The 72,089-nt window shown below is 44.5% G+C and overlaps 1 long non-coding RNA gene across 5 annotated transcripts; it reads right to left on the reverse strand.

The window, feature by feature from the left end:
* Positions 1-602: 602 nt before the first annotated feature.
* Positions 603-28,889, reverse strand: LOC110741842. 5 transcript variants are annotated; one of them, XR_004180465.1, is made up of 4 exons: positions 28,682-28,889; positions 22,833-22,928; positions 21,012-21,155; positions 603-1,241 (listed from the first exon to the last, which is right to left on the reverse strand). It is a non-coding gene; the product is annotated as an uncharacterized LOC110741842 (long non-coding RNA). The 5 variants fall into 5 exon arrangements; XR_004180464.1 differs by having other exon boundaries at positions 20,481-21,155; XR_004180466.1 differs by lacking the exon at positions 603-1,241 and adding an exon at positions 20,354-20,637 and having other exon boundaries at positions 20,738-21,155.
* Positions 28,890-72,089: the final 43,200 nt, after the last annotated feature.

Genomic DNA, 72,089 nt, shown 5'->3' on the forward strand with positions numbered 1-72,089 from the left:
AAGCAGAAGAATCACATCGCCTGTGTGCTGGGCCCAGCAATAAGTCACTCTCGCTTCTGTTAGTATGACCCAGGCCCAAAGGTATATTATAATCTAACCACGGACAAAGTGAAGATGAGAGAGGAGAGTCACATAAAATAGCTGACAGGCAGAAAACTCACATCATCTAGGTGTAGGGCCCAGCAATATGTCACAATGTCTTACATGGGCAAGTCCAAGAAAAAAAAATATCCCTTTGGTGCTTAGTTCAGTAATATTTCACAATCTTTCCTGCAAGAAAAAACTAAGAAATAAAAGAAAAAAATTAGCTATATGCTGTGAAAGGTCACAATACTTCCTGGGAGCAGAGACCAGGTAACACAAGAGAGTCACATCACCTGTAGGATTGGTGCAAAGACTTTTTTTTTTTTTTTTTTTTTTTTGGAAATGGAGTCTCACTCTGTTGCCCAGGATGGAGTGCACTGGCATGATCTCGGCTCCTGGGCTCAAGCGGTTCTCCTGCCTCAGCCTCCTGAGTAGCTGGGACTACAGGCACCCATTACCACACGTGGCTGATTTTTGTTTTTTTGTTTGTTTGTTTGTTTTTAGTAGAGACAGGTTTTTACCATATTGACTAGGCTGGTCTCAAACTCCTGACTTTGTGATCTGCCCACCTTGGCCTCCCAAAGTGCTGGGATTACAGACATGAGCCACCGTGCCTAGCCACAAAGACATTTCAAAATGCCTCCTGTAGGCAAAGCCCAGGCATAAAAGTTACATCACCTGAGTGTTAAACCCAGCAATGTCACAATGGCCCAAGTGGGCAAATCACAGGCAGAAGAGTCACAAATTGTCAGTGCAGGGTCCAGCAATATGTCACAATATCCCCTGAAGGCAAAAACCTAAAAGAAGAGTCACATAAGCTAGGAGCTGGGTGTAGCAATATGCTACAATTTCCCTGTAAGCAGGGACCAACAGAAGAAGAGAGTCACATCCTCTGGATGCTGGGCCCAGTAATGTGTCAACCATCTTTCCTGTAATAAAGACCCAGGCAGAAGAAACACATCATCTGGTTGCTGACCACAGCAATATGCCACAACTTTCTGTATAGGCAGGTGTAGGCAGAAGAGAAGAGTCACATCTTCTGGATGAGGAATGCAGAGACATGTCACAATGCCCCTGTAGGAAGGGCCTAGGTAGGAGACTTCTATCCCTTAGGTGTTGAGTTCAGCAATGCATCACAATACCCAAATATGTGGAGCCTGAAAAAAAGAGGAAAGTCGCATCACCTAGATGTGAGGCCAGTGATGTGTCACCATTTCTCTGTGAGCAGAGATCAGGCAGGAGAAGAGAGTAACATTACCATGGTGATGGGCATTGAGTTATGTCACAAGGTCCCCTGTAGGAAGGCCCAGAAAAAAAGTTACATCCATCACCCAGGTGTTGAACCCAACAATATTTAACAATGTCTAATGTGATATATTGAGCCACAATATGGCACAACATGTAAGGCACACTTGGGAGAGTCACATAACATGGGTGCAGGATTCAGCAATAATTGACAATACCCAAAATTTGTGGGATTCCCTCCCCCCTCCCAGAAAAAAAGAGGAGAGCCAAATCACCGAGTTGCTGGATTCAGTGATAAATCACAATCTTACCTTTGGACTGAGACCAGGCAGCAAAATCAAATCACACAGGTGCTGAACATAGGCATATGTAACAATCACACCCACAGGAAGGTCCAGTAATGAATTAACAATCCCACACAGGTCCCAGTTCTAGGTATGAGAGTCACCACATTTCCTATGTTGGGTCTAAGTATGGTAGTGACAATCTCACCAATGAACTGGATGGAAGCCTGAGACCCTTCATTCCTCCTGTAAACTCTGTTTACACTGGCACTAAGCCCAGGTAGAATTTTCATGGCGTCAGACAGAATTCTCATCTGCCAATGAACTGGGTTTAGCAATAAGTCATCATTCCAACTCTGGCTGGATGTTCACATATGATAGTCACAATTTCAACTGCTGACTGTGTGTGTGTGAAATTCAGGGCCTTACCAGTGGGCTCTATCCATGTGTGAGACTGACAAGCCTAACAATTGGTGGGGTGTGCACATGAGAACCACAATCTCATCTGTGTGCTGAATGCTGAAATGATACTCTCTGTACCACAAGAGATTTATTTTTTAACTCTAATTTTTTTTTTTTGAGTCCAAGCTTTGCTCTTGTTGCCCAGGTTGGAGCGCAATGGCACAATCTTGGCTCGATGCAGCCTCCGCCTCCCAGATTCAAGCGATTCTTCAGCCTCAGCCTCCCAAGTAGCTGGGATTACAGGCATGTGCCACCACGCCTGCCTAATTTTTTGTATTTAGTAAAGATAGGGTTTCACCATGTTGGTCAGAGTGGTGTTGAACTCCTGACCTCAGGTGATCCACACGCCTCAGCCTCCCAAAGTGCTGAGCCACTATGGGAGGCATGAGCCACCATGCCCAGCAAGGGATTTATGTAGTATGCAAGAAAGTGGTAATTTCCTATGACTTTGTACAAAAAAGGAGACCCAGGATCTTAATCATTACCCAAGGCCTAGCTATAAAAGACAGCATCTCTCCTATTGGATAGTTTGAGGTATGAGACTCACAATTGCACCTGTGAGCTAGGCCAAAATATAATTTACAATCCTACCTATGAATAGGCAGAGAGAAGAGTCACATCACCTGAGTTTTTGGCCAGGAATACATCACAATCTTTACTGAGGGCAGGAACCAGACAGGACTGTCACATCACTTTAATACTAGCCAGGAATACATTACAACCTTCTCCTGAAAGCAGGATACAAGCAGCAGAGTCACATCTCCTGGGTGCTGAGTCCAGCAATAGGTAACAATGCTTTCTATGGTCAAGGCCTATGCAGGAGAGACACATCACCCCGTACCCGGGCCTAGTGATAATTCACAAGTTTTCCTGTGGGCAGAATGCAGGCAAAAATGGAGTAACTCCTAGGTGATTGATGCAGAGATACGTCACAAGGCCCTCTGAAGACAGGGCCCAGACAGAAGCCTCCCATTTTATAGATTTTGGTCCTAGTAATATGCCCTAACATGCAAATATAGGGCTTAGGGAAAAAAAAAAAAAAAAGGCGTCACATAACCTGAGTGTAGACCTTAGCAATATGTCACAATGCACTCTGTGGGCAGCACCAAGAAAAAAAGACATCACCTGGGTGGAAGGTCCAGCCATATGTCACAATGCCACCTGTGGGCAGCACCAAGGCTAGAAGAGGGTCACATCTTTGAGGTGCAGAATCAAGAGATATGTCACAATCTCATCTCTGGGCTGGGCCAAGGCAGGAGAGTCAAATCACTACAATGCTTAGCAGACATACTCACACCTGAAGGAAATTCCAGGAATGAGATTAGAAATTTCATACATGTCCACATTCTAGATATGAGCATCAACACCTCCTGTATGTTGGGTCTGAGTATATGAGTAAAAATCTCAAGAGCTGACAGACTTTTTGCAAGCCACAATTTCTTCTGCAGACTTATCCTTTCAGTGCAGTCACTGCCTCATGTGTATGCTGAAGTTTGGTCTGAGAGTCACCAGCCCACCTGTGAACCAGATCCACATATGAGAGTCAATTCTCCAACTTTCAACAGCCTCCACGTGTGAGATTCAGAACCTCAACAGTGGGATATGTTTATGTGGGAGAATGACAATCTTTATTGTTGCCTGGATGTGCATTCAAGAACACTATCTCACCTGTGTGCTGTGCACTCTTATGACACTCTCCATGTCACCTGAGGGCTTTATACAATAGGCAAGAGTGGTGATCCTCTGTAACCTTCGTACAAGAAGGAAATCCAGAATCTTTTCTGTGGTTGTAAGCCCAGAGTCAACATCTCTCTAATTGGCTGAGTCCAGATAAGAGAATTCTCACCTTCCTGTGAGCTGGGTTTAGAAATGAGTCATCATCAGCTGGGTGCAGTGGCTAACGCCAGTAATCCCAACACTTTGGGAGGCCAAGGCGGGTGGATCACCTGAGATCATCCGTTTGTGACCAGCCTGAACAACACGGTGAAACCCCTATCTCTACTAAAAATACAAAAAATTAGCTAGGCATGGTGGCAGGTGCCTGTAATCCCAGTTACTCAGGAGGCTAAGGCAGGAGAATTGCTTGAACCCAAAAGGCAGAGGTTGCAGTGAGCCGAGATCACGCCATTGCACTCCAGCCTGGGCAACAAGAGCAAAACTCCGTCTCAATAAAAATAATAATAGTAATAATAAAGAGAGTCACCTGGTGCAGTGGCTCATACCAGTGATCCCAACACTTTGGAAGGCCAAGGTGGGTGGATCACCTGAGGTTGGGAGTTCAAGACCAGCCTAACCAACATGAAGAAACCTCATCTCTACGAAGAATACAAACTTAGCCAGGTGTGGTGGCATATGCCTGTAATCCTAGCTACTTGGGAGGCTGAAGCAAAAGAATCACTTGAACCCAGGAGGCGAAGGTTGTGGTGAGCTGATATGGTGCCATTGCACTCCATGCTTAGGCAACAGGAGTGAGACTCTGTCTCAAAAAAAAAAAGAAAAAGAAAAAGAAAAAGAAAAAGTCACTATCTTAGCTGTGGCCATATGTTCACATATGACAGTCAAAGTTGCAACTGTGGAGTGCGTTGATGTGAGATTCAGGATCTCACCAGAGGGTTCTGTCCATGTGTGAGGATGACAATTCTTCTAAACTTTGGTGGTGTATTCATAGGACAAACACTATCTCATCTGCATGGTGGACCCTGTTATGACATTCTCCAACACACTAGGGCTTTACATATGTGAGGGAGTTTTAATTCTCTATGACTTTTGTATAGAAAAAAGAGCTAGGATCTTCTTTGTTTTCCTAACCGTAACTATAAGCAACATTATCTCTCCTACTGGCTTCCTCGAGCTATGAAAATCATCGTTACATCTGTGTGCTTGGCCAGGTTATGTCACAATTCCACCTGTGGGTGGAGAACAAGCACAAGAGTCACATCAACTGTGTGCTGAGCCAGGGTTATGTCACAATCTTCCCTGACAGCATGCACCAGCCAGGAGAGTCACATCACAGGGTCCTCAACCAGAGATGTTACAATCCTCTCCTGAAAGCAGGGCACAGGAAGAAGAGTACGATCACCTGGGTGCTGGGCTCAGCTAAATGTGTCACAAGGCTCACTGTGGGCAAAGCCTAGAAAGGATAGACAAAACACCTGGTTGCTGGGCCCAGCAATATATCACTATCTTCTCTAAGGGAAGAATGCAGGTAGAAGTAGAGGGTTTCATCTCCCAGGTGATGGATAAAAAAAATATATTCCAAGGTCCTCTGTGGGAGGGGCTCAGGCAGAAGCCTTCCAACTCCTAGGTGTTTGTTTCAGTAATATGTCACAATAACCAAAATACGCAGGTCTCAGGCAAGTAAAAAGTCACATCACCTAGGTGCTAAGTCCAGCGATCTGTGACAAACTTTTCTTTTGGCAGTACTCAAGTGGAACAGAAAAGTCAAATCGCCAAGATAATGAATGAAAAGATGTGTTAGAATAGTTCTGTGTGAGAGCCCATGCAGGAAAGTCACATCACCATGTTGATGGACCCAGAGACATGTTGAAATACGTGATGCTGGCCAGGTACAGTGGCTCACACCAGTAATCCCAGCACTTTAGGAGGCTGAGGTGGGTGGATCACCTGAGGTTGGGAGTCCGAGACCAGCCTGACCAACATGGAGAAACCTCATCTCTACTACAAATACAAAAATTAGCTGGGCTTGGTGGCACATGTCTGTAATCCCAGATACTCGGGAGGCTGAGGCAGAATTGCTTGAACCTGGGAGATGAAGGATGCGGTGAGCTGAGATTGTGCCATTGCACTCCAGCCTGGGCAACAAGAGTGAAACTCCATCCCAAAAACAAACAAACAAACCAAAAAAACACACAAAAAAAGATGCATGCAGGTCTCAGGCACAAAAGGAGAGTAACATCACTTAGGTGCTGGATGCACCTAAATGCACATCACAATTTCTTCTTAATCACACCCCAAGCAGTAGCAGAGACTACTACCACCTAGGTTCTTGGTCTAGCAGTATCTCACAATACCCCTGAGGGGAGGACATAGGTAAAAAAGTCACATTACCGAGGTGAAAAGCCTAGAGATACATCACAATGTCTTTTGTGAGTAGGGCTTATAAAGAAGAGGAGAGACACAGCCTAGATGCTGGGCTCAGCTTTATGTTCCAGTCACCCCAGTGAAAAGAAGCCAAGAATGAGGAAGAGTCACATCACATAGGAGCTACATCACATGGCATATCACAATTCCCACTGTGGACAAACCCCAGAAGAAGAGTCACATCATCCAGGCAGGAGGCCCAAACATATATTACAGTGACTCCTGTGTGCAGGGACCAGGCAGAATAATTACATCACTGTTTTGCTTGCCCCAGCAATAAGTCACTCTCTATTCTGTGGGCATGGCCCAGGCAGAAGAGGAAGGTCACATCACATAGGTAAAAAGGGCATTTACCTGAGCTTGGCCCATAGGAGAGATTGTAATGGGTCAAGAAATACGTCATAATGCTCCCTGTGGTCAGGATTCAGGGAGAGGACTCACATCTTCTTAGTGCTGAGCCCAGCCATATGTCTCAATGCCTTCTAAGGGCAGAGCCAAAGCAAAAAATAGTAACAACACCTTAGTGTTAGGCACAGTCATATGTCTTAATCTCTTTTGTGAACAGAACCTAAAAAAAAGTATCACATCAGCTAGGAGCTGGGCCCAACAATATGTCCCAATATCCCCTGTGATTAGGGAAGAGCCAGGAAAAGTCAGTCACATTTCCAGGGTGATTGGTGAAGACATATATTACAATCCCCTCTGTACGCAGGTCCAGGATGAAGCGTTACATCACCTAGGTGTTGGACTCAGCAATGTTACAATGGCCTATGTGTTTAGCGTACAAGCAAAAGATTAACATAACATAGGCCCAGCAATATGTCACAATACATCTGTGGGCAGCACCAAGGCAGAAGCGTCGACTCACATCACCTGGGTGCAACACCCAGCAATATGTCACAATGACCACTGTGGGCTGTATCAAGGCAGAATAGAATCATAGTACCAAGGGTCTGGGCCCGGTGATATGGCACTGTGAGCTGGGACCAGGATAAAAAGACAAATAACTCAGATGCTGGGCTAAGATGTATGTCACATGACACTTGTAGAAAGGTCTTGTGATGATATTAAGAATTACACTCATGTCCTGAGTCAAAGGATCAGAGTCAATACCTCCTGCATGTTGGATCTAAGTACAAGGGTCACAATCTCAATGGTGGACTGGATCTGTGCATAAGAGCCTCAATTTCTTTTGCAAATGATGTGCCTTAGTCTGGGCATGGTGGCTCACACCTGTAATCCCAGCACTTTGGGAGGCCAAGGTAAGCGGATCACTTGAGGTCAGGAGTTCAAGACCAGCCTGACCAACATGGTGAAACCCCAGCTCTACTAAAAATACAAAAAATTAACTGGCACAGTGGTGGGCACGCATAATCCCAGCTACTCAGAAGGCTGAGGCAGGAGAATCACTTGAACCCAGGAAGCAGAGTTTGCAGTGAGCCAAGATCGCACCACTGCTCTCCAGTCTGGGTAACAAGAGCAAAAGTCCATCTCAAAATAAATGAATAAATTATGCTCCTTAGTGAACTTGCAGTCACAAATCTGTGCTGAATTTTGGTTAATAAATCACTAACCCAACTGTGGACAAAATATACAAATGAGAGTCAATTTTCCAACATTGAACTGCCTCCAAAAGTGCAATTCAGAACCTCAAAAGAAGAGTGTAAGTGGATGAGTCTTTGGTACTGACTGGGTGTGAATATAAATTTCACAATTTCACCTGAGTGTTTGTCCCTGTCAGGGCACTCTCTTGTGGACTGTATATGGTGTACATGAGAGTTGCAACCTGCTCTGAGAACTTTGCGCTGCTTTGGACCCATGATCTAATGTGACCCTAAGTCTAGGTATGAGAGTCAACATCTCTCCAATTGGCTGGGTCCAGAGAGGAGAGTCCTCACCCACCTATAAGCTGGGTTTAGAAATGAGTCACCATCTCAAGTGTGGCCACGTGTTCACATATGATAGTCACAATTTCATCTGTGGACTGCATCCATTCACAATTATGACCTCATCAGTGGGCTTTTCCATGTGTGAAGATGACAATCCTAAAACTTGGCAGGGAGTGCTTACATGAAACATGATCTAACCTGTTTGCTGGGTCCTATGATGACATGCTCTGTACCATCCGAGTGCTTTATACAACATACAAGAGAGTGGTAATTCTCTATAACCTTCATACAGAGAGCAGACCGGGATTTTACGCCTTTTTCTTTTTCTTTTTTTGCAAGATGGAGTTTCGCTTTTGTTGCCCAGGCTGGAGTGCAATGGCGTGATCTCAGCTCACCACAACCTCCGCCTCCTGGGTCCAAGCGATTCTCCCGCCTCAGCCTCCTAAGTAGCTGGGATTACAGGCACGTGCCACCATGCCTGGTTAATTTTTTGTATTTTTAGTAGAGACAGGGTTTTTCCATATTGATCAGGCTGGTCTTGAACTCCCAACCTCAGGTGATCCGCCCACCTTGGCCTCCCAACGTGCTGGGATTACAGGCGTAAGCCACCACACCCAGCCAGGAATTTTACTCCTTTTTCTAAGCCTAGCTGTGAGAGATAGTATCTCTTCTACTAGCTGGTACGAGGTATTAGAGTCATCATCAAACCTGTGAGCTGGGCCAAGATATATGTCACCAACCAACTTGTTGGCACAAACCACTCAGGAGAGTGACATCACCTGGATGCTGGGCAAATGATATTTAATTTTTTTCCCTGAGGGCTGTGAAAAGGCAGGACAGTCACATCACCTGGGTTTTCAACCAGTGGCATGTTACAATTTTCTCCTGAAAGTTATGCACATGCAGGACAGACACATTACCTGCTGGCTGGGCCCTGCAGTGTGTCACAATCTTTCCTGCGGGCAGAGCGCAGGCAGAAAAGGCATCACATCTTTTATGTAAGGGATGCAGATATATGTCACAAGAACCCCTGGGGACAGGGCTGAGGTGGGAGCCTCCCATTTTTTAGGTGTTTGGCTCAGTGAAATGTCACAATAATCAAAATATGTGGTTGTTAGAAGAGTCACATCAACAAAGTTCTGGTTTGAGTGATATGTCACAATCTTTCCTTTTGACAGGATCAGAGAGGAGTCACATCACTTAGGTGATGAACAACAACAAAAAAATGTCCCAATAACCCCATGCTCATGGTACATGTGAGAGAGTTGAATCACCCATGTGTTGAACCCAGTGACATGTCAAAATGTACAATTTATGCAGGGCCTAGGTAGGAGAAGACAGTATCTTCACCTAGGTGTCAGGCCCAGTGATACATCACAATACCTTCTGTGACAGAGTCCAAGCAGTAGAGAAGAGTCACATTACCTAGGTGCTGAGTCAAAAACTATGTCACAAAAATCACTGAGGGGAGGGCCCAGACAGGAGTCAAATTACCTAAATGAGGGGCTCAGGGATATGTTGCAATGACCTCTGTGGGTAGGACTCAGGAGAAACAGGACAGTCACATAATCTAGGTGCCAAGTAAAGCTATGTGACACAATCACCCAAACTGATAGGCCCAGGCAAAAGAAGGGAGTCCTATCACATAGGTGTTGGGCCAAGTGATGTGTCACAATCCTCATTATGGACAGTTCCCAGGAAGAAAAGGAGAGTCACATCATCTAGATGATGAACCTAGAGATGTCACAATAAGCTATGCAGGCTGGGATCATGCAGAAGAATGGAATCATTCGTGGGTTGATCCTAGTATAAGTCACTCTCTTTTTTTGTGGGCACGGACCAGGCAGGAGAGTCATAACATCTAGGTTCTGGGCCCAGAGATAGGTCACAATCTCTACTATTAGCAAAGCCCAGGTAAGAAGGTAGAGTCACATCAAATAGTTGATGGGCCAAGAGATATGTCACAATGCCCCCAGTAGGCAGGGTTTAGGCAGGAGACAAATTACATTGGTGCTGGGCACTGCAGTGTGTCACAAAGTCTTTTAAGGGCAGGGCCAGGCAAAATAATTTTGCTGATGGGCCTAGTGATGTGTCAGTTTTTTGTGTGGCCAGAATCTACGAAGAAGAGGCAAGTCACATCAGCTCGCTGCTGAAACCAACAATAGATAGCATTATCCCCCAGTGAACAAGGACCAGGCAGGTGAAAAGATTCACATCACCTTGGTGACTGACACAAAGGTATGTAACAATATCCCCGGAAGGCAGTGGCCTGGCAGGAAAGTTACATCACCTGGGTATTGAAACCAGTTTCACAATAGCCTAAGTAGACAGGGCACAGGTGGCAGAATTCCACCACCTGGGTGTTGAGCCCAAAGATACGTCACAATGTTCCTGTGGGCAAGGCTCAGGCAGGAGGAAACATCTAATTGCTGGGTCCGGTGATGTCACAATTTTCTCTGAGGGAAGAACACAGGTAGAAGAGAAGAGTCACATCTTTCTAGATAATGAGGCCAGAGACATGCCACAAAGCCTCCTATAGGCAGGGCCCAGGAAGGAACCTCTCATCCCCTAGTCAGGCCCAGAGATGTCACAATACTCATAATATGCCATGCTCTGGCAATAAAGGCAAGTTAAATTACCTAAGTGCTAGGGCCATGGATGTGTCACAATTCCTCTTTCATAAAGACCCAGGCATAAGTGGAGAATCACATCACTTGGGTGATGAATGAAAGGATACATCATCATACCCCTGTAGGCAAAGCCCACGCAGGAAAGTTACATCACCTAGGTTTTGGCCCCAGTGATGTGTCAAAATACATAACGTATGCAGAGTTTAGGCAGGAGAAAAGGATCACCTAGGATCCTGGCTAAGCAATATATCAAACTCTCTTTTTGGAACTATTGCAAGCACTAGAGGAGAGTCACATCACCTAAGTTCTCAGTCTATCAACATGTCACAATGCCCCCTGTGAAAATGACTGAAGAATAAGAGGAGAGTAACATAATCTAGGGGCTAGGCCAAGCTGTGTGTCACAATCACACCTGTGAACAGGGCCTAGGCATGAGAGGAGAGTCACATCAAGTAAGTTCTGGGCCACACAATATATCACAATCCCCATATGGACAGGTCCCAGGAAGACATCACCTAGGTGCTGGGCCAAGAAACATGTGACAATGTCTCTTATAGGCAAACACAGGGTAGGAAAGGGGAGGTGATAACATTAAACATCTGATGGGCCAAGAGATATGTCACAATGCCCTCTGTGGGCAGGATCCAGGCTGGAGACACACATCATCTCAGTGTTGGGGCCATGAAAATTTGATAGTGCCTTCTGAGGGCAGGCCCAAGGCAAAAGAGCAACGTCATTATGCTGTTGGGCCCAGTGGTATGTTACAACTTTTGCTGCAGGTGGAACCTAGAAAGAAAAGAAGAGTCACACCAGCCAGGTACTGGGCCTAGCCATATGTCACAAGATACTTTGTGAGAAGGAACTAGGCAGTAAAAGGCAGTCACATCACCCAGGTGATGAGCACAGAGATGTGTGACAATGGCTCCTGCAGGCAGAACCTAAATAAGGGAGTTACATTTTCTGGGTTTTAGACCCAGTAATATGTCACAATGACCCATGTGGGCAAAGCAGAGGCAGGAGAGTAACATAATCTAGGGGTGATGGCAGCAATATTTTACAATGCTCACTGTGGTCAGCACCAAAGCAGGAGAGAAAACTCCCATCACTGGCCAGGCACGGTGGCTCACGACTGTAATCCCAGCACTTTGGGAGGCCAAGGCAGGTGGATCACCTGAGGTCAGGAGTTCAAGACCAGCCGGACCAACATGGAGAAACCCTGTCTCTACTAAAAATACAAAAATTAGCCGGGCATGGTGGCGCATACCTGTAATCTAAGCTACTTGGAAGGCTGAGACAGGAGAATTGCTTAAACCCAGAAGGCAGAGGTTGCTGTGAGCCGAGATTGCACCATTACAGTACAGCCTGGGCAACAAGAGCGAAACTCTGTCTCAAAAAAAAAAAAAAAAGAAAAGAAAAAGAAAGAGAAAACTCCCATCACCTGCATCACCTGGATGCAAGGCCCAGTGATATGTCCCAATGCCTAATGTGGAAAGCACAGAGGTAAGAAAATAGAGTCAAAACACCTAGTGTCTGGTCCAGTGATATGTCACGATTCCATCTGTGGGTTAAATCCAGGCAGGAGAGTAAACTCACTCAGGTTCTACACAGAGGCATGTGTCACAGTCACACGGGCAGGAAGGTCCAAGATGAGATTAACAATCCTGTACACATCCCGCTTCTGTGTGCAGCAGCAAGGCAGGAGAGGAGACTCACAATACCTGGGTGCAAGGCTCTGAGATATGCTACAATGTCTTTTTCGAATAGCACCAAGGCAGGAGAACAGTTACATCACCTAGGTGCTGGGTCCAGCAGGGTGGCACAATCCTATTTGTAGGCTGGGCCAATTCTGAAGAATCACATTACTCAGCTGCTGGGCAGAAGTGTGTCAAAATCGCACCTGAAGGAAAGACCAAGGATGAGACTAACAATCCTGTATATACCACAGTTCTTGGTATGACAGTCAACACCTCCTGCATGTTAAATCTAAGTACACAAGTCACAATTTTTAGAATGAGCTGAATCACTGAATGAGAGACTCAATCCCTCTTACTGGCTGTGTCACCTTAGTGGAATCACAGATTAACAGTGTGTTCAATCTTGGTCTGAAAGTCACCAGCTTAACTGTGGACTAGATTCACTTATAACAGTAAATTTTCCAACTTGCAACTGTCTCTGGATATGAGATTCAGAACCTCCAGTGGACTGTGTTCATGTGAAAAGAGGATAATCTTTACCGTCGGCTGGGTGTGCATGAGTGTGAAAACCTCAACTGTACAATGAGCCTAGTTAGAACACTCTCTGTACCAACCGAGGAATTTATAAGGTTCCCATGAGAGTCGCAATCTTTTGTGACGGGGAGACATTTGTGCTGGTATGGACCCATGATCGTACCTGTGGCTCTATGCCCAGATATGAGAGTTGTCACCTGCCTATAAGCTAGGCTTACTAATGAGTCACCACCTCAGCTGTTGCCTGATGTTCACATATGACAGTCACAATTTCAACTCTGCACTGCATCCACATGTAAGATTTAAGACCTCACCAGAAGGCTCTATCCATGGATGAGGGTGACAATCTTAACAATTGGCAAAGTGTGCATACATAAAACACAATCTCATCTGTTTTCTAGAGCCGTTACGATACTCTGTGTACCACTTGAGGGTTTTATACAATATGTGAGAGAGTGTAATTTTCTCTGACCTTCCTACAAAGGGGACAGTGAGAATCTTACCCATGTACTTAAGCCCACATATGAGAGACGGTATGTCTCCTATTGGCTGATTTCGATATGAGAGTCAACATCATACCTATGATCTGAACAAAGATATATGTCACAATCTCCCCTGTGAACAGGGGAGAGAGCAGGAGAGTTACATCATCTGGGTAACAGGCCAGGGATATGTCACAATCTTCTCTGAGAGCAGGTACCAGGCAGAAGAGTTAAAACCTGGCTGTGCTCAGTCAGTGATATGTTAAATTTCCTCCTGAAATCAGGGCACAGACAGTAGAGTCACATCACCTGGGTGCTGAGACCAGTGATATGTCACAATGCTCCCTGCAAGCAAAGCTCAGACAGGAGAAACACATCACCTGATTTCTGGGCAAGAAGATACGTCACAATCTCTCATTGTGGGGAAGCCTTGGTAGAAAAGGAGAGTCATATCAAATAGTTGATGCTCTTAAAGATATGTGATAATGCTCTGTTGTCAGGGTCCATACAGGAGACTCATGTCACCTTGTTGCTGGGCCCAGCAATATGTCACAATGCCTTTTGAGGTCCAGGCCAAGGCAAAACAGTAATGTCACACTGGCGTAGAGCTCCACAATATGTCTCAATCTCCCTTGCCAGCAGAACTTACGATGAAAGAACAATCACACTTGTTTGGTACGGAGCCAAGGGATATGTTACAACTCCCTCTGTGAGCAGGGACCAGGCAGGAGAAGACAGTCACATCACCTGGGTAATGAATGGAAATATATGTCGTAATGCTCCTTGTTGGCAGTAGAGTTGCATTACCAGGGTGTCAAACCTAGCAATACGTCACAATTGCTTATGTGGTCGGGAGACAGGCAGGAGAGTCACATAACCTGGGTATAGGGCCCAGAGACATGTCCCAATGCTTTCTGTGGGCAGTGCCAAGGCAGGGGAGGAGACTCGCATCAGTTAAGTGTAAGGTCCAGTGATATGTCACAATGTCCCCTGTGAGCAGCACCAATGCAGAAAAATAGAATCACATCCCCTCAGTTCTGGGTTCAGCAATATGTCACTATTCCATCTGTGGGCTGGTCTTAGACAAGAGAGTCAGATCACTCAGGTGTCGGGCAGAGAAAAATGTTACAATTAAACCTGTGGGAAGGTGCAGAGATGAAATTAACAATCCCACACATGTTCCGGTTTTAGGTAAAGGAGGTTAACCCTTCCTATATGTTGTGTCTAAGAACAGCAGTTACAATGTCATCAGTGAACTAAATTTGTACCTGACAGCCTATACTCCTCCTGTGGACTTTGTCTAATTAGTGAAGTCACAGCCTCATAGGTGTGCTGAATCTTGCTCTTAGGGTCACCAACTCACTGTGGACTGGATCCATATACGAGAGTCAATTTTTCCACCTTTGACTTTCTCTATGTGCTATCCAGAACTTCAAAAGTGGGCTGTTTATGTGAGAGTATGATGATGATGTATACTGTTCGATAGGTGTTCATATGACAGTAAAAATCTCCAGGCCGGCTGCAGAGGCTCATGCCTACAATCCCAGCACTTTGGGAGGCCAATGCAGGTGGATCATGAGGTCAGGAGATTGAGATCATCCTGGCCAGCATGGTGAAACCCCCTTTCTACTAAAAATACAAAAATTAGCTGGGCATGGTGGCATGTGCCTGTAATCCCAGCTACTCAGGAGGCTGAGGCAGGAGAATCACTTGAACCCGGAGGCGGAGTTTGCACTAAGCTGAGATCACACCACTGCACTCCAGCTGGGGTGACAGAGTGAGACTTCATCTCAAAAAAAGAAAAAGAAAAAAAGAAAATCACCCCCGTGTGCTGGATGTTGTTAGTACACTCCTTTTTTTTTTTTTTCCTTTTTTGTAAGACAGAGTCTTGCACTATCACTCAGGCAGGAGAACAGTGGCATGATCTCGACTCAATGCAACCTCCACCTCCCGGGGTTCAAGCAATTCTCCTGCCTCAGGCTCCCAAGTAGCTGGGATTACAGGGCCCGCCACCATGCCCAACTAATTTTTCGTATTTTTTAGTAGAGACGGGGTTTCGCCATGTTGGTCAGGCTGGTCTCAAACTCCTGACCTTATTTCACCCACCTCAGCCTCCCAAAGTGCTGGGATTACAGGCATGAGCCACAGCACCTGGTTAGTACACTGTCTATACTACTCAAGGTTTTTATCCAGTATAAATGAGAGGCACAGTTTACTCTTAAATCATGTTTGTAAGCACCCATGACCATACTTGTGGCCCTAAGTCTAGGTATTAGAGTCAACCTCTCTCTAGTTTGTTGGGTTTAGAGAATAGAGTCCTCACTGCTATGTTCTGAGTTTAGAAATGTGTCACCATCTCAACTGTGACTGGAGGCTCATATATGACAGTCACAATTCCAACTGTGCACAGTGTTTGCATTTGACAGTCTGTTTGCATTTGAGATTCAAGACTTCAGCCATGGGCTCTTTCCCTGTGTGAGGGTGATAATCCTAATAGTTGGTGAGGTGTGAATATAAGAAACAATCTCACCTTTATGCTGTGACCTGGGATAACACTCTTTGTAACACTTGAGGGCATTATATATGTTAGAGTGTGCAATTCTTTATGACCTTCATAAAAAGAGAAGACTAAGGATGTGACTCATCTAAGGCAAGCTATGAGAGACACTATTTCTTCTAATAGCTGACTTGAGGTATGAGAGTCATCATTGCACTTATAAGCCGACTATAGTATATGTAACCATTTAACCTGTAGGTAGGGAGTTAGCAAGAGTTACATCACCTGGGATTTCAGCCAAGGATATCTCACAATCTTCCCTGAGGGAAGGAACCAAGCAGGAGTGTCACATCACCTGGCTGCTCAGTCAGGGATATGTTACAATTCTCTCCTGAAAGCACAGCACAGGCAACACAGTCACATCACCTGGGTGCTGAGCTCAGCACTATGTCACAATGCTCCCTGGGGGCAAGACAGAGGCAGAACACCCACATCACCTGGTGTCTGGTTCCAGGGATATGTCACAATCTTTCCTGTGCAGGGCAGGGTGCATGCAAGAAGTGTCACCTTTTAGGTCTGGATGCAGATATATGTCACAAGGTCCCCGTGGGCAGAGCCCAAGCAGGAGCATGCAATCCCATAGGTAGTGGGCCTAGTAATATTTTACATTATCCAAAATATTGAGGCCCAGAAAAAAACAGAAGAATCACATCACCTAGGTGCTGGGTCTAGTGGTATGTCCCAATCCTCCCTTTTGGCAGGGCTCAGGCAGAAGAATTACACAACCTAGGTGCTGGGTCTAGTGATATGCCACAATCCTCCCTTTTGGCAGGGCCCAGGCAGAAGAATTACATCACCTAGGTGATGAATGAAAAGATATGTTATAACACCTCTGTGGGCAGGGCCCATGTGGGAGATTCACATCACCAAGGTGTTAGAACAAGCCACATGTCAATACACAATGTACAAGAGGAACCAGGCAGCAGAGGAGAGTCACATCACCTAGGTTCTGACCCAGCAATGTATTACAATCTCTTCTTAGGAAAAGCCCAGGAAGTAGAGGGAAGTCACATCACCAGGGCACTAGGCCCAGTGATAAGTTCAGTGTTCTCTGTGGAAAGTACTAAGACCAGAGAATAGACTCACATCACCTAAATGCTGGGCCCAGAAATATGGCACAATACCATCTGTACATTCGGCTTAGGCAGTAGAGTCGAATTACTCAGGTGCTAAAAAAAGGTGTATGTCACAAACACACCTGAATTAAGGTCAAGGTATGAGATTAACAATTTCACACATTTCTTAGTTCTAGGTATGAGACATAATACCCTCTGTATGTTGGGTGTTAAGTACATGAGTGACAGTCTCAATGATGGTCTGGATTTGTGTATGGGAACTTCAGTCCCTCCTGCAAATGGTGTCATTTTAGTGAAATCACTGACTCACAGGTATGCTGAATCTTGGTTTCAGAGACACTAACTTCTCTATGGGCTGAATTAACATGAGATTTAATTTTCTAACTTTCAACTGCATCTGCATATGAGATTCAGAATCTCAACAGTGAGCTGTGTTTATGTGGAAGGATGGCAGTCTTTACTGTTGGCAGGTTATGCATATGAGTGTCACAACCTCCCCTGTGTGCTGAGTTCTGTTAGGACAGTCTCTGTACCTCTTGACAACCTTTACACAGTATGTGAGAGAGTGTTAATTCTTTATGATCTTCATACAAAGAAGAAACCCAAGACATTACTCATTTTCCTGACCCTGGCTATGAGAGATAATGTATCTGCTATTGGTTGTTTAGAGGTATGAAAGTCATATTGCACCTGTAAGTTTGGATAATATGCATCACAATCCACCAGTGAATAGGGATTAACCAAAAGATTCACCTCACCCGCCTTTTGGGGCAGTGATATGTCACAATCATCACTCTGAGGGCAGGGACAGGGCAGAAGTGTCACACCACCTGGGTGCTCAATTAGGGATATGTTACAATCTCCTCTTGAAAGCAGAATACAGTCAGCGGAATCACATCACCTGGATGCTAGGCCCAGTGATATGTTACAATGATCTGTGGGCAAGGACCAGGCAGGAAAAACACATCACCTGATTGCTGAGTCCAGTGATTTGCCACAATCTTCCCAGTGGTCAGGGTGCAGGCAAAAAGGGGAGTTAAACCTCCTAGATAATGAATGCAAAGATATGTCACAAGGCCACTTATGTGCTGGGCTCAGGCAGAAGCCTCCCATTTCATGGGTGTTAAACTCAATGATATGTCACTATACCCAAAATACGCCAGAAACAGGAAAAATAAAAGAATCACACCATTTAAGTGATGGAAAGATGATATAATACTTCGGTGGGCAGTTCCCATGCCATAAAGTTGTATCACCTAGGTGCTGAATCCAGGCATATGTCACAACACACAATGCATGCAGGGCTTAGGCAGAAGAAGAGAGTCACAACACATAGGTGGTGAGTCCAGCAACACATCACAATCCCTGCTTGGGCAAAGCCCAAACCACAGAGAAGAGCCACATCACCTATGTACTGGGCTCCGCAATATGTCACACTACCCCTTATGTGGAGGGCCCATGCAAGAGTCACATCACCTATGTAATGGGCCCAGCAACATGTCACAGTACCCACTTCGGGGAGGGCCCATCCAAGAGAGTCACATCATCTAAATTATGGACCCCAAAATATGTCAAAATGCTCTCTATGAGTACAGCTCAGGAAAACAAAAGAATCACACGACCTAGGGTTTAGGCCCAACTATATGTAATAAACACCCCAGTTCGCAGAGCCCACGCATGAGAAAAGAGTCACATCACCTAGGTGCTGGGCCCAGTGATATGTACCAATACTTTTTTTTGGCAGTTCCCAGGTAGAAGAGGAGTGTCACATCACCTAGGTGATTAATAGAAAGATATTTCATAATACCTCTATGGGCGGGGCCCATGCAGGAGAGTTGCATTACTTAGGTGTTAGACCCAGTGATATGTCTCAGTACACAGTGTGTGCAGGTCCCAGGCTGGAGACGAGAGTCGCCTCATCTAGGTTCTTGACCCAGTGGTATGTCACAATCCCTTTTTGGGCAGAGATGAAGAGCAGAGAAGAGTCACATCACCTAGATTCTGGGCCCAGCAATATGTCACAATACCCCAAGAAGAGGGTCCAAACAAAAGAGTTACATCGGCCAGGTGTGGTGACTCATGCCTGTAATCCCAGCACTTTGGGAGGCCAAGGCGGGTGGATCACTTGAGGTAAGGAGTTCAAGACCAGCCTTGCCAACGTGGTGAAACCTCGTCCCTACTAAAAATACAAAAATTAGCTGGCTGTGGTAATGTGTGCCTATAATCGCAGCTACTCAGGATGCTGAGGCAAGTGAATCACTTGAACCCAGGAGGCAGAGGTTGCAGTGAACCAAGATCGCACCACTGTATTCCAGCCAGGGCGACAGAGCCAGACTCTATCTCAAAAAAAAAAAAAAAGAGTTACATCACCTAATTAAGGGTCTCAGAGATAAGATACAGCGCCCCTCATGGATAGGGCTCAGGAAGAAGTGTGCAGTCACATAACATTTGAGCTGGCCCCAGCTATGTGTCAAAATAACTCCAGCGGGCAGGGCCCTGGCATAAGAAGAGAGTCATATCAAAGATAGGTGCAGTGGCTCACGCCTGTAATCCCAGCACTTTGGGAGGCCAAGGCAGGTGGATCACGTGAGGTCGGGAGTTGGAGACCAGCCTGACCAACATGGAGAAACCCCACCTCTACTAAAAATACAAAAAAAATTTGCCAGGTGTGGTGGCGCATGCCCGTAATCCCAGCTGAGCCCAGATGGTGCCACTGCACTCCAGCCTGGGCAACAAGAGTGAAACTCTGTGTTAAAAAGTAAATAAATAAAAAGTCACATAATGTAGGTGCTTGGCCAAGCAATATGTCACAATACCCACTGTGGACAGGTCCCAAGGAGAAGAGAGTCACACAGTCTCAGTGATGGGCCCAGACATATGTTACAGTGACTTCTGGGAGTCAGCAGAAGAATCATATCACCTGTATGCTAAATTCAGCAGTAAGTCACTCTCTATTCTATAGGCAAGGCCCAGGCAGGAGAGGAGAGTCACATCACCTTTGTGCTGCATCCAAAGATATGTCACAATCTCTTTTTGGTCAATGTCCAGGTAAGGGAGAAGAGTCACATAAAATAGTCAATGGGTACCAAGAGCAATGGCTCACATCTGTAATCTCGGCACATTGGGAGGTCAAGGCGGGCACATCGGCTGAGGTCAGGAGTTTGATATCAGCCTGGCCAACAGGGTGATATCTTGTCTCTACCAAAAACACAAAAATTATCCGGGCTTGGTGGCACACACCTGTAGTTTCAGCTACTCAGGAGACTGAGGAAGGAGAATCACTTGAACCCAGGAGGCAAAAGTTGAAGTGAGCAGAGATCACGCCACTGCACTCCATCCTGGGTGACAGAGTGAGATTCTGTCTCAAAAATAAAATTAAAATAAATAAAATATGATACAATAAATAAAATAGTCAAAGGGCCCCAGGTATGTTACAATGCACCTTGTAGGCAGGGTCCAGGCAGGAGACTCATATCACATTTGTTCTGGGCCCAGGAATACATCACTATGCCTTCTGAGAGCAGTGCCATGACAAAAGAGTAATGTCACCTTAGTATTAGGCCCAGTGACATGTCACAATATCCCCTGTGGGCAAAAACCTAGGAAGAGGAGAAAAGTCATGTTAGCCAGGTGCTGAGCCCAGTGATACGTCACAATCCTTTCTGTGAGTCGGGGCCAAGCAGAAGAGAGCTGCATTACCTGTGTGATGGATGCAGGGATATGTCACAATGTCCTCTGTAGGCAGGGCCTAAGCAGTAGAGTTACATCACCTAGGTTTTGGACCCAGCAATATGTTACAATGGGCCACATGGGCAGGGCACAACCTATGAGTGGAGCCCAGCGATATGACACAATGCCCCCTGTGGAAGAGCCAAGGCTGGAGAGAAGATTCACACCACCTCGGTACAAGACCCAGCGATATGTCTTAATGTCTTCTGTGGGCAGTGCCAGGGCAGTGGAATAGTTACATCACCTCAATTCTGGGTCCAACGATATGTCACAATCCTTTCTGTGGGCTGGGCTCAGGCGGGAGCATCAACTCACTCTGTTGCCGGGTAAAGTCGTATGTCATAATCACACCGTCAGACATGTTCAGGGATGAGATTATACATCTGGACTGGAAAGAACCAACACATCAAAAATATGACCAGACCGTGCACGGTGGCGCATGCCTGTAATCCCAGCACTTTGGAAGGATGAGGCAGGAGGATCACCTCACGCCACGAGTTTGAGACCAGCCTGACCAACATGGAGAAACCCCATCTCTACCAAAAATACAAAATTACCTGGGCATGGTGGCACATGCCTGTAATCCCAGCTACTCGGAAGGCTGAGGCAGGAAAATTACTTGAACCAGGGAGGTGGAGGTTGCGGTGAGCTGAGATCACGCCATTGAACTCCAGCCTGGGCAACAAGAGTGAAACTCCATCTCAAAAAAAAGAAAAAGAAAAAAAGAAAAATGTAGAATAAAGAAAGAAATGAAGGAAAGAAACAAGCAAGCAAGCAAGAAAAAAGAGCAAAAAAAAAGGAAGAATGAAAAGGAAAAAGAAGAAAATAAAAGTGGGCAGAACATGGTGGCTCAAACCTATAATCCCAACACTTTGGGAAGCTGAAATGGAAGAAATGGCTGTTGACACAAGCCCTGGGAACATAGCGAGGCCTCGTCTCTACTACAAGAAATAAAACATTTAGCCAGGCATGATGGCATGCTCATGTAGTAAGAAAGAAAACAGGCAGGAGGAAAGGAGCAAAGGAAAGAAGAAAGGTAGGAAGGAAAAAGAAACCAAGTTCTACAAGGAAAAAAAAATTAAAAAGAAACAAAAAGAGAGAAATATAAAAAAAAAAAAGGAAGAGAGAAATAGAGGGAAAGACAGAAAGAAAGAGACAGAAAGGGAGAAAAAAATAGGAAAATAGGAAAGGAGGCCAGGCACAGTGGTTCACACCTGTAATTCCAGCACTTTGGGAGGCCAAGGCAGGAGGATCCCTTGAGGTCAGGAGTTCGAGACCAGACTGGCCAACATGGCAAATCCCTGTCTCTACTAAAAAAATACAAAGAATTAGCCAGGCATCATGGCACACAACTGTAATGCCAGCTATTCAGAGGCTGAAGCATGAGAATCACTTGATCGTAGAATTCAGAGATTGCAATGAGCTGAGACTGCACCATTGCACTCCAGCCTGGGCAACACAGCAAGACTCTATCTCAAGGGGGAAAAAAAAAAAGAGGAAAGAAGAAAGATGAAAAAACAGAACCTAAAAAAGGAGAGGCAGAGAAGAAATTAGCACTGGTTGCAGCCTCCAGGAGGCCACACCAACTGTTTGCCCACCTGCTGTGTAATGACCTTAGATGTTCAGAAGCCACTCCCTCTACACTGAAGAGCCATGAGATATGTGAAATACTTGCTGCTCACATTGTGACTCTCATGCAAACAAAATACACGGTTTCATTGTTTGAATCCTGTGGTTTCTTTCAGCCCACTTTTGTTGATTTAACCTAGTTAATGTATATTTTGAATTGTGTGTATGGCTTCAGAACTAAAGTTGTTAATGAAATCTCAAGTTTTGATAGCCCAGGAAGTGCATAAATATCTAATTTCACCTGAATTGATTTGAAGGAAAATTACCAGTGGAATGCCTTGGTCTGATTATCTGATAGAATCAATTGTTGTACATAAAACAGATCTGCACACATATATATATTAGAACAAAATAAAGGAAGACAAAAAAAAAAAATCTGGCTTCTTGACCTTCGAACCTCTCACCCAGGCCACCTACCATCTTTACTCCCACTTACCTGGCTGTGCAGCTATGGTCTCCTCACTCTTCACAGTCCAGGGCTCGCTCTTTCCCTCCAAAAAAGTCACCAGGTCCAGCTTAGAGATGGCAAGACCTGTTTTTTAATAAAAAGTCAGATGACTCATGCTGGAGGATCTGTAATTTCCAGCTCAGTACTGTGCTCAGTAGAGAAAAGGGAACATTATATGAGATTTTTAAAAATTATTCCCCAAAATACTGTTTCCTACCAGCTTCTTTAGAATATGTAGGAAGTATTTTAAGTTTAGAAATTCTAAGCTTCATTTTCAAGTTTGAATGAATCAAAACTAAGGGGGAGGGCTGGAAATACTAGGAAGATTTTTTTCTACATCAACAATTTTTTTTTTTTCCTGAAAGCAAAACTCTGAAATTCACTCAAAGTACTACCTCCCAAGGAGACATTCTAAAAAGAAAAGAAATAAAGCCCTCGTGTTTTAACCCAGTGAGTTGTAAAGAAACACCACACTCTGAGACTAATTCAGGAGTCCTTTATTGCCGGTGGCCAAGAGACACTAGCGCTCAAAATTCTCTCGGCCCCGAAGAAGGGGCTAGATTTCCTTTTATACCTTGGTCTAAAAGGGGAGGGGGAAGCCTAGCTGAAGCAATTTTACAGAAGCAGAACAGGCAAAAAGTTAAAAAGATAAATGGTTACAGAAACAGTTACAGAAAAAATAAACAGTTCCAGGTGCAGGGGCTTAAACTATCACAAAGTGATAAACTCAGGGGCTTTGAATGCATTCCCAGGAGCTGCTGGTACAGCTTGCCTCAGTATCTTATCAGTAAGTGTATTCCTGGATGTGTTTGGAGTCAGCTTGCACTAGTTATGTCCGTAAGGGAGTGGGGTAAGTGGGCTGCAAGTGAAGAAACTAAAATAGAGTCTGTCCAGCTCTCTCAGCTACGAGAGACAATCAGGTTAAAACAAGGTAGGGTGTCACAGTTATTAGACATTAGATATTCTGAAGGCAAGTTATTCCGACTCAGAGACAACGTATGTATAGTTCTCTAACATCAAATCTCTATACATATTCTGCTGAGAAGGATTCAGGTATTTTTACACCTCCAGAGAGAACTCTATGACCACATCCCTGAATGTCAATAGTTTCTGTAATAAAAATAAATAACACATTGATCATGCAGTCAAGGGCAGAGATCCTAATTTGACCCAAGATGAAATAAAAAAGTTAAGATAACTGGTTCTGACTTATGAGTGACCTGAGTTATTAAATAAGATACTTTTAAACACAGTAATATTTCGAATGTATTCTCTAATTCTGTGGAAATAGAATAATACAAGATCCACAAAACTAGCATAAATATGCACATATAAAACAAAATGTAAACAGGAATCAATACAAGAATATGCATTTTTGAGTGCTATTTTTGTGTGTTGTTTTTTTTTGTTTTTTCTGGTTTTTTTTTTGAGATGGAGTCTTGCTCTGTCTCCAGGCTGGAGTGCCGTGGTGTAATCTCGGCTCACTGCAACCTCCGCCTCCTGGGCTCAAGCGCTTAATTCTCCTGCCTCAGCCTCCTGAGTAGCTAGGATTACAGGTGCCTGCCACCACGCCCAGCTAATTTTTTGTATTTTCAGTAGAGATGGGGTTTCACCATGTTGGCCAGGCTGGTCTCAGACTCCTGACCTCATGATTTGCCCGCCTCAGCCTCCCAAAGTGCTGAGATTACAGGCATGAGTCACCATGCCCAGCCGAACTTTGCATTTTACTCCTATTTATCTGACTTGAAATTTATCTCAAAAGGACTTCTGAGCCAATACAGAGAGATAACTGTAAAACAACATCCAGAGCAGTTTTTATAACCGAGAAGATTAATATACACAAGGCAACAACAGAAAATTGATCAAATGATGCTTACATTTTATGCATACATCCATAGAAATGGTAACTATGTACACACGAAAAGTGGGAGAGTAGCACACTTCTGTTTAAATGAAATTAAGAAATATTTTAAATTGTGTAAAAATTATAAGCCTCTTTGCGTATGCTTTTTTGTGTTTCCTAAAACAAGGATGAAGATCAAAACATTTAACGATATAAACTAAATTAAGAGCTATTGTTACTGAATCAGGTGTTCTTTAAAATTTTTCTGCTTTGGCCGGTACAGTGGCTCATGCCTGCAATCTCAGCAGTTTGGGAGGCCGAGGTAGGTGGATCACCTGAAGTCAGGAGTTTGAGACCAGCCTGACCAATATAGTGAAATGCCGTCTCTAGTAAAAATATAAAAATTAGCCAGGCGTGGTGGCATGCACCTGTAGTACCAGCTACTCGGGAGGCTGAGACAGGAGAATTGCTTGAACCCAGGATGTTAAGGTTGCAGTGAGCTGAGATCGTGCCACTGCACTGCAGCCTGGGCAACAGAGTAAGACTCTGTCTCAAAAAAAACAACAAAAAAAATTTTTTTTGGCTTTATGTGTCATGTCATATTTAAGATTTTTAAGATGATATATTAGTTATATATTAATTTTTGTTCTCTTTCTCTGAAAATACAAAAAATAAAATGTATGCTTGTAAAATAAAGATGAAATAAAATGAAAACATACAAAACTAATACCTTTTTTAGAACTTCCAGTTTCAAAAGCTGGTATCTACAGTCAACAAATATGAGATCATTTGTTCTCCAAAGCAAGCTAAAAGCAAAAAACAAACAAAAAAACCTAAACAGAAAGAGAAACAGAGTTTTTGGATTAAATGTGACAATTTATAAATCTCACTTAGGAAACCAATCCATCCAAGACACTCATTTCATAATAAAGAGAAAAATATCTTTATAGACAAGAAACTTGGCAGAAAACACCTTAGCCAGATGAATAAAGTTAGTGTAAGCTATTACTTAGACAAATTGGATCCAGAGGCCAATGCACAGATGGGCCCATAATTACTGCTATGATATTGGTGGAGGGAAAAGTAAATACTAATCTGAATATAATAATGAAAAAACAGAACCTGTAGGGAAGACACAGGTACTGGTATTTCTTCCAACTAGTCATGTAATCCTAACTGGAAGCCTGGGCTAAGAACCACTTAGCTGACCATTGCTTCTCAAGCTTCGATGTGCATATAGCTTATTTGGTATTCTGAGCCACTCTCTAACTAATGTGATTCTGCAGGTTTTGGAGGGGTCCAGAAATTAGCTTGTTTATCGAAAGTTCCCTGTTAATGCTGATGTTGCTCTCCAGCACTCAGAGAAAGCAGGCATAGCACACAGAGTCCCTTACATCTAATACCCTTATTGCAACACAAATACTTTTTGTTACAGTGAAGACCACAAGTCACTGTCTCAGAGAATCACATGCTTCGTCAGCTTTTTAAAGTTTACAGAAGGCTGGAGAATGTAGTAATGTCTACATCTGCATTTGAACAACATGTACACATACATTAATATGGTGTTTATTGAGCTTGTACTATGTGCTCACCAAGTATGCTATACTATACTGTGCTGGGAAACTCGCATGGTGTCAGCTAAGCCTCAAAAAACTTTGAAAGGTGGGTACTAAGTGTCTCATAATTCCCAGTAGGATTTAGATGACGGCTTAGGCTATTTCTTCTGGTTTCCCTATCACTATAAAAGCTAAATACACACAGATGGGAGGGATATAGAAAGGAAGGGGTAAGTAGAGAGACTTTTAATTGTTGTGTTTCTATTTACTTTCTCATGACTGTGGATCTGCAGAAGTGTAAAACAGGTTGCTGTGTAAAATGTAAGCACTGGTTTCATTGAGATAGAAAGACATTAAGATTCTAAAATGTATACTCCTTTGTTCCCATGTATTTGCTTTTGTGTTTGGAAAAATTGTGAGCTCCAGCTCTGAAGAGACACCAAGGGTAGACACCTGTTTCACACTCCTGCAGATCCAATAGTTGTTCCAAACAGGAGTCTGATCTCCTGTAATTGGTTCTGTGAGGGGAGATTTCAGTGTGGGTCAGACCTGGACAAGGCTCAAAGAGGGTAGGTCTGGATAGGGCTGGGGTAGGGAGCTGGCCCTCATCTTCTCATCTCTATGCTGCTGGCTTATTTTGTGTTCTATCTTTCCTAAGCTGGACCAACAAGAGCTTGACTCCCAAGAATTTTTCTGATTTTAATGGTTTAAGCCTCATCTCTATTCTACATGACACACAAACAACCGATTTAACCAAAACATGTAGTACTTTCTATAAAAACTATATTAGAAATGATTCTTAACAAGAGAAAAGCAATAGAAATAATTGTATCAACTCTTCTGTCTATGATGTCCCTTCAGGTGGTGACATCAGAACTTACAACATAAGAGCAGTGTCCCAAATAAAGCCCAAGTCTTCTGTGCAACTCCCTTCTTCATTCTGATCACATTACTCTTAATTCAACCATGTATTTGTTGGCTCTAGAATAGTAATTCCTGAATAGTAGAGTCCATGACTTTTTCACCTGTTCTTCTAATGGCAAATAATAATAATAAAAGCAATTTGTTTACCTATCAATTTGAGCCTCCAGACCTCCTACTTGTTCTTCACCCAAGTATCAGGAAACGAGAGCAACTCCCATTTGGATATCAAATAAGAAGATTCCATGAGGGGAGAAACAAGCCCTGGATTATTCACTCTTCTTTGTTTGAGATAAGAGGAAGATTGGACTCTGTTGTCAGCCTGACCCCAGTCTGCACAGGACACCCCCAAATGCCTCAGACTTTTAGGTGCTAGTGAAAGGGTCCGTGGTGGCCATGGGCTGATGCTCCAAAAGTTATTCAAACAGAGGAGACTCGGGCTGACTCTGTGAGGCCAGAATAAAAAATAAAACAGCTGGCCAGATGCGGTGGCTCATGCCTATAATCCCAGCACCTTGGGAGGCTGAGGAGGGCAGATGACTTGAGATCAGGAGTTCGAGACCAGCCTGGCCAACTGGGCGAAACTCCATCTCTACTAAAAATAAAAAATTAGCCAGGCATGGTGGTAGGCACCTGTAATCCCAGCTATTTGGGAGGCTGAGGCAGTAGAATCGCTTAAACCCAGGAGGTGGAGTTTGCAGTGAGCCGAGATTTCACCACTGCACTGCCAGGGCCACAGAGTGAGACTCCGTCTCAAAAAATAATAAAAAAAATAACAAAAACTTAAAAAATAAAAATAAAACTGCCTCTAATTCTTGATCCTGATCTGATATTACCTATAGCTATTCAGCTAACTGTTGGGTACAAGGACAAGAATACTTTTCTTGGCCAGGCGTGGTGGCTCACGCCTGTAATCCCAACACTTTGGGAGGCCGAGGCAGGCATTTCACCTGAGGTCAGGAATTCGAGACCAGCGTGACCAACACGGAGAAACCCTGTCTTTACTAGAAATACAAAACTAGCCAGGCTTGGTGGCGCAGGTATGTAATCCTAGTTTTTCGGAGGGCTGAGGCACCAGAATCGCTTGAGTCTGGGAGACGGAGGTTGTAGTGATCGCGCCACTACACTACAGCCTGGGCGACAGGGCAAGACTCCGTCTCAAACAAAATGTTTAAGAAAAGAGACTTGGGAGCCCCACCTGCCGCAGCTCCTGCCACGCACACACCGAGTCAGGATTCTGCCCTGATGATCCGCCTGGCATCCCTGAACAATCTGGGAAATACTCGGGACTGCGTGCAGAGCTGCCCAGGGAGCTCCAGATAGGGCGCCGCAGGGACGGGGCGGAACGCGGGGGTCCCTGCTGCGGGCCCAGCCGCCATCTTGCGGCCAGAGGGTCCGGGCGGGGAACTGGGCCAGCAGGGACTCAGGTCGGAAACCCGGGAGCGGAAAGGAGACCAGTCCCGCCGGTTACACAGCCCGCTCTCTCCTCTCGGGATGCCCCAACCCCGCACACTCACCCTTTCCCAGCTTTCAGGATGTCCTGGCATCTTAGCTGTGCGTCTCTCCCGACCTTCAGATCACAGGGCAACAGAGGCCGTCACATAGTCATCAAGAGCTCCCGAGGTGAAGAACTTAGAAGAGTGGAGACAGACCCCTACCTCTGGTGGGAGCGACAAAGGCCCCGCCAAATGGCGAAAACCACGCCCTCCTCTTCAACTGTGCGCTTGATTGGGCGGTTCCCGCGCCAGCGCCAATGATTGGATAAAGCACAGACACTCTCCCCATACCACCCCCAACCCCCGCCCTCCTCTCAGCATTAGTGCGTTTTATGAACAGAAAAACAGGCAGGCCAGGCGCAGTGGCTCACGCCTGTAATCCCAGCACCTTGGGAGGCCGAGGCGGGTGGGTCACAAGGTCAGGAGTTCAAGACCAGCCTGGCCAAAATGGTGAAACCCCGTCTCTACTAAAAATACGAAAATTAGCCGGGCGTGGTGGCAGGTGCTTGTAATCCCAGCTACTGGGGAGGCTGAGGTAGGCGAATCACTTGAACCTGGGAGGCAGAGGTTGCAGGGAGCCAAGATCGTGCCACTGCACTCCAGCCTGGGCAACAGAGGGAGGCTTTGTCTCAAAAAGAAAAGAAAAGAAAAACAGGCTAAAGTAGGTAGGGTAAAATGCACAGGGAATTACAGCTAATTAAGAAGTGAATTGAGACTTAAAATGCACTTGCTCTTTCCCTTGCCTGCGTCTGCTTGTATAATGCATCTTATTTGCTACTTAAGGGTAAGAAAAGATCATTTGGATTTTTTTTTTTTTTTTTTTTTTGTTTCTGGGACTAAATTTTCTTTCTTTTTCCCGGGTGCAATGGTGAGGTCTTGGCTCACTGCAACCTCTGCCTCCCGGGTTCAAATGATTCTCCTGCCTCAACCTCCCAAGTAGCTGGGATTACCCCGAGTAACTGGGATTACAGACATATGCCACCATGCCCGACTACTTTTGTATTTTTAGTAGAGACAGGGTTTCACCATGTTACCCAGGCTGGTCTTGAACTCCTGACACCACGCTACTCTGAACTCGTGACCGCCCGCCGGAGTCTCCCAGAGTGCTGGGATTACAGGCGTGAGCCACCACGACCGGCCCTTTTGGACATTTTTTTAACAACTTTTTAATCATTTTGATAATGCAGGAAAGACCTTCATCCCATCCCTGAGCCCCTTTCTCACCATGCTGTACCACACTGCTGACCACATCGTGGGATGTCCATTAGGAATGGGGCTGGGGTGGGGGGCAGCCGAGGCTGAGAATGGTTAAGCAAGAATTATGTTACCCAAATTTGTTCATCTTAGAAAGCCTCCTCTATCGTTCCGTGTGAAGTGGCTATTCCAGGGTAACTGTGCCCTGACTGCACTGCATCTCAGTCTGACTTCTCTTTTTTAAAATCACTGGATTACTCTCACTAACAGGGTATATCATTTTCTATTTGAAAATGGCCAACAGTCCTTTGTGGGCATCCTGATTTGATTTGCTAGTTTAGACCCTGGAGATAGAGGTGAGGAAATATTGGGCCACATCAGAATACCTTATTCTCACTTAGAGGATATATAGGAATTTCTTAATATCTAACAGTTTTCTCAATAGAAAAAAATTTAACAATGATAGCTTACAAGGCAGAAAGGGGACACAGATGACACAGTCTTAGAAGTTTAATTTGGTCATAATTTTTTTTGTTTTGCTTTGTTTTTGGAGACAAGGTAAGGGTAAGGAAAGATCTTTTGGATTTTTTTTTTTTTTTTTTTTTTTTTGAGACCGAGTTTCACACTTATTGCCCAGGCTGGAGTGCAATGGTGCAATCTTGGCTCACTGCAACCTCTGCCTCCCGGGTTCAAATGATTTTCTAGTGCCCAGGCTGCAGTGCAGTGGCACAACCATAGCTCATAATTGGGTTGTAATAGTTCTTATAAAAATATTTTTGGCTGGGTTTGATGGCAAACACCTGTAATCCAAACACTTTCGAAGACCATGGTGGAATGATTGCTTAAGTCCAGGAGCTCAAGACCAGTCTAGGCAACGTAGTGAGACTCGGTTTCTAGAATAATTTTAAAAATTGGCCTTGTGTGATGTTGCATGCCTATAGTCCCAGCTGCTTGAGAGGCTGAAGTGGAAGGATCACTGGAGGTTGAGGCTGCAGTGACCCATCATTTGGCCACTGCATTCCAGCCTGGGTGACAGAGTGACACCTGTATGTGTACACACACACACACAAACATATACATACACCCACACACACACACATGCATATACATATATATACATATATGCATGTGTGTGTGTGTGGGTGTATGTATATAATCAAAATAATATGTATGTCGAAAGAAATTCAAGCACAGAAGAAAAATAAAAGACCATGGTGGGGAATGTCATAAAAGGTGAGTGTGACTCCTACAGCTCAGTGAGGCTTGGTTTCCATCTTAAGGAACTGCCCTCCCACACTGAAACCACAACCCAGCACATGCCAATTCTCACACTATTTATAGTTTGCCCAAAAGCAACAGAAGGAGGTCAGCATCATCATTTGTGCCATGGAAGTCTATTCCCCACTGAGACCTTTTAAAAATGTTATTGTCTTAAACCCTCTTCCTTCTAATAAAGTCTATACAAATACATACATAGAAGCCTGAAACTACTATAAATAAAATATCGGGGGTTTTTTTTGGCCAGATGCGGAGACTCATGTCTGTAATCTCAGCACTTTGGGAGGCCGAGGAGGGCGGATCAGCTGAGGTCGGGAGTTTGAGACCAGCCTGGCCAACATGGAGAAACTCCTTCTCTACTAAAAATACAAAATGAGCTGGCTGTGGTGGTGCATGCCAGTAATCCCAGCTACTCAGGAGGCTGAGGCAGGAGAATTGCTTGAGCACAGGAGGCAGAGGTTGCAGTGAACTGAGATTGTGCCATTGCACTCCAGCCTGGGTAACAAGAGCAAAACTCCGTCTCAAAAAAAAAAAAAAAAATTAGGTTTTAAAATTCCCATAAACAAACAAGCACACACAAAAACAGCCATTTTGATTGAGGAGATAGTGGGATGGAGGGGGTTAGGAGGCTGCTCACATCACCTCCAGGCCCCATGTGGAGGAGGGGATGGAGTCTAGGAAGACCCTGGCTAGTCACTTGTTCTGACTGGGCTTTCCCCCCTGCTCCACACTTCGTTAACCATTTCCTGGGAAGAGCTTAGGAACCTCTTGTGCCCTAGTGAGGAAGGGCCTCCCCTCACAGGGTGTTGGCGAGGAGGCATTCTGAGACTCTGTGAGAAGCTAGCACAGTGCTTGACAAGTACCTGTGGGAACTGTCCTCCTCTGTAACTATCATGTGGCCTTGGAGTGTTCAGATGGCCTGGCCTGGCCTGGGGCTTGGCGGAGCTGTTTGAGGGTCAACTGCTTTAGCTTCCACTTTCTCCTCAAACAAAGTGGCTGCTTTTGTGTCTGTTTGTTTATTTTGGTTTTTAAAATCCTCATCTACAAATAGAAAGTGCAGCCGGAGGTGCCAAGGCTCAGGGTCTAGAGCTGTGTCACTTGGACTTCCTTGCTGGCTTGTGGCCAGGTGAACTCTGGGTGTGAGATGATTCCCACCCTGGATCTACAATCCCCACCACCTCTCCCCAGGCCCTGAGAAACCAACACAAGGCAGTGCTAAAGAGCAGGTGAGTGACGGGCATCAAGCCCATTCAGGAAGATTTCAATGCTCTCTGGGCTGAGGCTGTCGGCTGTAGGGACTATGTCTGCCTTGGCTTGTCATGGCCTCACCCACAGATGTGCCTGCCCTGTGCTGTTTCTCCAGCAGCCAGCGATCCATGGCCCTGAGCCTCTTGTACCATGCCTGCTTCTTCATGTTGATCATGTTTTTTTTAAAAAAAAATTCTTGACATGGCACTGCTGGATATGAGTGCTGGAAAGGGGGAGGCACCTTTGTCCTAGGGAATTGGGAGCTAACCAGATCCCTCCTGAGTGCCCCCCAGAACAAGTGGGGAGTGGTCCTGCACTAAATGATGCCCCCCAAATATGTATTTGCACTGGCTCAATGAATACACAATGCAGAGGCCTAAATGAAAACACATGAATGGCATATGTGGCCATCAGCTTGCTGCTGGGAAACAAGTGCTTCTCATTCTCCCCAGCAAGTGTGGAATGTGTCCATGCCCTTGAGTGTATAGACCTGGCCTTCTTAACTTGTACACAACTGCAGGTCTGTTCTGAGTGAATGACGTGCAGATGAGATTTCTCAAGTCATTTGTATGTTTGACATTGTGGCTGCTGCTTTTGGTGCCACTACCCCCAGGCCCCAACCTGGCTTAAAGTCCAGGCTTTAGGTCAAAAAGACGGAGGGCTTCCTGTGTTCTGGGATGGGAAGTTGCAGATCTCTGGTAGGACTAGGGGTTGGGGTACACTTAAGTTTTGTGCAGGATGTGAGCTGCAGTGGTTTTATTAATTGTGACTGGCCTGGCCTGGTTGTAGCTCTGGGTGGGGAGAAGGAATTAGCAGTGGCGTTTCCCCAGATATCCATGTGCCCAGCCCTGGCCTTCCTGCCCTCAGGCCCGGAAGTAAGCACCACCACAGACTGATTTGCCTCCCTACTCCTTGTACCCCAGATGGGAATACCTTGAAGGCTACAATCTGAATGTATTATTCTCCCCATTTTAACTAGACCTGCCTAACACACGATGAGGGAGTGAGGGCAGGATGGGTGGGGGACCTGGGGAGAACCAGAGTGGAATCATAAATCCCTAGGAAAAGTTAAAGTGCAGAAGTGGTGGTTACCTCTCCATGAAGCCCAGCTCCCTACGTGATTCTTGCCACACAGCCCCTCCTACAGACACCGGCTCTGGGGGTGGTTGGGGATCCCTACAGGCCCGGGCTGCTCTCTGTCCCCACCTGCCCATGCTCCTTCTCTGTTTTGTTATTGTTGCTGTTGTTTGTTTTGTTTTGTTTTGTTTTTCAGATGGCAGTTTCATTGTTATTTCCCAGGCTGGAGTACAATGGTGCAATTTCAGCTCACAGCAACTTCTACCTCCTGGGTTCAAATGATTCTCCCGAGTAGCTGGGATTACAGGTGCACACCACCACGCATGGCTAATTTTTGAATTTTTAGTAGAGAAGGGGTTTTGCCATGTTGACCAGGCTCATCTCAAACTCCTGACCTCAGGTGATCGGCCTGCCTCAGCCTCCCAAAGTGCTGAGATTACAGCCATGAGCCACCACACCCGGCCCCTATGCTCCTCTTTGCCTGCTGTGAGGGCCCTAATGTGAAGGAGAAGGCAGGTCCTCAGCCCTAGGTATAGCTGAATGTCTTTTGGAGTGTTTGAAGCATACTTTATGTCTTAGAAATTCTAAAAAGTAAAATGAATTCCAATAGTAATGTCTGTTAGTTTTCTTGAGTCAACTGGAAGAGGATTTTTCACCTGAAATTTTTAAATGACACCCAAGGAGAGCCACCAGTGTCTTGGCCATGGAAACCTCCTACGTGCTTCCTGCCCCCAGTTTGATTTGCAGCCTTGTGATTGTGTTGTTCTGAACATACTTTCCTCTGGTGAATATGGTTTACATGGTTAACACCACTTCATGAGAGGGGGCATCATGTAGAGCTGAGAATGGATTGTCTTTAGTTACCACTGTGCCTCTTTGTTACCTGAGAGGCCCATTTTTCCTGGCTGATTCCATAAGTGTGTTAGTGTTGTCAGACACCTCTGGACAACTCGAATGACAAAGGGCTGTTGTTTTATAAAGGAAACAAAGGCTTTAGATGTGAAATCCTTCTTTTCTTTTTCCCTTCTTTTAGGTGAAATACTTCAATTTCTTTTTAAGGGTAAACAGTGGTATCTTAGCAGGTTAGAGTGCAAATTGGCATGTGCTAGGTTGTGGTTTCAGTGTGGACGGCCAGTTCCCATGATGGAAAACCAGGTCTCACTGAATTGCAGGAGCCACACTTTCTCTCTTTCATATCCCCCACCGTGTGTGTGTGTGTGTACACATACAGGTCTCACTCTGTCACCCAAGCTGGAGTGCAGTGGCTGAATGCTGGGTCACTGCAGCTTCAAATTTTTAGTCTGAAGTGATCCTGCCACCTCAGCCTCCCCAGTAGCTGGGACCATAGGCATGCACCAGCCTGGCTGGATCTTTTTTTTTTTTTTTTTTGGTATTTTTTTAAAGTAGAGACAGAGCATTGTCATGTTGGGTAGGCTGGTCTTCAACTCCTGAGCTCAAGAAATCCGCTCGCATTGGCTTCCCAATGTACTGCAATTACAGATACGAACCACTGTATCCAGACTAGTTTTATTATCTGATTACACAAGTGTATTTCTTCATAATTCACTGAGCTTTACTTGAATGAAGAATTTGTGCATGTATTTCTCTATGCATGTTACATATCAATAAAAAATTACGTAGTACATATTAGCACAAAATGCTAACTCACTATCTCAAAATAACAGCAGTATTTTTTTTTTTGCTTGTTTCATGGTGAGACACACTCACTCAGAACATGATCATACTTCTCTGCTATCATGACGCCCTTACTTCACAGTTTTTTATGGCTCTACAAACAATAGAAATAAAGAAAGGGGTCTCTTATGTGCACTTACGGGGTATACTTAAATGTAGAGAATTTTGCAGCCAACATTACATATGAAAAAACTTATACCTTGATAGATAAAAGATGAATGGGCAGTGTGGATGAAAAATTTTTAGGGGATATTTGTTCCCTCACAATATCAGAAACAGAATATTGGTCCACTGCTCTTAACTTACTTCATAAGTTAAAGACAACTTTTTCACAATAAGTTAAGCAGCATTGCCAGGATGCCCTTACTCTTCTGAATGGCCATCATTTATATCATTGCTTTCCATGGTATAGAGTAAATGAGGCAATGGTTAGAAATGTATCCTCCCTAATAGGCCTGTATGGCGGATTATACTGTAAAGGCTATGGTTACACAATAGATTTTAAATTTACTTACTAAAGTTGTGCTAAATAATATTATCTCTTTAAATTACTTATCAGATGAACAGAAAAGTACCTGGGAACTTGCTAACACTAGTAGTTGCACTTGGAGAAGTACATCGGGTAGGCTCCCTGAGCCTACTCTGCATCCACAGAGATGCAGTTGTAGAGGATTAATGAACAGTGTGCTTGGTTGAAATGAGTAGAGCACTTATCTAGCTAACTATTTGACCTATTTAATTTTAATTGGTTGTTCATGGGGACCCTGGCTAAAAAGCATGCTTCAAACTTGGTATCATCTTCCTGATAGTTAAAATAGTCGTATCTTCCTACTTCACTGTATTCTCTCAAAAGTTATAAATGTTTGCATGTGGTTATCTCTAGAATGTCAAATGGTCTCTTTTAAACCAGAATGACAGAAACTCAAAGACATATGTGACTATGAAGACACCATCACCTATAAATGACATGATAAGGACAAAAACCCAAAATAGGCCGGGCACGGTGGCTTACACCTGTAACCTTAGCACTTTGGGAAACTGAGGTGGGTGGATCATGAGGTCAGGAGTTTGAGACAAGCCTGGCCAACATAGTGAAACCCTATCTCTACTAAAAATAGAAAAATTGGCCTGGCACAGTGGCTCAGGCCTGTAATCCTAGCACTTTGGGAGGCCAAGGTGGGAGGATCATGAGGTCAGGAGATGGAGACCATCCTGGCTAACATGGTGAAAACCTGTCCACACTAAAAATACAAAAATTTAGCCATGCATGGTGGCACAGGCCTGTAGTCCCAGCTACTCGGAAGGCTGAGGCAGGAGAATCGCTTGAACCCGGGAGGCAGAGGTAGCAGTGAGCCGAGATAGTGCCACTGCACTCCAGCCTGGACAACAAACTGAGATTTCATCTAAAAAAAAAACAAAAAAAGAAAAATATAATGGAAACAGAGTGGGACTAGAGCCCTGAGTTTTGGTCACACCATGACCTATGTAAGAACTTAAACAAATGGGGTGATTTTTTTTTCTTTCCTTTTTTTTTTTTTTTTTGAGATGGAGTCTCACTGTGTTGCCCAGACTGGAGTGCAGTGGCACGATCTGGGCTCACTGCAACCTCTGCCTCCCAGGTTCAAGAGATTCTTCTGCCTCAGCCTCCCAAGTAGCTGGGACTATAGGTGTGTGCCATCACACCCGGCTAATTTTTGTGTTTTTACTAGAGACAGAGTTTCACCATATTGGCCAGACTGGTCTTGATCTCCTGACCTTTTGATCCGCCAGCCTCGGCCTCCCAAAGTCCTGTGATTACAGACCAGAGCCACTGTGCCCGGCCTGGAGTGAATTTTTTAAACAAAATTATTTATGGTCATCATCTAGACTGAGCATGTGCACTTATCCCAAACAGACCAAAACAAAACAAAATGAGTCACTTATGCTGAAAGTGAGCTTATCAAACCTAAAATTTAAGAAAATAGGTAGATCTTAAAACAGACCAATTTTTCTTTGGGAGGCCAAGGTGAGCAGATCACCTGAGGTCAGGAGCCTGAGACCAGTCTGACCAACACGGAGAAACCCCTGTCTCTACTAAAAATACAGAATTAAGGCCGGGTGGCTCATGCCTGTAATCCCAGCACTTTGGAAGGCTGAGGCGGGTGGATCACCTGAGGTTGGGAGTTTGAGACCAGCCTGACCAACTTGGAGAAACTCCGTCTCTACTGAAAATACAAAATTAGCTGGGTGTGGTGGCAAACGCCTGGAATCCCAGCTACTTGGGAGGCTGAGGCAGGAGAATCACTTGAACCTGGGAGGCGGAGGTTGCAGTGAGAGGAGATCATGCCACTAAACTCCAGCTTGGGCAACAAGAGTGAGGAACTGTGTCTCAAAAAAAAAAAAAAAAAAAAAAGACCAGTTTTTGTTTTCTTCTGTAAATAGCAGATTTCAACACAAGGAGATCCCCTGTAGTCTAATCCTTTAAAAATAATAATAATAAAATAATAACCTGAAGTTCTTGCTTCCACTTTACAAAACCCACAGTTCTGCTATTTCACAGTGGGATTTGAGACTAAATAAGTTCATTTTTCATTTTGACACAGTGATATCAATGTCTAAATTTTGGTCTATCTCGGCCAGGTGTGGTGGCTCATGCCTGTAATCCCAGTACGTTAGGAGGCAAAAGCAAACAGATCACTTGAGGTCAGGAATTTGAGACCAGCCTGGGCAACATGGTAAAACCCCGTCTCTACTAAAAATACAAAAATTAGCTGAGCGTGGTGGCACACACCTATAGTCCCAGCTACTTGGGTGGCTGAGGCGGGAGAATTGCTTGAACCTGTGAAGTGGAGGCTGCAGTAAGCTGAGATAGCGCCACTGCACTCCAGCCTGATGACAGAGCAAAACTCTGTCTCAAAAAGAAAAAAAAAAAAGTTTTGGGCTGTGACCGTAGGGAAAAATTGTTAAATTAATTATACCCTAAAGCTGCCCCCTTTCCTGTTTAATTTTAGTCAATAGTTTTTGTTTGTTTGTTTTACACAGTAAACTGAAACCTAACTGGATATGTGAATAGACTGTATCCATTCTTGTACCAACCACTGTGGTTTGGTCAATAAAAGGATGTCAACTGTTCAAACCATGTTCAAATAAGGCAAACCTCAAGCTGTGATCAATCTGGCCGTTTCTGTACCTCACTTCCATTTTCTGTATGTCACTTTGCTTTGTCTGTCCGTAAGTCTTTGTCCACCACGTGGCTACGCTGAAATGTCCCTGAGCCTACTCTAGATTCACAGGCTACTCTATTTGCAAATCACTCTTTGTTCAATTAAAGTCTGTTGAATTTAATTTCTCTAAAGTTTATTTTTTATTTAAAAATTTTTCCAGGTCGGGTATGGTGGCTCATGCCTGTAATCCCAGCACTATGGGAGGATGAGGCGGGTGGATGATAAGGTCAGGAGTTCAAGATCAACCTGGCCAATATGGTGAAGCCCTGTCTCTACTAAAAATACAAAACTTAGCAGGACATGGTGGCATGCACCTGTAATCCCAGCTATTCTGGAGGCTGAGGCAGAAGAATCGCTTGAACCTGGGAGGCGGAGGTTGCAGTGAGCCAAGATTACGCCACTGCACTTCAGCCTGGGCTACAGAGCGAAGACTCTATTTCAAAAAAAATTTTAAAAATCCTAAAATTTTTTTCTATCATTAAAATGAATAATGTGTTTTTGGGCTTTAATTTTCTAAACTCATCCCTCATCTATTTTCTCAAATTATTTCGTCCTTTCAAAATGTTTCTGCATTTTTTTTTTTTTTTTTTTTTTTTGAGACAGAGTCTCACTCTGTCTCCCGGACTGGAGTACAGTGGTCTCATCTCGGCTCACTGCAACATCTGCCTCCTGGGTTCAAGCCTCCGTCTCCAGGATCAAGCGATTCTCCTGCGTCAGCCTCCTGAGTAGCTGAGACTACAGGCATGCACCACCACGCCCGGCTAATTTTTTCTATTTTAGTAGGGACAGTGTTTCACCATGTTTCCCAAGGTTGTCTCAAACTCCTGAGCTCCGGCAATCTGCCTGCCTTGGCCTCCCAAAGTGCTAGGATTACAGGCGCGTGAGCCACTGTGCCCAGTAAATTTTTTTTTTTTTTTTTTTTTTTAATGACACAGAGTCTTGCTCTGTCACTCAGGCTGGAGTACAGTGGCGGGATATTAGGTTACCTCTGTCTTCCAGGTTCAAGCAATTCTCCTGCCTCAGCCTCCTCAGTAGCTGGGACTACCCGCGCGTGCCACTATGTCCAGCTAATTTTCTATTTTTAGTAGAGATGGCATTTCACCATGTTGGCCTGGATGATCTCGATCTCTTGACCTCATGATTCACCCACCTTGGCCTCCCAAAGTGCTGGGATTACAGGCATGAGCCACCGCACCCAGTTGTTTTGTTGTTGTTGTTTTGTTTTGTTTTGTTTTTAAATCCGGAGTCTCGCTCTGTCATCCAGGCTGGAGTGCAGTGGCATGAACTCAGCTTACTGCAACCTCTACCTCCCGGGTTCAGGCAATTCACCTGCCTCAGCCTCTCGAGTAGCTGGGATTACAGGCATATGCCACCATACCTGACTAAGTTTGCTGTATTTTTAGTAGAGACGGGATTTCACTATATTGGCCGGGCTGGTCTGGGTCTTCTGACCTTGTAATGTGCTCACCTCAGCCTCCCGAAGTGCTGGGATTACAGGCATGAGCCCCTGTGCCCAGCTGAACAAGTTTCTTGAGGTGAAATAGTTGTATAAACCACATATGCAAAAAGGCAGAATGATAGTGATTTCAAAAATTGTAGCAATTTTTTTTTTTTTTTTTTTTTTGAGACACAGTTTCACTCTTCTTGCCCAGGCTGGAGTGCAGAGGCACGATCTTGGCATCTTGGCTCGCTGCAACCTCTACCTTCTGGGTCCAGGTGATTCTTCTGCCTCAGCTTCCTGAGTAGCTAGGATTCCAGGCAGCCACCGTCACACCCAACCAATTTTTTTTGCATTTTTAGCAGAGACAGGGTTTTAACATGTTGGTCAGGCTGATCTTGAACTCCTAACCTCTAGTAATCCACCCACCTCAGCCTCCCAAAGTGCTGGGATTGCAGGCATGAGCCACCCTGCCTGGCTGCAATTTTTTATCTTTTTTTTTTTTTTTTTTTTTTTGAGATGGAGTTTTGCTCTTTTTGCCCAGGCTGGAGAGCAATGGTGCAATCTTGGCTCACTGCAACTTCTGCCTCCAAGGTTCAAGTGATTCTCCTGCCTGAGCCTCCTAAGTAGCTGGGATTACAGGCACGCACCACGATGCCTGGCTAATTTTGTATTTTTAGTAGAGCTGGGATTTCTCTATGTTGGTTAGGCTGGTCTCGAACTCCTGACCTCAGGTAATCTGCCCCGTCACTCAGTCTCCCAAAATACTGGGATTACTCCTGACCTCAGGTAATCTGCCCCCCACTCAGTCTCCCAAAATACTGGGATTACAGGCATGAGTCACCACACCTGGCCCTTTTTGTCTCTTTTATATTCATTTCCCAATGCTTTTACAGCTCTTCCCACTGAAATACAGAATCTAGTTTCCAAACCATATATCTGGCTGGCCTTATTTGCTCAGGGCAATGGAAATCTGTGAATATGACAGTGGGCTAGTTTGGGGCTTAGGCTCAAAAGGTTTCGAATGCTCCTGTTTTTCTTTCAGAATGCTGCTGTCTCCATGAGTAAAGCCCATGTTAGACAGATGGAGGATAAGGTAACATGAGAAGGAGAAGCAAGGTGCCCCCGTTGACAGCCCCAGAAGCAGATGCTCACTGTCAGAAGTACAGCTGCCTAGTCAACAAGCAGCTGATGATACATGTCTGAAGGAGCTCAGCTGAGACCAAAAGAATGGTCCCACTGAGCCCAGCCTAAATGGCTGACCATTTCAATTATGAGCCAAAAAGTTTTGGATGGTTTGTTATGCTGCGGTAGCCGATACATGCACCCGGTGCAGATAGGATGCCAGGATTCAATGACAGGTTGGTTATTAGTTACCTTCTAACAGTGGGCACCCTAAAAGTTTTGATTTTTTCCCCTAATTTAAAGTTGGATGCCTTGTGAAATAATGTTGAGTAATGAAAAAATACATGCAGACATATACGCATGTAATTGGTCCTAATACTCACATAGTCACCCACACCATAGGAAAAACAAATGACTGCAGCCTGACAATTAGGGCCAAGGCCAAATAGCAGAATAAGTTTGCCTTAACCTATTTTCTTTATATCTAAACATTGGAAATCAAGACTGTGGACAGATCTGAAAACAGAGTTTTCTTCTCGTTTGGCCCCAGCATTTTTTGTTCACTGGAAGAAAGATGGACAACAGGTAGCCAGCAGTGGTCTGCCTGTGGTTATTTTATTCTCGTTACCTTCTGCCTTTTCTATGGCCATTATCTGTTTCACCTTTTTAACTGAAGAAGTTGTTGGTAGGTAGAGGCCTCCCCTGTGGCAGAAAAGGGATGTCCCTTTACCTCCACTGACATTGAAGCTATACTTCAACGTGGCAGCTATTGGCCATGTGTGGCTACTGGGTGCCTGGAATGTTCCTGCTTTGAACTGCAATGTGCTAAAAAGGTAAAATACAGAGTTGGTTTCCAAAGTTGAGTTCCAAATATATATACTTTATTAATGAATATTGCTCACATATTAAAATAATAATATTTTGAGAGCTGGGCGTGGTGGCTCACACCTGTAATCCTAGCACTTTGGGAGGCCAAGGTGATCAGGGTGGATCACCTGAGGTCAGGGGTTCGAGACCAGCCTGGCCAACATGGTGAAACACCATCTCTAGTAAAAATACAAAAACATTAGCAGGGCGTTGAGGCAGGCACCTGTAATTCCAGCTACTCAGGAGGCTGAGGCAGGAGAATCATTTTAACCTGGAAGGCGAAGGTTGCAGCAAACCAAGATCCTGCCACTGCACTCCAGCCTAGGCGACAGAACAAGGCTCTGACTCAGAAAAAAATAAAATAGAAATTATTGGCATCAGCTGGGCACGGTGGCTCTTGCCTGTAATCCTAGCATTTTGGGAGGCCAAGGTGGGCAGATCACTTGAGACCAGGAGTTTAAGACCACCCCGGCCAACATGGTAAAAGCCCGTCTCTACCAAAAATAAAAAAATTAGCCAGGTGTGGTCATAGGCGCCTGTAATCCCAGCTACTCTGGAGGCTGAGGCAGGAGAATGGCTTGAACCCAGGAGGCAAAGGTTTCAGTGAGCCAAGATCGCGCCACTGCATTCCAGCCTGGGGAACAGAGCAAGACTCCATCTCAAAGAGAAAAAAGAAAAATGTATGGGAGTCACTGCAAAAATATTAAAGAATTAAATGAAAGTGTTGTTCAAAAATTGTAGTTCGTGGTCAATGAGAGGAGCTTGAAGGGAAGACTGTGTTTTTTTCCCTGACCTCAAGTGATCCACCCGCATCGGCCTCCCAAGGTGCTGGGATTACAGGCATGAGCCACCTCCCCCAGCCAGAAATACTTTTTTTAAGATGCATGATGCAAAAACTTAAATTCAATAATTGGTTAGTTACAGTTACATAGTTTCTTACTTTTTACCTGGAGCGTAAAAATTTTCTGGTTATGTAGTCAGAGCTTAATTGACAGTTTGTAGTTGGTTAAGCCTAAATTTTGTTTCTCTTGATGCAGTAATTTACCAAAGAAAGCATGTCAGTTAGATTTTTTTAAAGTAGGAATTCAAGGATTAGAGCTACCTCAGTGGAATTGCCTGCCACTTAAATATTTTCAGACTCCACAGGGGACTGATATTTTCCTGCATTTTTCACAGGTGTCCCAAGCAGCTTCTCAAGTCTACCCCTTTCCCCCGATTCTTCCAGCCTAACTCTGGCTTACAATAATATACTCAATTAACAGCTGCTTCTGACTATTCCAAATGTCAACTTCCTCTCTCTAATTCTCTATTAACTATTTGTCTTTCAGTGTACATTTTTGATACCATATTTTAATTAATCATTTTTTGACAAAGCATTGAATAGCACATTTAAAGAGATTTGTTTCTGTTTGTAAATATCTCCTGTGAGAAGAAACCAAAGCATAATCCCCCGATACTGTATTGTGGAAAAAAAAAAAGGGAAAAGAAAAGAAAAGAAAAATCTCTGTGCCTCTTTTTCTTTTATCGTCCCTAGGCACAGGGATCTTATAAGAATGTTTTGGGGTCAAGGTTTTTGTGGCTTTTTTGGAAGCTTTATTGGGTGATGTGTTCTCAGGCACCCTGGGTTTCACTATTGTCTGTGAATAAACCAATATACCTGCCATGACTATGTCTGCTAGAGTGTCTAGTGAATATCAGCTCCTAAGTCATTTTCTCCCATAGGACAACCTGAGATACAGAGTGTAGCCTCTCAAGGGAGCAGTCAGTTGAATGCTTGATGCTGAGAGGAGTTTCCTTTGGAAAGCTAACCCCCTGAGACATTTAAGATTGTCTTCACTTGGGCTGGGTGCGGTTGCTCACACCTGTAATCCCAGCATTTAGGGAGGCTGAGGTGGGCAGATCACCCAAGGTCAGGAGTTTGAAACCAGCCTGGCCAATGTGGTGAAACCCCATCTCTACTAAATATACAAAAATTAGCTGGGTGTGGTGGCGCATGCTTGTAATCCCAGCAACTTGGGAAGCTGAGGCTGGAGAATTCCTTGAACCTGGGAGGCAGAGTTTGCAGCAAGCTGAGATTGTGCTGCTGCACTCTAGCCTGGGTGACAAGAGTGAAAACTGCATCTCAGAAAAAAACAAAAAAAAAAAAAAAGAGATTGTCTTCACTCGACTCAGCTTCCATTTCTTGAAAGTTCATTGCTGGTCAGCCAATCCAATGCTGGTATTGAGGGGAAAACAGACATAATTTCTGCACCCTGGATTCTCTAAGTTTTGTGAGAAAAAAAATAGTAGCCCTAAAAATAGAAAATAAAAACCTGACCCCAGTGAGATTGTGCAAGAACTTGCGAAGTAAAGTGTACTTGGGGAACTCATGGGGCATAGTGTAGTGTCTCCTGAGAGGGTGGTCACTGAGCCCTCAAGTGAGCAAGATGGGATGGGAGAATCTCTCAAGTGACTGGATGGCCTGACTTGACACATGAGTGAGACATACCTGTGTTCTAACCAGCACTGCCACTCCCTGGGTTTGTCATCTTGAAAAGATTTATTCACTTACATTAACATCAGTTTTTTAACTATAAATTGCACATTATTAGTAGAGCTTGAAATGTAAAGTATTTACAAGGGCCTAAAGCAGATGAGTTTCAGAAGAATCTAATCATATATTTCTTTGGTTTAAAATTCTCATTTTACCTCTTTCTTTTTATCTTTCTTCCTTTTTTTTTTTTTTTTTCCTTTTTAGAGATGGAGTCTCACTCTGTTGCCCAGGCTGGAGTGCCGGGGCATGATCTGGCTCACGGCAACCTCCGCCTCCCAAGTTCAAGCGATTCTCCTGCCTCAGCCTCTGGAGTAGGTGGGATTACAGGCACCTGCCACCATGCCAGCTAATTTTTGTATTTTTTTTAGTGGAGACAGGGTTTAGGCATGTGGGCCAGGCTGGTCTCCTGACCTCGAGTGATCCATCCATCAACCTCCCAAAGTGCTGGAATTACAAGTGTGAACCACTGCACCCAACCTATTTTTTTGTTTTGTTTTTGAGATGAAGTCTCGCTGTGTTACCCAAGCTGGAGTGCAGTGGGGTGATCTCGGCTCACTGTAATCTCCACTTCCCAGGTTCAAGCGATTCTCCTGTTTCAGCCCCCTGAGTAGCTGGGATTACAGGTACCCACCACCACACCCGGCTAATTTTTGTATTTTTAGTAGAGATGGGGTTTCACCATGTTGGTCAGGCTCGTCTTGAACTCCTGATCTCAGGTGATCTGCCCACCCCTACCTCCTAAAGTGCTGGGATTACAGGTGTGAGCCACAGCATCTGGCCTCACCCGACTAATTTTTTGTTTTTAGTAGAGATGGGGTTTTGCCATGTGGACCAGGCTGGTCCCAAACTTCTGACCTCAGGTGATCCGTTTGCCTCAACTTCCCAGATTGCTGGGATTACAGGTATGAGCCATGGTGCCTGGCCTAAAAATTCTCATTTACCTTTTTCTTTCCCAGGGTGAGTTTAGAAATTTTCTCAGGTGTATTTTTTATGGCTAAGTGATTTCCAACCGAATTCCAAGGCATACCTATTAGAATGCTAGCTACCAAGGATAAAAATAAGGGAAATCTTTCTTCCATTTTAGCTGCAGGAAATAAATAGGTTTAGACAAGAAAATGTGGTAGATAACTAGTGAGTCACATCGATTCATTAAAACATCAGTTTCTCTTTCTACAGGGTAAATTCATGATGTTCATATTTTTGTTCTATATCCTGTGATTTTTATTTCTGAGTTTTATGCTAAATTTTATGAGATGAAACTTCAGGCTGGGTGCAGTGTCTCACAGCTGTAATCCTAGCACTTGGGGAGGCGGATATGGGAAGATTGCCTGAGCGCAGGAGTTCAAGACCAACCTGGTTAACATGGTGAAACCCCATCTCTACTAAAATACAAAAACATTAGCCGGGCATGGCAACATGTGTCTGTAGTGCCATCTACTTGGGAGGCTGAGGCAGGAGAATTGCTTGAACTCAGGAGGTGGAGGTTGCAGTGAGCTGAGTTTGCACCACTGCACTCCAGCCTGGGTGACAGAGCGAGATTCCGTCTCCAAAAACAAACAAACAAAAACTTGGTACCTCCTGGAAGTGTTCTTATATTACTAATTGTTTACTACATGATTTTTCATGAAAATAGTATAATAATACATTTATTGTCTGAAGAGAATGGATAATTTTGCTATCCTTGTTGAGGTATGAAATATAAGTACCTTAAAATTTCCTTTTTTTGCATGAACATTGTGTTTGAGTAACTTTGCTGGATTTTTCAAACCCTTACTTTCAAAAGCCAAGTGAGTGGCTGGGCGCAGTGGCTCGTGCCAGTAATCCCAGCACTTTGAGAGGCCTAGGCAGGTGTATCACCTGAGGTCAGGAGTTCGAGACCAGCCTGACCAACACGGTGAAATCCTGTCTCTACTAAAAATACAAAAATTAGCTGGGCGTGGTGGCAGGCACCTAAAATCCCAGCTACTTGGGGGCTGCTGCAGGAGGGGAATCGCTTGAACCCAGGAAGTGGAGGTTGCAGTGAGCCGAGACTGTGCCATTGCACTGCAGCGTGGGCAACAAGAGCGAAACTCCTTAAAACACAAACAAACAAATAACAACAACCACACACACAAACAAACAAACAAAAACAAAAAAAGAAAAACAAGTAACTCTGATGTGGAAATTAAAGCTTGATCACAGTGACTCCAAGTTAAAGCTAATATTGAGCCTGCAAAATGAGTTTATTATAGGCCCAGTTAGTTTTTTTCTGGGGAGCCTGCCTTGCAGGTGTCCCAGCCTGCTCACCCCAACCATAGAAGAAACCTTTATAGCGAGAGAAGCTACAGAGCCCTGGAAAGATGGGGACCCTCAGGCAGATGCTGTTAAGATTAAGGTAGAAGGGGACTGGGAGGGTCTTACTGAAGATAAGGTTATTCTTGTTTTGAGACAGTTTCCAGACTTTATAAAGTAAAACAAAGTTAGATTTATGTTAAAAAAAAATTAAGTTCCAAAGGAGTATTGCAACAGGAGGAAGTACCAACTATAATCCTTAAAGCTTTAAAAATTACAAAGTTTAGGCAGGGAAGTGCTTTCTTTTATAGGAAGAAGCAAACAAGATTAGAAGGAAGGTGGGAGGGGAATGGCAAATGGAAGGTGAAAAAATCAGATTCTAGATCAGAGAATGTTTTAGCCTGAAGTCGTGCGTTCTTAGGAGAGACCTAAAATGGAGTTGTATATTGGCTTAGGCAGAGGGTAGCTCAAAGTTCAGGAGCCTGTGGGAAGGTGATAGACTTAAGTTACATTTTTGTTTTGTTTTGTTTTTGTTTTTGTTTTTGTTTTTGAGAGGGAGTCTCACTTTGTATGTGATGGTAACAGATAGTGACTTTATTTGAATGTTCTTGGTTTCTAATGGGTTGACAATATGTTCACCTGCTTATTAGACATTGCATCCCTTCTGTTGATTTTACTCATTTGTTTCTATGCATTTTTCATTATTTCCTTATCAATTAGTAGAAGTTATTTATATATGCTGGATACAAGATTTTTTCTCATAATCACATACACGTGTGTGTTTTTGTCTCATTTTTACTGTCTATTCATCGATCGTCTTGGTATTCATGATGAGAATAATCTCTTAACTGTAGTATAATTAAATTTTGCCATTACTTCTTTTTTAGTAAAGTGTTTTTTCTGATGAAGAAATATTTTGTTATTATAAAAATGGAGAGGTCTTCTTTCTTTGTTTTTTCTAATAATATCATTTTTATTGTGGTAAAACACATAACAGAAAATTTACCATTTTAATCATTTTAATTATACTATCCAATAGCATTAAGTACATTCATAATTTTGTGCAATATTCACCACTATCCATTTCCAAACTTTTTACAATTTCAAACAGACACTGTGTCCATTAAGCAACATTTTTCAATTTCACCCTCCTTTCAGCCATAAATAATCTCCGTTTTACTTTCTCTACCTTTGAACTTTCTCTTCTAAGTATGTACCTCATATTAGGGGAATCATCCAATATTTATTATTTTGTATTTGGCTTCCTTTACACAGTATAATATCATCTAAGTTCATCTGTGTTGTACTATGTATCAGCATTACAATTTTTTGAGGCAGAGTCTCATTCTGTCACCCAGGCTGGAATCATGACTCACTGCAGTCCCAACCTCCCCAGGCTCAAGTGATACTCCCCTGTGGCTGGGACTACAGGCACACACCATCAAACCAAGCAAAGTTTTGTAGTTTTTCTAGAGATGGGATTTTTCTATGTTGCCCAGGCTGGTCTCAAACTCCTAGGCTCAGGAGACCCTCTCATCTTGGCCTCCCAAAATTCTGGGATTATAAGCATGAGCCATCATGCCCATCAGCATTGTATTCATTTTAAGACTCCATATTTTGTACTGTAAATGATGCTGCTATAAAGAATGGTGTGAAAGTATCAGCTTAAGTCCCTGCTTTCAATTATTTTGGATAGACACCTGCAGTGGAATTGTTGGAACATACTGTAATTCTATTTAGAACTTTATGATAAACTGCCAAACTATTTTCCACAGTTGATAAACCATTTTGTATTATCACCAGCAATGCACCAGTGTTCCACTTCCTCCACATCCTAGCCAATACTTGTTATTTTTCATTTTTGTTGTTTTTGGGTTTTTTATATAACCACCCTAATAGGTGTAAAGCGGTATCTCATTGTGGTTTTGATCTGCATTTCCCTAATGACTGGTAATGCTGTGCATTTTTCGGTATACTTATTGACCCAATATAGATTCAAGTCCTCTGCCCTTTTATAAATGCTGTTGTTGAATGGTTTTGTTGTTGAGTTTTCAGAGTTCTTTATGTATTCTGCAATATCTTATGTACTTAATAAGATACATGATTTGAAAATCTTTTCTCCCATTCAGTGGTTGTCTTTTCACTCTGTTTTTCTTTCTTTCTTTTTTTTTTTCCAGAAAAGTTTTACATTTTTATTAAGTCCAGTGTATTTGTTTCCTATTTTGTTGCCTGTTCTTTTGGTGTCACAGTCAAGAAACCGTCTCCAAATTCTATGTCATAAGATTTTTGCTTATGGTTTTTTCTAGAAGTTTTTAAAGTTTTAACATTTTTAACTTTCATTCTGGGTTCAGGGGTACATGTGAAGGTTTGTTACATAGGTCAACATGTATCACAAGTGTTTGCTGTACAGATTATTTCATCACCCAGGTATTAAGCCCAGTACCCAATAGTAGTTATCTTTTCTGCTTCTCTCCCTCCTCCCACCCTCTACCCACAAATGGACCCCAGTGTCTGCTGTTTCCTTCTTTGTGTTCATAAGTTTTTATCATTTAACTCCCACTTGTAAGTGAGGACATGCAGTATTTGGTTTTCTGTTCTTGTATTAGTTTGCTGAGAATAATAGCCTCCAGCTCCATCCATATTCCCGCAAAATACAAAGTCTCATTCTTTTTTATGACAGCATAGTTTTCCATGGTGTATATAGACCACATTTTCTTTATCCAATTTGTCATTGATGATATTTAGGTTGACCATATCTTGTTATTGTGAATAGTGCTGGAATGAACATTTGAATGCATGGGTCTTTATGATCTTTATGGTAAAATAATGTACATTTCTCTGGATATATATGCAGTAATGGGATGGCTAGCAGAACTATCGAATGATAGTTCTTTTAGCTCCTTGAAAAATCACCTAACTGCTTCCACAATGGTTGAATTAATTTACATTCCCCCCAACAGTGTATAAGTGTTCCCTTTTCTCCACAACCTCGCCAGAATTTATTTTTTCACCCTTTAATTATCTCCATTCTGACTGGTATGAGATGGTATCTCATTGTGGTTTTGATTTTCATTTCTCTAATGATCAGTGATATTGAGATTTTAGTCATATGCTTGTTGAGGACATGTATGTCTTCTTTTAAGAAGAGTCTGCTTATGTTTTTTGCTCACTTTTTACTGGAGCTGTTTGTTTTTCTCTTGTCATTGCTGTGGTTGCAGCTGCTTGGGTGGGGGCTTACCTGGTGACCATCGTACCACTGTGTGTGCTGTGCATGTTGGGCTCTGTGCTGTTGGGGGTGGGAACCCCCAGGCACCTGTGGGGTGTCTGTGCTCCTCCCTGTGGGGGCGGTGTGCACGCCCTTGTGGTGAAATCTTCCAGCCCCTCTGAGAGTTTTGTCTCATTGCTGTCTCACTGGCTGGCCTGAGGCAACCCCTTCGGGGATGTGCTGTGCCAGGAGGGCCTCCCCCTTTGGGTGTCCCTCACCAAGGAACCTTGAAAAACTCTTAGCAGTGGATCACTCAGCTCATGCATTGATGAAGAACACAGCCAGCTATGAGAATTAATGTGAGTTGCAGGACACACTGATCATCACTTCAAATGCACTTGTGGCTCCGTTTTCCTCCCAGGGCTACACCTGTCTGAGGCATCACTTGCTGAGCAATCCTCCCGTGGAGAGGGGAGGGGGTACCTGTGGCCTCCAGGGGGTGCATGACTGGCAGTTCCCTTGCAGGGTTGGTTGGCCCCTCTGTCCTCCCAAGTACAGGCCTGGTGGTGCCCACCTCCTCTTCCATCGGCACCTTCCTCCCACCTCCCAACCATGCATGCAAGCCCTGCGAGGGACCACGTGGTGGGGGAAGGAGCCTTGGTTAGAGGGATCCCACTGCCTGTGAGAGGAAGGAAAAGAGAGTCGGCTGGGGCCGAGTTCCTGTGGCTGCCACAGTCCCAGTCCCCCTAGAGAGCTCCCTTGTACTGCAAGCGGTCCAGGGTTAGTCTGGGTCTGGGTAAAAGGTCCTGTGCTGTTGTACATTGGCGGCTGGGGGTGGGGGAAGGTTGTGGGGGTGGAAAGCGAGATTTCATCCAGGTCGCCACAGTTCACCGCCCGCCCGGGTGGCAGCCTGGTGTCCGGCCAACTGCTGCACCTCCCTGCACCCTCCTCCTCACCCTCCTCCTCACCCTCCTCCTCCTCCTCCTCCTCCTGTGTGCTTCTGGGACCAGAAGTCTGCCCTGCGTGACCCCCTCAGTCGGGCTCGAGGCCAAGCTGAGTGCTTGGCCTTGCCCCCGGTGGTGACCTATGGGACACCATGGTGGCATCCGCCATTGTGCGCTTACCTCTGATTCATGACTGTGCCGCCCGTGTGGCCCCCCTGAGCTTCTGCATTGGGGCGGGATGGAGTCACATCCTCAGCGCAGTCCTCTGGACGGTCAGCGTACTGTGTATTCCCCGCCCCTAGTTCTTGCTCCTCACTCCGGTCCTCTGGCTCTGGTGCGGCAGGGACACCATCAGCTAGCCCTTCTATCTCACATCCGCTCCCCTCCCTCACTGGGCCTGTCTCCCAACCCAGTGTCCAGGCTCGCGTCCTCCTTGCCTGCCCGTCCCTTTCTTTCCTCGGAGACATGACCTCAGGCTAGATGTGGCAACCTGCTGAATTTAAGCATATTAGTCAGTGGAGAAAATGGAACTAACCAGGAAGACCTTAGTAAAGGTAAGTGAACAGGCATCCCAGTGCCAAATCCCTGCCCCTTGGTGGGGTGAGGGAAATGTGGCGCATGGAAGACTCACTCACCAGTGCCACTTGTTGGGGCCCAAGTCCTGATTGAGGCAGCCAGCCTGTGGAAGGTGTGAGGCCATTAGCAGCCCCTGGCTGCCAGGCCTGGGTCTTCCCAGAGCCGGGTTGCTGGGAATGCAACCTCAAGCTGGTGGCAAACTCTATCTAAGGTTAAATACTGCAGGAGACCGCAATAGTCAACAAGTACTGTAAGGGAAAGTTAAAAAGAACTTTGAAGACGCAGTTCAAGAGGGCGTGAAACCGTTAACACTTACATGGGTGGGGGTCCCTGTAGTCTGATGGAGGATGCAAACCGGCAGTGGGTCAGGCTGTGCCAGTGATCTGGCGGATCTTTCCTGCCTTCTGTTCCTCCTGACCCCTCCAATTGCCCTCCCTCCCCGGTAACCCCTCCTCCTCCTTGGAGGTGGCAGGCCCCAGCGCGTGCAGGGGTGGGTCCGGGGTGGGGGAGAGGGGACTGTCCCCCAGCCGGGGAATGGCTGCCGCTGGGTGCATTTCCACTGTGATGCTGCGCCTTGACTGTCTCTGGGACGATGGGAAGGCCCGGCCGTGAAGGTGGCTCAGGGGGGCCCTGTCCTCCCTGTCCCTCAGGAGGGGTGTGGGGTGGATCCTCCCCCCGAGTGTTTCACCCCCCAGCAGTAGCACTCCTCAAATCCCGGGGCTGAAGGAGTGAGACCCGTTGCCGTGCTCTCTGCCTCCTGGCGCCCACCCCAGTGGGGTCCCCCTATGAGGAGGTCGCCCGTAGGGGCATAACAGCATCACTCTAGGGGACTGGGCCACCTCTCCCACGGTGTAACTGCTCTCCCATCCCCTCCCTGCCCCCAGAGAGTAGGCTGCATGGGAGGGTCTGGGGCTCACTGTGATGTGCTCCAGGCGGGTTGTGCTGTCGGGCCTGGGGGGTCTCTTCGTCCAGGCACTCATTTCAAAAGAACAGTGGAACCAGTGCACAAGGTAGGTGGTGCTGTCGGTTTCCCACAAGACCCATCTTGAAACATGATCCAAGGGGTCTAACATGTGTGCGAGTCAGGGGCTCGCATGAAAGCCATTGTGGGGCAATGAAGGTGAAGGCTGATCCGCTGGCTGGCTGAGGTGGGATCCGAGGCCTCTCCAGTTTGCCAAGGGTGCAACACCTTCAGCTTTCGCCCATTGCGCTGGGCTGGGCAGGTGGAGCATGAATGCATGTGTTAGGCACCAAAAGATGATAAACTATGCCTCGGCAGGGCGAAGCCAGAGGAAACTCTTGTGGGGGTCTGTAGTGGTCCTGACCTGCAAGTCGATCGTCTGATCTGGGTATAAGGGCAAAAGACTAATGGAACTATCTAGTAGCTGGTTCCCTCTGAAGGTTTCCTAGGGATAGCTGGTGCTCTCGCAAAAACCCCATGCCACGCAGTTATTTGGTAAAGCGAATGATTAGGGGTCTTGGAGTTGAAATGATCTCAACCAATTCTCAAACTTTAAATGGGTTAGAAGACCAGCTCAATGGCGTGGAGCCAGGTATGGAATGTGAGTGCCTAGTGGGCAACTTTTGGTAAGCAGAACTGGTACTGTGGGATGAATGAAATGCCATGTTAAGGTGCCTGATTCTGATGCCCATTAGACCCCAGAAAATGTGTTGGTTGATATAGACAGCAGGAGGGTGGGCATGGAAGTCAGAATCCGCTAAGGAGTGTTTAACAACAACGAATCAACTAGCCCTGAAAAATGGATAGTACTGAAACACTGGGCCCATACCTGGCTGTTGCCAGCAGTTGAGAGTGGATGGGAGTGGTGAGGGTGGTCACCCCCGCTGGAGCCCTGTGGATGCTGGGAGGGCTGCTGCGATGAGCCTTGAAGCCTTGGACGTGAGCCTGGGTGGAGCTGCTCCAGATGCAGATCTTGGTGGTAGTAGCAAATATTAAAATGAGAACTTTGAAGGCCGAAGTGGAGAAGGGTTCCAGTTGAACGTGAATCACTTGCTCCTGAGACATGGGCAAGTACCATTCCGAAGGGATGGATGATGACTTCCGTTGCCCCCGGCTGATGCAAAGGGAGTCAAGTTCAGATTTCTGAATCCGGAGTGACAGAGATGGGCACTATGAGGCATTCAGGGAGGTAATGGAACTGATTCTGGAGAAACTGGTGGGAGCCCAGGGGAGAGCTCTTTTTGTGAAGAGCAGGGCGCCCTGTAATGGATTCACCCTTAGACAGGGGCCTGGGCCTTGGAAAGAATCACAGTTCAAGTAGCATCTGGTGAGCTCTCATAGGCCCTTGAAAATCTGGGGGAGAGGGTGTAAATCTCACACCGGGCTGTAACCATATTCACAGCAGGTCTCCAAGGTAAACAGCCTCTGGCATGTTAGAACAACATAGGTAAGGGAAATCAGCAAGCTGGATCAGTAAGCTCAGCGTAAGAATTTGCTCTAAGGGCTTTGCCAGTCCGGCTGCCGCTTGAAACGGGGCTGGGTGCAGGCAGTGGCTGGATGAAGTGCTGGTACTCCACCCCCCAACGCTAGCAGCACCCCTCTGCAGACATCCCCTACCTCACCTCGCCATACCTTCCTCTTCACTATCCCTCCCCACTTTGCTATTGCCAGTTCCTAGCAGCCCACTTAGAACTGATGCAGACCAGGGGAATCTGACTATTTAAAACAAAGCATGGTGAAGGCCCGTCGTGGGTGTTGACACAATGTCAATTCTACCCAGTGCTCTGAATGTCAAAGTGAAGAAATTCAATGAAGCACGAGTAAATGGTGGGAGTAACTATGTCTCTCTTAAGTGTAGCCAAATGCCTCATCATCTAATTAGTGATGCATATGAATGGATGGACAAGATTCCCACTGTTCTTACCTGCTATCCAGCGAAACCACAGCCAAAGGAATGGGCTTGACAGAATCAGCAGGGAAAGAAGACCCTATTGAGACTGACTCTAGTCTGGCACGGTGAAGAGACATGAGAGGTGTAGAATAAGTGAAAGGCCCCTGCACCCCTCTGTTTCTCTGAGGAGATGGGGTGAGGTCCACTGACCTTGTGGGCTGCCAGTGAAATCCTACTACCCTAATCATTTTTTCACTGACCTGGTGAAGTTGGGGCTGGGTAGGTGAGCCACAAGGGGCCCACACTTTTGGCACCAAGCACCTGGCCACATGCTGGCTGGATGTTAACTGCTCCAGGAATAGTGCCAGGTGCAGAGTTGGACTGGTGCTGTACACCTGTCAAACGGTAATGCAGGTGTCTGAAGGTGAGTGCAGGGAGTACCAAAACCTCCCATGGAGCAGAAGGGCAGAAGTTGCTTGATCTTGATTTTCAGTATGAAAGCAGGGCCTCATGATCCTTTTGATGTTTTGTTTGAGTTTTAAGCAGGACGTGTCAGAGAAGACACCACAGGGATAACTGCCTTGTAGTGGCCAAGAGTTCATAGCAACATTGCTTTTTGATCCTTTGGTGTTGGATCTTCCTATTGTGAAGCAGAATTCACCAAGCATTGGATGGTTCACCCAGTAACAAGGAACCTGAGCTTAGTTTAGAACATCGTGAGACAGGTTAGTTTTACACAACAGTCTTTTAAACAAGGGTCTTTCCATCTCAGCCTCACAAGTACCTGGGACTACTGGGACCTTCTTCTTCTGTATTTTTTCTAACCACCATTTCAGTTTGTTTCCACAATACTTAGAGTAACTTGCTGTGATTTTTCATTGTTCTTTTCTCTCTCCATTCTCATATGCTCCTTCCTACACACTGAAGTTGACCTTTGGTTTATTTTTTGTCACAGTTCACACTGGTTATGACACACACACACACACACAAAGTGAGAGAGAGAGAGACAGGAGTTGTCAATTGTGATATTAAATATCTTTTATTATTATTAACTTCTGCTTAATTATTTCATCTTTAAGATTGTTGTTTGATATTGTTATATACTTACTTTTGGTTTATTTATTTTGATACAGTTGTCAGTCATAAGCCTTGGACTTAGCCACCAGCTTGCCATGACTAAGGTCGACCAGATGGCTCTCACCTTGCCATATCTGAGGTTGACCACATGGTTCTCACCTTGCCATATCTAAGGTAGATCAGACGCTGCTCACCTTCCCATGTCATGTTTTGATTTATTTTTTGTCACACTTCATCCTTCCGTTTGGTGTGACAAACAAAAAGAGAGACAGAAAAAGACACATACACACACACACAGAGGAGTTCTTAATTGTGATATTACCATTTATTATTGCTCACTCCAACTTTATTTAGATTTTAATATTGTTTGATATTATATATATATATTTAAATTTATTTTGATACAGATGTCAGCCTCAAGCACTGAAATAGCCACCAGCTTGCCATGTGTAAGTTCCACCAGATAACTCTCACCTTGCAATGTCTAAGATCGACTAGATGGCACTTGCCTTCCTATTTTTGGGGTTGACCAGATAGCCCTCAGCTGCTATGATTGAAGTCAACCAGATGGATCTTGCCTTGCCAAGTCTGAGGTGGACAAGATTACTCTCACCTTTCCTTGTCTAAGGTTGACCAGATGACTCTTCCCTTGCCATGTGTAAGGTCAACCAGATGACTCTCACCTTGCCATGTGTAAGGTAGACAAGATAGATCTCACCATGCCATCTCTAAGGTCAAGGAGATGGCTCTTGCCTTGCTATGTTTGAGGTCTTCCTGACGGCTCTTGCCTTGCCATATCTGAGGTCAACGAGATGATTCTTGCCTTGCCATGTCACATGTTGTCCAGATGGCTCTCACCTTGCCATTTCTGAGGTGGGCCAGATGGCCCTTGCCCTGCCCTGTCTTAGGTTGACCAGATGGCTCTTGCCTTGCCATGTCTAAGGTCAACCATATGACTCTCGCCTCACCATGTCTGAGATCGGCCAGATGGCTTTCACAGTCCCATGTGTGAGGTCGACATGATGGCTCTCACCTTGCCATATCTAAGGTGGCCAAGATGGCTCTCATCATGCCATATCTGAGGTTGATGAGATGGCTCTTGCTTTGCCATGTCTGAGGTCAACCCGATGCCGCTCTGACATGTCTGAGCTCAACCAGATGGCTCTCAGCTTTTCATGTCTGAGGCCAACCAGATAGTTCTTCTCCTGCCATGTCTGTGGTCCACCAGAAGGCTCTAGCCTGGCCATGTCTGAAATTGGCCAGACAACTCTCACCTTGCCATATCTACAGTTGACCAGAGGGTGCTTGCTTTGGTATGTCTAAGGTTGACCACATGGCTCTCACTTTGCCATATCTGAGGTTGACCAGATGGCTTTCACCTTGCCATGTCTCAGGTTGACCAGATGGCTCTTGCCTTTTCATATCTGAGGTTGACCAAATGTCTCTTGCCTCACCATGTCTGAAGTTGACTAGATGGCTCTCCCCTTGCAATGTCGGAAGTCGACCAGAGGGCTTTCGCCTTGCCAATTCTAAGGTCTACAAGATGGCTCTCACCTTGCCATGTCTGAGGCGGAGGTGGACAAATGGCTTTTGCTTTCTCATGTCTAAGGTTGATCAGATGGCTTGCATTGGTGGCAATGCTGTTCAAGTCCAACAGAGAGATGGGACTGTGATTTGCTGCAGCCTTGATCTTCCCAGTCTCGTCCAGGAGATCTTCCCATCTTGGCCAGAAACATTGGAATGAGTCCACAGCTTGCCATGCCTAAGGTCAACCAGATGACTCTCGCCTTCTCATGTCTAAAGTCGACCAGATGGCTGTCACCTTGCTATGTCTAAGGTCAAACAGATGGCTCTTGCCTTCCCACATCTAAGGCTGTCCAGACGGCTCTCATTGGTGGCACTATCATTCAGGTCCAGCAGAAAGATGTGATTGTGATTCACTGCAGCCTCGATCTCCCTGGTCTCACCTGGGTGGTCTTCCCAATTGGGCCACCCAAGTACCTGAGAATACATGAACCTTCTTCCTGTGTTGTTTTTCTAACCCCAATTTCAGTTTGTTTCCACAGTACTTAGCATGATTTGCTGTTGTTTTTCTTCATTGTTCTTTTCTCTCTCTATTCTTCTATGCTCCTTCTTGCATGCTGAAGTTGATGTTTTCATTTATTTTTGGTCACACTTCAGCCTGAGTGTGACAAAAGGAGAGAGAGAGAGAGATCTTGTGATATTATCTTTCATTATTGTTCACTCCCGCTTATTTATGTATTGGTCTTTAATATTGTTATTATTTCTTTGTTATTGTTCTATATTTACTGGTGGTTTTAAAAATTTATTTTGAGACACATGTTGGCTGCAAGCATTGGAATTAGCCGCCAGCTTGCCAGGTCTAAGGTCGACCAGATGGTTCTGGCCTTCCCATGTCTAAGGTTGACCAGATGGATCTCACTGGCGGCAGTACCATTCTTGCCCACGAGAGGGATGCAATTGTGATTCACTGGAGTCTTCATCTCCCCAGTCCCCCTCAGGTGGTCTTCCCATCTCAGCTTCCTGGAACTACTTGGACCTTCCTATGTTGTTTTTCTAACCTCAATTTCAGTTTGTTTCCACAATATTTAGAGTTACTTGCTGTTGTTTTTCTTCTTTGTTCTTTTCTTTCTCTGTTTCTTTATGTTCCTTCCTGCACAGTGACCTTTTGATTTATTTTTGTCACAATTCAGCCTTGGTGTGACAAACCAAGAGAGAGAGAAAGAGGGAGGGAGAGAGAGAGAGAAAGAGAGAGAGAGAGGAGATCTTAATTGTAACATTAATTACCTTTTACCATTGTTCACTTTCACTTATGTATGTATTGGTCTTTAATATTGTTTTTATTCTTTGTTATTGTTATATATTTACTGTTGGTTTTTAAATTTATTTTGAGATAGATATCGGCCACAAGTGTTGGGCTTATCTGCTAGTTTGCCATGTCTAAGGTCTACCAGATGGCTCTCACCTTCCCATGTCTAAGATCAACAAAATAGCTCTCACCTTCCTACGTCGAAGATCGATCAGATGACTCTCACTTTGCCATGTCTAAAGTCATCCAGATGGCTCTCGCCTGCCCCTATCTTAGGTCTACCAGATGGCTATCGCTGGCGGCAGTACCATTTGGATCCAGGAGAAGGATGCAATCGTCATTCACTTCGGCCTCTATCTCCCTGGTCTCGCTCAGGTTGTCTTCCCATCTCAGCCTCCCGAGTATCTGGGATGACAGGGTCCTTCTTCCTCTGTTTTTTTTGTTTGTTTGTTTGTTTCTAACCCTAATTTTAGGTTGTTTTCTCAATACTTAGAGTTACTTGCCATTGATTTTCTTCTTTGTTCTTTTCTTTCTCTATTCTTCTATGCTCCTTCCTGCACAGTGAAGTTGACTTTTTGTTTTATTTTTTGTCACACTCCAGCCTGGGTGTGACAAATGGAGAGAGGGAGGAGATCTTAATTGTGATATTAATTACCTTTTACCATTGTTTACTCCCACTTATTTATGTACCGGTCTTTAATATTGTTTGTTATTATTTATTTGTTACTGTTATATATTTACTCATTTTTAAAATGTATTTATTTTGGGACAGATGTCGGCTGCAAGCTTTGGACTTAGCCACCAGCTTGTCATGTCTACATTCAACCCGATGGTTGTTGCCCTTCCATGTCTAAGGTCAACCAGATGGCTCTCACAAGCAGCAGCACAGTTCAAGCTCGGAAGAGAAATGCGATTGTGATTCATTGTGGCATCAATCTCCCTGATCTTGCCTGGGTGGTCTTCCTGTCTCGGCCTCTCAAGTCCCTGCGACTAATAGAACCTTATTTTCTTTCTTCCTTCCTTCCTTCCTTCCTTCCTTCCTTCTTCCTTCCTTCCTTCCTTCCTTCCTTCCTTCCTTCCTTCCTTCCTTCCTTCCTTCCTTCCTTCCTCCTCCCTCCCTCCTTCCCTCCCTCCTCCCTTCTTTCTTTCTTTCTTTCTTCTTTCTTTCTTTCTTTCAACAATAACAACATTTTTCTTTCTTTCAACAACTCTTTCTTTCTTTCATCTCTAACCACAATTTCAGTTTGTTTCTACAGTTCTTTCTTTCTCTCTCTCTCTCTTTCTTTCTTTCTTTCTTTCTTTCTTTCTTCCTTTCTTTCTTTCTTCCTTTCTTTCATCTCTAACCACAATTTCAGTTTGTTTCTACAGTACTTAGGATGACTTGCTGTTATTTTTCTTCTTTGTTCTTTTTTCCCTCTATTCTCCTATGCTCCTTCCTGCATGCTGAAGTTGATGTTTTGGTTTATATTTTTTCACACTCAAGCCTGGGTGTGACAGAGAGAGAGAGAGAGACAAAGAGAGAGAGAGACCTTAATTATGATATTAATTACCTTTTACTATTGTTCACTCCTACTTATTTATGTACTGGGTTTTAATTGTTATTATTTCTTTGTTATGGTTATATACTACTGTTGGCTTTTTTATTTAATTTGGGACAGATGTTGGCTGAAAGCATTGGACTTAGCTGCCAGCTTGCCATGTCTAAGGTCAACAAGATGGGTCTCGCCTTGTCATGTCTAAGATCAACCAGATAAATCTCACTGGCGGCAGTACTGTTCGGGTCCAGCAGAGAGATGCGGTCATGATTCACTGTGGCCTTGATCTCCGTGGTCTCACCCAGGTGGTCTTCCCATCTCAGCCTCCTGAGTACCTGGCACTACTCAGACCTTCTTCCTCTGTTTTTTTGTTTTTTGTTTCTTGTTTTTTTTTTCCCTAACCCGAATTTCAGTTTATTTCCAAAATACTTGGAGTGACTTGCTATTGTTTTATTTGTTGTTCTTCTTTTCTTTTTCTACACTTTCTATATTACCAAAGGACTTTATACAATATGAATGACAATCACAATTTACTCTGAGTCCTTCATGCTTGTATGGACCCATGACCATACCTGCTGCCCCAAGCCCAGGTATGAGAGTCAACATCTCTTAAAATGGCTGGGTCCAGATACTGGAGTCCTCACCTGCCTCTGATCTGGGCTTAGAAATATGTCACTAATCCAACTGTGGCTAGATCTTTACATATTACAGTCAAAATTCCAACTGTGGACTGTGTTTGCATGTGAAATTCTGGACCTCAGGAGTGAGCCCTTTCCATGAGTGAGGGTGACAATTCTAATGTTTGGTGGGGTATGCATATGGGAAACACAATCTCACCTGCATATTGTTCCCTGTGATAACACTGTAATACTCAGGAGCTTTATATGATATGGGAGTCACTTATCACCAAGTCAAAGATGACCCTTTTAATTCTGGTGAGCACAAAGCCAGAGATTATCTGGCCTCAGCTTAAATGTCCTCACTCAAATAGAAAATGCTGAGTAATTCTTCTTTTTTTTTTTTTTTTTTTTTTTTGAGACGGAGTCTCACTCTGTCGCCCAGGCTGGAGTGCAGTGGCCGGATCTCGGCTCACTGCAAGCTCTGCCTCCCGGGTTTGCGCCATTCTCCTGCCTCAGCCTCCCGAGTAGCTGGGACTACAGGCGCCTGCCACCGCGCCCGGCTAATTTTTTGTATTTTTTAGTAGAGACGGGGTTTCACCATGTTAGCCAGGATGGTCTTGATCTCATGACCTCGTGATCCGCCCACCTCGAGCCTCCCAAAGTGCTGGGATTACAGGCTTGAGCCACCGCGCCCGGCCGAGTAATTCTTTTTAAAGCTTCCAGTATTGCAGGGGCACTATTTGTTTTTAAAAAATGTGAAACAGGAACACCATCTTGTCTTTTGGTTTTGTTGGCTAGAGACATGACTTTTGGGTAGGAGTTGAAAAGCCAGAATCTGTGACTTAAAAATAGACTGTGATCCTGGAATCATATTACAACTTTCTTTTAACGCTTTTTTCTGTAGATTTATATACAGATATAAGATAGGTAGATAAATATATTCAAACACACTGGGTTATATAAATATGTCTATGCAATATCTATCTATGAGTTCATCTTATAAAAAAGTCCCAAAATATAATAAAAGTGAATCAAATGTAAGTAAACCAGTCCCAAAATATAAGTAAACCGGTCCTACACAGCCCCCTCAGGATAGATGAATGCAATCAGCAAATTAGTTCAGCCCATGTATTTCCAATCAGTAAACTAGCTCAGCCAAGGTGATTCCACCCAGCCAATTAGTTCATCCCAGATAATTCCAATCAGCCCATTTGTTTAGTTCATGTGGATTCAATCAGTCAATTATATAAGTGATGACTAAATATTCATGCAGGCAAGCCCAGGAAGGTAGATGTGAATGGTGCATGCATAAAACAAGAAGAAAATAAGGGTTCATAAATGCTAATGTGGACAGAAAATATTACATGGGTTTCCTGTCAGCTTACTTCCCAGTTCTTGTCCCTAAAGGTGAAGCATTGCTTATGTTTATACAAAAACATTGTATAGCTATGTTCCATTCTGGCATGCTACTGAGCCAAAGAGAAAAGAAGTAATTCTATGTATGCATTCTTAGAATATGGTATGAGATTGAAAACATCTTTTGGGGTACTTTTTTTTTTTCTGAGATGGAGTCCTACTTTGTCAACCAGACTGGAGTGCAGTGGTGTGATCTGGCTCACTGCCACCTCTGAATCCCAGGTTCAAGCAATTCTTCTTCCTCAGCCTCCTGAGTAGTTGGGATTACAGGCGCCCGTCACTGCACCCAGCTAATTTTTTTATATTTTTAGAGGATACAGGGTTTCATTATGTTGGCCAGGCTGGTCTTGAACTCCTGACCTCATCATCTGCCCACATTTGCCTCCCAAAGTGCTGGGGTTACAGGCATGAGCTGCTGTGCCCGGCAGTTTTTTGTGTACATAAATAAGTACATAGAGATACTTATATAATTCTGGGGTATTTTTATATCTGCCTATGTATATCTGTATATAAATATATTAATCTTTGTATCTATATTGAAACAGAATAAATTTATAGAAAGTGAAAGTATTGATAGGTATTGATACTAACAGTGAGAGAAGAAGAAACTTACATACAGGTATAAACTTTTTTACCCTATAAAGTATATCTAAAGAGTACACAAATAAAGATACAGTCCTGCAAACATTCTGCTACATTTATGATTTACAAAGAAAACATTGGTCTTTGTTGCTCACTTCAATGAATATCATTCATTACCATTTCCAGTTTGACCTTTTCCTTTATTTTGTACATAGGGACAGAGATGAACCAGCCCCAGTTCAAAGGTCCTCACCTCAATTTGAGTATTCTTATTATTTCTCATTATGGCCTCAGTCAAGACAGGGGCTGTTTATTATTTTCCCAATGCATGTGTGATGTAAAAGTACACTCTTGTCTTATCATCTCTGAGGTTGACGTAGGGTTTTTGTGGTAAGAAAGAGAAAGTTTAGGTCACTTTTTAGAAGCTAGATTGTGAAACTGAAAGCAAATATAATGGTACATGGTACCTGGCCACATTTTAACCAGGAAATAGTGAACATTCACTGAAGTGCCAAAGGTAATTCTTATTGGCTAGGCAAAAGCTTCTTTGTGAGGAAAGCTAGGTGACTGGTGTCACATTTCTAGATGTTTCTACCTGGATGTTCTAGAAACATTTCTAGATGTTTCTACCTGGATGTACAGAGCCACTAGGGGCTAACTTAATGAGACCCAGAATGAAAAACCTCAATGTTCCAGGTAACAAAAAACATTTTCACATTTATTTTTAAAATATGAATTGGTGTGTAGCTTGAATTGAATAAATTGTCACTGAACTAATTGGCAGATTGCATTCAAATGACCTGAAAAAAATTAATATAACCTCTGACCATGCTTACTTTGTGATTATTTTTCTACACACATATACATTGATACCAAGTAGGTGGGGAAAAGGTATATATATAAACACAGTGTGAACCTCATGGGTATGGCTATGTAATGTCCATTTGTGCATATGTCTAGTAAAACACTTCAGAAAAAAAATCTAGATCAGAAGCCATCTTCATTCACTAGCATATCTTCATTCACTAGTTCCCTTAGCACAGCTCAGGTGGATATAATCAGACAACTAGTTAACTTAGGAAGCAGAGGCATCAAGGGAGAACAAAGATGGTATATGTGAATAACACAGAAATACAAAGAGAAAGAAAGTATGGTCCTGAAATGTTAAGATGAACATAAAGCCTCACGTGGCAGTACTGGAAACTTACATCCAGGCCATGCCCAAAAGTGTGAAGCTTTGTTGATTTATATATGTATGTATGACTGTCTTTCAGTCTGAGATGGTATGGAGCTATATAGGTGAGAAGTAAGTCTTCATCTGTGTTTCTAAGATAGCCTGGGGAATTGACAATGTCTCCTGATGAACAGTTTTTGCATATACAATTATTTACATAGATAAACTTGTATAATCTTGTATGTATACATTTATTTATCTACTGAAGTATATGTAAGGAAAATGGCTTTGCTGCAACCAAGTAGGCAAAGGACAGCAGGCATAGGCGGAGGTAAACAGTCTGGATGACTCAGCAGGTTTGTGGCACAGGTGCACAGCTTTGTATAAACATAGCCATGTAGACATAACATAGAGAAGCTCACCACCTGGCACTCAGCCACTCTTGTTTGTGTAGTGTATAAATGTAACACTGACCCTGTGAAGGGGCTGCTGAATAAAGCCATGTCTCATTTACCCGCTGTCTTTTGAGTGTTCTTCCAGCTCCCAGCTCCATGTCCACCCCCTCCTCTCAGCCCTCAGCTGGGGCTAGAACCTGACCCTGAGCATGACATTTGCCATAGTCATCAGCAGGATGAGGTGACTGAATCTTCAGTCCCTGAGGCTCCCAGGTTGGCTATGTGTACACAGTATGGGTTCTGGTACCCAGTGGCAGAAGTGTTGCTTGGATGGGCCCCAATGGAAATGTGGGAGACAGTGAATGGGTCTCCTGTGAGTGTGGAGAAGGCACCGAAGCAGCTGGAGGTTCACAGCACCAAGAAGAAATGCACCTTCACCAGCAGTCGGATGGGCATTTCTGACTGCACTACGTGAAGTACATGCTCAGTCCCTGTGGGACGCGGCTCAGGTAAGGGACCTTCAGACACAAGTTGAGCACCTGGGGGCCCAAATGCACAGCTTGGAGCAAAACCTGGGGGTGAAGGACCTTCAGGTGCAAGCAGGGCACTTAGAGGTTCAGATAAATAGCCTAGAGCAGGAGCTGGAAACAGATTTCAGTGCAAACTTGAGCCCATCCTCTAGGCTGGATATTCCTGCTGGGACTGATGCTGAGGAGGAGCCTCCTGTGCTGCGAGCTCTCCTGTAATCCCTCAGAAGGTAGAACATAAGCAGCCAATGGGACCTCAGGGGAGAGCCCAGGGTGCCCCCACAGTGGTGGAACACACACCCCTTATAGTGCTTATACCCCCACTGAGTTATGGGAGTCAGGTAAGCAATGCAGGCAGCATCCAGGGGAGTCCCTCCAAGCCTGGTTACTCCATCTTTTGGATGAGAGGGATGACAGCATTTCTTGCTCCACTTCTGAGATGGAGAAGCTGGCTTCTATCCCAATTCACCTCTCTCTTTGTCAGCGGCTGCAGCTGTGCGGATGGTTGGCACAAGGGCAAGGTGACCACACGTTAATCGAGTGGCTGATGGCAGCCATTTGAACTGTTTGGAATGATGCCAGGGAGACACCAGAAATTGTAAGTAAATGGCAATCATAAACTGATTTGGTGCAGGTACTCTGGGAGACGGGTATTCGGCAGGCTATGTTTAATCTGAATAACCCGGGGTCAGATGATGAATGCTTTACCTACCATTTGAAGGATCTTGTGCTGGATCTTTGTAGAGTCAATTGTCTCCAGAGCAACAATTTTGAAAAATGCCCAAGAGGAGGCAAAATACTGTTGCTCAACCCAGCCCCATCTAGACACTTAAACTCAAGGACTATTTGCAGACGGGCAATGATACAGGACCTTTTCTGTTTAATTACGGAACTGGCAGAGATGCTTGGCTCAGGGGTGGGGCAGGGAACCAGATGACCAGAGGCAGCATGTGGAACTGGCAATCCACTGATCCCCCACCAATGTACAGCAGGTCTTAGCACTGGTAGATAGTGGTGCAGACTCCAGTCTTGTTTAAGGGAACCTGGATAAGTTTCCGGGCAAAGATGAATTTATTGATGGTTATGGAGGCCTCTCAGTGAAAGTGAAACCTTTGTCTTTGCATCCTAGCATTGGCGGGTTGGCTCCCCGCCTGTACACTGTGTACATTTCTCCCATATCTGAATATATTCTGGGGGTGGACATTTTGCATGGTCTGGACTTCCACACCATGGCCAGAGAATTCAGACTCCAAGTAAAGCTGGGACTGTGTGGACATATACATAACCAGCCCCAAGTTCTGCCAAAACCCTGGTGAGTTACCTCCACTTGTCAATACCATTTGTCGGGAGCAGGGGGGCATATGGAGAAAACTGAGACTATTAAGAAGTTAGAGAAGGTGCAAATAATGCATGTAACCCATATCCCCTACAATTCCCTACTATGGCCAGTCAGAAAGCCTGATGGGACTTGGTGATGACAGTGAATTATCGGAAACTTAATAAAGTAACACCACCTCTGCGTGCAGCTGTACCTTCCATCATGGACTTGATAGTCCACTTGACAATGGAACTGGATGCTGCCACTCTATGGTGGATTTGACTAATGCTTTCTTCTCAATTAACATCAATCCAGAGAGCCAGGAATAGTTTGCTTTCATTGGAGGTGTCAGTGGACTTTCACAGTGTTGCTGCAGGGCTATTGTATATCACCACCAAGTGCCATAATCTTGTTGATAATGTTATGTTAACCTCTGATTTTCTTGCAGGTTTAGGAGTGGCAATGCCTCTCTTGCCTAGGAACTGGGATGATGTGGCTGAGACAGCCTTTTCTAGTAGCCAAGCAGGTTATTCAGCAGATGCAAGTCCTATGGGTAGTCAAAGGTGCCGATTTGAACTAAACATACATGTGACCACAGGTAGTATAAGTTGGGGCCTATAGTAGCACGCAGAGCATGTTAGTATGCCAATAGGCTTTTGGCCCTAGTTATGGAAGGGAGCTGAGCTGCACTATTTATTAATGAAGCAGTTAGCAACCGCCTATGCTGCCCTTCAGGCTCATAAGAGCATGGCAAGATGGGTTACAATCGTCATACAGACGACTTACCCAAAAGCAGGATGAGTGAATTCATGGGTAATGACCCGCCGGACTCAGATAGCACAAACATCCACTTCAGCGAAGTGGGTGCCTAGTTGGAGCAGCAGAGTGCGCTGAGTACAAGTCCCTTTGCAGCAGAGTTTCAAGAAGTCTTGGGATCTGTAGTCTTAATGCAACATAAGGCCATAGGGCCTGAGGTACCCCTAGATCTTGGGCCTTCACCATTAGGAAGGGCATCCCCCATTTCTCATAGGGCATGGTACACAGCTAGGTCTAGCTGAGGTGTTACTGCTGCCTGGATTACTGGTGCAGTCCAACCTAGTACTGACACTGTATGGTTTAATATCAAGTGTGGGCAAAGTAGCTAATAAGTTAAACTCAGGACAGTGTAAATAGTGAACACCAAGGAGGTGACACCTATGGTAATCTGCAGCAATAGCTGGGCAGTTTACTAAGGCTTCACTTTGTGGTTAAATATCTAAAAGTTACAGAATTATCTAGTTAGTTACCAAACCATGTATGGCCAGGCTATGTGGCCAAATCTATAAAAGGAAGGATGACCTTCTCCGACTAAATACAGGGATAAATAGCAATCTGTTATTGCCTCCCCCAGTGCCCCTAAAGGTAGGGAAACAAACAAACGAACAAAACCCTGGTGTTAGCCACGGACCCTCCAAGCCCATCATGGCAGATGGTTGGCTATTGCCGCCCCCTGGAGGGAGGGTCTGCAGTGTGACTAATATGTTACTCCTTGGGTGATTAATGTGTGGCCTCCACGATTGACCATTCATAGGTGAATGGCCAGGGAAGGGACATTCATCTGGGAGACATATATATTGTCTATGTGGCCTATCATGAGCTCCCTTGTAACTCTGGCACAGGTAGAGGACCCAAAAGAACCATGGAGAGCAGACAAGATGTGGTACCATCACCCAGGGCAGAAGCCCTTGGTGACTGCATCGTTATCCAGAGATAAAAAGTTGGCCTGTATTTTGCCTAAGGAATGTGATTTGCCCCTGTTAGTGCCTGTGCCTGCTTTGTTGTTTGAGCTGTAGATTGGCAAGCTCCAACAGCATCATGAACTGGGCCCACACCTACACCGAGGGGACCAGCGTCTCTAACTGTTGGATCTGCACTGCTCTTCCAGCAGCGGCTGTGGATGGCTTGCCCTGGCACATGCATCTAGCTTCGGTGCAGAACCAGACATGGCTAGAGACTTATGGTCCCATAGACAACTTGTGGGATGCAACACGGCAGAATTTGGACAGGGGGTGTCACAAATCCCATTGCCAGTCTCTCCCCTGTCTGATTCATAGCATCCGTAATGGATGGGGCTGGTTTATGGGAGAACATGTGGTGCCCCCATTGCAGATACCATAATGCACAGAGCAGTACTAGGGTAAAGTCACTGTGGGATGGTTGTCTGCTGAGATTTGTGCAAACATAACACATGTCACCACATTAAGGGTGTGGTGGAACAAGCGCCCTTACCAAGGCTGGGCCCCCATGGACTTTGTGCCCCCTGGGAGTTTATGGTTGTGTGGGGACACAGGGTGGCCATATCTGCCAGTAAGTTGAACTGGACGCTCTACCTGCGGGAGGCCCTATGTGCCTGCCACTGCTCTTCCCACATTGTCTAGTCATCCACATAACTGGGAGGCACTGCATTCCTGCTTTTGGTGAGTGCGTTGGGCCCCCTGGTGGTTCTATTCCTTAGCAACAACTATCCCTGGAGCAGGTGGCATTACTATAGAAAAGCAGGTTGCAGCCTTTGCGGAGAATACAGCTCAGGCCCCGAGATTCACCTGAATTGCTCTCTTTCTGTTAATTGATGAAGTTGATCAGATCACGAAGGTGGTGCTGCAAAACCAGAAGGCCTTAGACGTAGTCACAGCTGCCCAAGGTGGCGCCTGTGCCCTTGTAGGGACACAATGATGTACATTTATCCCTGACAGCCACTGGAACATAATGGCAGCTTTACAAGGGGTGTCACAGGAGATTAAGGCAATTGAGCACCTTACTGATGACCCCTGCAGAGATAGTGGGTGTCTCTGGGCTCTGGCCTATGTTGGGCTCTCATAATCATAGGTAGCGTAGCGGGAATATTAGCAGTAGCTCGTTGCTTTCTGTATTGTTGCTGTGGCCTATGGGTTCAGGGTGCTGCCGTATGTGCATGGATCACCACTAAGAGGATCCCCTTGGCCTAAAGGGTAGAGTGTAAGAAAAATGGCTATGCTGCAGCCCCGCAGGCATAGGGCAGCAGGCTTAGGCTAAGGTAAACAGCCTGGATGACTCTTCGGGTTTGTGGCACAGGTGCACAGTCCCATGTCTTACATAATCATAGCGATGTAGACATAATATAGAGAAGCTCCCCAGCTGACTGTCAGCCACTGTTGTTTGTGTAGTGTATAAATATAACACTGACCCTGTGAAGGGGCTGCTGAATAAAGCCATGTCTCATTTACCTGCTGTCTCTTGAGTGTTCCTTCAGCTCCCTGCCCCACATCCACCCACTCCCCTCGGCTCTCAGCTGGAGATGGAACCTGACCCTAAGCATAACAGTGTATTTATATCCAGGTCTATTTATCATTATTTCAATATTTATACAGAATAAAGATATAGAATTTCAAAATGTTGATAGGCATTTTTACTGATAGTAATGTAAAAATAAATTTCCATACATGTAAAATCTTATCTGTTCTCTAAAGTATAGCCACAAGAGTACACAAATGGAAGAACACTCTGACATGAATTTAGCTGCACTTATCATGTTTAAATAAAATATTTTTTGGCTAGGTGTGGTGGCTCACACCTGTAATTCCAGCACTTTGAGAGGCCAAGACAGTTGAATCACTTGAGGTCAGGAGTTTGAGACCAGCCTGGTCAACATGGTAAAACCCCATCTCTACTAAAAATACAAAAATTAGCTGGGCATGGTGGTGGGCACCTGTAATCCCAGCTACTCAGTAGGCTGAGGCAAAAGAATCACTTCAACCCAGATATCAGAGGGTGCAGTGAGCCGAGATCCTGCTACTGCACTCCAGCCTGGGCAACAGATTGAAACTCTGTCCCAAAAAAAAAAAGTATTTTTTTTTGTTGCTCCAATCTGTGAGCAAGAAATTTACTAAAACTGCAAGTGTTATTCAATGCCAAGTCAAAAATGTTTCCTTTCATTCTGATTAACACAGGAACGGACATAAACTAGCTTTAAATTAAAGGCCCAAACCAAAATTGAAAATGCTGACTAATTCCATTTAAAGTTTACATCTTTTCAGGAGCTCTTTGTTTTTGAACTTGTGATATTGGAACACAATTTTGTAATTGGTTTGGTTGCCTGAAGAAGTAACTTATTGAATAGGGGTAGAAAAGTCAAGGTCTGTAAATTCAAGATAGACTGCAATATTGAAAGCAAATTTCAGATTCCTTTGCACACTTTAACTTGAAGATTTATTAACAGGTTTATGTAGTTAGATAAGCATATGCAAACACACACAGATATATAAATATGTCTATGTAATGTCTATTTATGAATATGTCTTGTAAAAAAATTAAAGTAAGTCAGAGGTCATTTCCCTACTTACTCTCCTCAGGGGAGGTGAATACAATCAGCCCATTTACTCAGCCCTGATTATTTCTATCAGTCAATTAGCTTAGCCCAGTTTATTCCAATTAGCCAATTAGCTTGGTCTAGGTAATTCTAATCAGCCAATTTGCTCAGATCAGGTAAATTCAATCAGTCAGTTACCTCATTCCAAGTGATTTCAATCAGCCCATTAGGTCAGCACTTTTGATTTCAATCAGCCAATTAACTCAAACCGGGTAATTACAGTCAATTAGCTGATCCCAGGAGATTAAAATCAACCAATTAGTTAAGTCCAGGTGATTTCAATTTAGCACCAGGCAGCACCTATTTGAGCCCAGATGATTTTAATTGGCCAATAATCTCAGGCCAGGTGATTTCAGTCAGGCAATCAGATGAGCCCAGGTGGATTTAATCAGCCAGTTCTCTTAAACAGCGACTATAGATTTAATCAAGACGGGCCCCCAGTAGATGAGAATAGCTCATGCATACACTGAGAAGAAAAGCAAGGTCCAGAAATGCTAACCTGTACAGAAAGTGTTACATGGCTTTACTATCAGCTTATTTTTCAGACCTTGCCCAAAAGTGAATCTTTGTTTGTCTATACAAAAAACATTGTACAGCTGTGTTCCATTATGACATGCTATTGAGCCAGAAAAGGGAAATAATTCCATATTTGCACCCTTAGAATATGCTAAAGGATTGAAAAATGTTTTTTGAGGTACAATTTTTGTGTATGTATTTACATAGAAATATTCATATAATCTTGCATATGTATCAAAATTTGTATGTACATTCATACAGAACAAAGATGTAGAATGTGGAAGAATTAATAGGTACTGGTATTAATAGTAATGCAAATAGAAACTAGGATCTCACACATGCATCAAGTCAATTGTTGAGACTGTAACTAATCTATTTGGATCCAACACCCAGGTATTGACTCTCATACCTAGAACCGGGACATGTGTGAGATTGTTAATTTCATTACTGGACCTTCCTGCAGGTGTGATTGTGATATATGCACCTCACAGAACCTTTGTGATTTGACGTATCTGCCTGGGCCCAGACCAGATGGAATTATGACATCACTGGACTCAGCCCCTAGGTGATGTTACTCTATTCTTCTGCTTTAGCACTGCTCACAGGGGATTGTAACATATCACTGGGCCTTATATCCAGGTGATGTGAACCTCCTCTCCCTCTTTGTTGCTGCCCACAGGAGGCATTTTGATATATAACTGAGTCCCACACCCAGGTTATGTGACTCTCTTGACTGTGTCTTGCCCGTATCGGCCATTGTGACATGTTGCGTGTTCTAACACCCTGGTTATGATACCCTTGTGTTCTGGCCCTGCCTACAGAGAGCATTGTGAGGTATCTCTGTGTCCACCACAGAGGTGATGTGACTCTTCTCTTGACTGTTACCTTCTCAAAGGGGTGACAGTGACATATAACTGGACCCAGTGCCTAGCTTATGTGACTTTTCTCTTTCTTTCTTTTTTCCTTTTCCTTCTGAGACACAGTAACGCTATGTCACCCAGGCTGGAATGCAGTGGTGCAATCTCAGCTCACTGCAGCCTCTGCCTCACAGGTTCAGGTGATTCTCCTGCCTCAGCCTCCTGAGTAGCTGGGATTACATGCACCCACCAGGATGCCCAGGTAATTTTTGTGTTTTTAGTAGGCACAGGGTTTCCCCATGTTGGCCAGGCTGGTCTTAAACTCCTGACCTCAGGTGGTCTGTCCACCTTGGCCTCCCAAAGTGTTAGAATTACAGGCATGAACCACCGTGCCTGGCCAACTTTTCCCTTCTTTATAGGTTCTGCCCACAAAAAAATAAAAGTGTAAGATATTTCTGCAGTCAACACCAAGATGGTGTTACCTTTTTAGCTCTGCTCTCAAAACGTATTGTGATATATTGCTCGTTCTATCACCAAGGTGATGTGAGTTTCCTGCCTAGTGCCTGTCCACAGGGGGCAATGTGATATATCTCTGGGCCCATCAACCACTTGATGTGACTCTGCTCTCTTGCCTGAGCATTGCCCAAAAGAGAAATTGGGACATAACTGTGAATCCAGATCTTAGGTGATAT

Source organism: Papio anubis, chromosome 20 (genome assembly GCF_008728515.1).
Source record: "Papio anubis isolate 15944 chromosome 20, Panubis1.0, whole genome shotgun sequence".
Lineage (NCBI taxonomy): Eukaryota > Metazoa > Chordata > Mammalia > Primates > Cercopithecidae > Papio > Papio anubis.